General features: G+C 46.6%; 1 protein-coding gene across 1 annotated transcript; it reads right to left on the reverse strand.

Annotated features, from left to right (window-relative positions):
• Positions 1–8,504: 8,504 nt before the first annotated feature.
• Positions 8,505–58,629, reverse strand: TGFA (transforming growth factor alpha). Its single transcript, XM_063139258.1, has 6 exons — positions 58,519–58,629; positions 41,938–41,991; positions 17,867–17,984; positions 15,782–15,931; positions 13,170–13,279; positions 8,505–11,490 (listed from the first exon to the last, which is right to left on the reverse strand). The coding sequence occupies exons 1-6, from the start codon at positions 58,562–58,564 to the stop codon at positions 11,483–11,485; spliced, it is 486 nt and encodes a 161-aa protein (XP_062995328.1). The 5' UTR covers positions 58,565–58,629; the 3' UTR covers positions 8,505–11,482.
• Between the last annotated feature and the right edge of the window lie 13,460 nt (positions 58,630–72,089).

Consider the following 72,089-nt stretch of genomic DNA (forward strand, 5'->3'; position numbering starts at 1 on the left):
TTTGACTTTTTCAGAGCCAGGACCAACCTTGAGCACATTGTGGCCCTCCAGATGTTTGGTCTGCAACCATGGGTGTGATCTGCCCTCAATTGGGGCACAGCCCACATATTCTACTTATATTTAATTATTGAGAAACCAGTTGATACGCCACTTAACAAAGCCTTCTCAAATTGGTTTATATAGTAAAATAGCGTCATTAAACCATTCTAGATCATTTCAACTCTGAAGTTTTCACTACAATTTCCTTTGTATTTTTCCTTGAGTCATAGAAGGGGCATATGAGACCATCGAGTCCAACCCCCTACTCAATGCAGGAATCATTGCAGGAGTCTCGTAGATCTCATTGGACATAAGGTAACAGCAGCTTCTCTTGGGATTCTTAGAAGAGGAGGCTGATGGAGATAGTGGGAGAACAGTAAACAGTCCTCTCCCTAGACCTTCTCTCAACGTTCTGACTTCCAAGTTGAAAACCAAGGCATGGCACAAGATCATACAATTAGCTATACGAGCCTTCTCCAACCTGGCACCCTGCAGATGTAATGGACTGCAATTCCCATCATGCCTAACTAGCATGTGGGCACCAAGTTCAAGAATGAAGGGAGAGGCGGGTAACAAATAAATACATTATTATTATTATTATTATTATTATTATTATTATTATTATTATTATGAAGGCTGACCTATAACATCACTGTTTGCTGTACAAATGATGAGACAGAAGGATCGTTAATAACTTTTGTTGCTGTTTATTAACCTTTCACACAAGGCTTTTTATACCAACCTGTAGGAGAGTTTCTTCAAATCTTGCATGCTTGCTACCTTAACAGTACAGCTGGTCGTATAAAAATATCCTCACCACCGTATGAATGATCTATTCTCTTGGACAGAGCCAGGTGTTCTGGTGACAGCAGCAGGTAGGAAACAGGGTCAATTACAACGTGTTCCGTCCCTTGTAATTCATATTCAGCTCCCAGCAGTCAGAGGTTTTGGGAACACCTTGAGAAATGAGGTTGCATTCCATAACTATCTTCATTGACAAGGGCCGATGATGTTGGATCTGCTTCAAATTTGTATGGCTAAAGCCCTACCTAAGAGCTATCATTGTGCCAAGTTTCATCTCTTTATCTTTAAAAATGACAGAGATATAAGCATTTTTATTCGTTCCCATTGAAGCAGAGTTGCTGTTTGGGGAGGATGGGAAAAACCGATTTTTTCTTCAAATTTCATAATTTATTTATTTATTTAATTATTTATGTATTAAATTTATATACCGCCCCATAGCCGAAGCTCTCGGGTCAGTTTACAAAGCTCTCTGGGCGGTTTAATTCCCCCCTTTCTGGATTTGTTACCAATAATCCTGACAAATCTGGGTTTTTGCTGTCATATGGTCACCCTACTATCATAGAATCATAGATTAGCAGAGTTAGAAGGGGCCTATGGGGCCATCAAGACCACCCTCCTGCTCAATGCAGGAATCCACCTTAAAGCATCCCTGACAGATGGTTGCCCAGCTGCCTCTTGAAGGCCTGTAGTGTGGGAGAGCCCATTGTTGTATTGCTCTAACAGTGAGGAAGTTTTTCCTGATGTCCAGCCGGAATCTGGCTTCCTGTAACTTGAGCCCGTTATTCCATGTCCTGCACTCTGGGAGGATCGAGAAGAGATCCTGGCCCTCCTCTGTGTGGGAACCTTTCAAATATTTGAAGAGTGCTATCATGTCTGCCCTCAGTGTTCTTTTCTCAAGGCCAAAGATGCCCAGTTCTTTCAGTCATCCCATTAACTGAGAGATCTGAGACAGTACTGGGATAGGTCCAGTAGAGACAGGTCACGTTCCCCACTGAAAGATTAGGAATGAGCACTTCCAAATTTACCAGTCTGCTGCTGCAGCTATGACAGTTACACAAAGAATATGAGAAAAGACATCTAGAACGAGCATCAATATAACTGCTTCAGAACCTTAGTCTACACTATCCAGAAACTCCTCGTTATCAGTGTGAACAATGCTTGGAGCCGGCCACTCCTTGACACACCTGAGATCTGACCTGGAAGGGCAGGAGACTATTTCTGAGGATTTAAGAATATAATTATTGTTTATATGCAGCTGCACTCCAAGAGCAATGAAGCCTGGCTAGTAGGACTGACAGTCACAGCCTCACAGCTGGATCTTATGCATTTTTACTCAGAGGTAAGTCCATGAGGTTGAAGAGATGCAGCCTTCTTGGGTCCTTATTAGCTAAATGTATGAAACTGATATCTGAATGAAAGGTCGACTGCCTGCCCTATCCTTGCAAGTAGACCCCAGTTAAATGAACATAAAATCCCAGAGAAACAGGAGAAAATTAAATCAGACTAAAATGTACTTTTAATAAACCCTGCATGTTTAATTTATTTTAATTTAAAACATTCTATATACGCTTCATCAAAATGGATTCCAGGGAGATCTGCAAGGTTAAAAAAACCCCACACATATACATAAATCCACAAATAACGGATGAAACAGACGACAGGCGTGTCCAGATGGTGTCCTCCTGGCACTACCAATCCGACGGCCTCAGTCACAGAATTTCACAGGGGAGGGGGCCAAATGACATTGCCTCCACTTGTACTCTTCCCATACTCCCCACCACTTCCTATGTCATCTTTTCTCCATGAAGGAAGGAAAGGCAGAATGGCTCCGTGCTGCTTTCGGATTGTCAGCACGAGGGTGTTAAGGTGCTACCAGACTTTTGGTTGTTTTGTTTGCTGCCGGCTGGTTTGAGGGCATTTGAAATGCAATGTGCTTTACAGAACAACCAGCAAGAGCCAGGCCCTCGCTGAAAGGAGCTTACAATCTCAGTGTAGACAGTGGGGTGGGACAATAGGAGGGTGGGGAAGCGATGGACAGATGGGAGCAAACACAGTTCAGTTCAGGCGTGGTGAAGGACCATTCATGAGTCACGTTGCCACATAGCAAAGTAAAGGTCACCATGTCCCTGCAGAATTGAGGGGAGCCATGATCAGGATTCCCACACACCTAGTGTCCCACGAACGATCATGGAAATGGGATCATGGAAGGAGGAGGAGGAGGAGGAGGAGGAGGAGGAGGAGGAGGAGAAGAAGAAGAAGAAGAAGAAGAAGAAGAAGAAGAAGAAGAAGAAGAAGAAGAAGAAGAAGAAATAATAATAATAATAATAATAATAATAATAATAATAATAATAATAATAATAATAATAATAAAAAATTAGGACTGACCCTGTTATTGATTTGGGCACTCACTTCCACAGAAAAACCCTTGTCCTCCTCTGAACTAAGTAACTATCCCCTCCTATCACCACGCCATGTCTTCCAGCCTGACTTCCATGACCTCCTGCCCCATTTCCCCACAGTGGCTGGGTTTGTACTATCAATTTGAGCCATCAAGGCTTAAATGAGCCACCATGGCTTGTGGCATGTTCCAGGCACCCACTCCGTAACCTAATCCCTTAAAACAACCCATAGATACTGGGTGGTTTCTTGACCATACCAACAACCCACATCACTTGGTTCAAATGACATGAGAGAACCAATGAGGGGAGGTTGGTGAACAGAATGAGTGCACCACAAGCCACGGTGGCTTATCTAAGCCACCGTGGCTCAAATTGTTCTTGCGAACCAGGTCACTGAAAGCAATCATCCCACTCACATGAGAGTCACACCTCTCTGTCATTCTCACTCCAACTCTTCTCTCTCCTCTTCAGGTCCTGGCAAGGGAGGCCTAGCAGATTTTGGTTCCAGAAGAGGAAACCCAAATAGCTCCTCACTAATTAACACCAAACACAAATCTCCCACCCAGACGTTCTGCTCTGCAAGCCTCAACTGAAATGCACGGTGTCTTTCTGCTGGGAAGCAAAGACTGCTTCATTCAAGAAGGGATTTGGCCTGTAAGTGGTTCTGTTGGGTTGGACACTGTTAATAATTCTTTCTTTTTTAACCCAACCCTCCTGTAATTGTTATGTTTTTTGATGGTATTTTAAAGTATTGTTTTATTGTCTTAAGCAATTTTAATTGTGCAAGCCAGCTGGAGTGCCATTTGGGGTGGGTGGGGTAGAAAGGTAGGGTGCAAATCAAATAAATGATAATAAAAAATAATAATCTGATTCGACATCCCATTTTTTCTCACCAAAGAATACCCCACAAGCCCTTTTCACAGAAGATTTCTGACTCAGATGCAGAACAGGCTTCTGTTGTACACTCACCCAGCAAAAGGTGTCCACGGAAGGCTCCGTCCATATGTCTGCCAGGCAGCTGCAGCTTCCACCGTTCCTTCAGAACATCTCCTGCCTGCTGGAGTTGCTCGTGGGATGTGTCCCACATGTGGAGAACATAAACCCAGGAAAGGAAGCTCCTCCATTAATGCACACTGGAATTCCGTTGGTTTTAGGACACAGCTGTACGTGGTCAGTGATTCATACCCTTCGTCTTATTTGTACAGATTAAACCCTTTCCTAAGGAACTGGCTTTAGTTCCTTAATTTAAACAAGGAAATGGACACCTGTTATTGAGTTGGCTGGAACATGCATGTTTCCCCCCCCTCCCCCTTTACACAGATTTATCTGACTTTATTTATTTATTTGTTACATTTATATACCTCCCCATAGCGGAAGCTCTCTGGGCGGTTTACAAAAGTTAAAAACAATGAACATTAAAAACAGATATACAAAATGTAAAACTACAAAAAGTATATATAAAAAAACAATATCCATTTAAAACAACTATTCTCGGGGCAGTTAAAAACTCAGCATATGCTGTTAAATTCCTGGGAGAAAAGTCTTGGCCTGGCACCAGGTGAGCCTCGTGGGGGAGATCATTCCATAATTGGGGCGCTACCACTGAGAAGGCCCTCTCCCTTGTTGCCATCCTTCAAGCTTCCCTCAGAGTAGGCACTCGGAGGAGGACCTTAGACGTTGAGCACAGTGTATGGGGTAGGTTCATATTGGGAGAGGCGTTCCATCAGGTATGGGGGTCCCAAGCCATGTAAGGCTTTACAGGTTAAAACCAGCACCTTGAATTGGGCTCGGAATCATACAGGCAGCCAATGCAAGCAGGCCAGAATTGGTCTTATATGTTCGAACCTTCTGGTTCCGTTTATCAATCTGGATGCTGCATTTTGCACAAGCTGCAGCTTCCGAGTCGTCTTCAAAGGCAGCCCCATGTAGAGCGCATTGCATTACTCTAATTTGGAGTTTACCAGGGCATGGACAACTGAAGTTAGGTTATCCCTGTCCAGATAGGGGTGTAGCTGAGCCACCAACCGAAGTTGATAGAAGGCACTCCATGCCACTGAGGCCACCTGAGCCTCAAGGGACAGACATGGTTCTAGGAGAACCCCCCAGCTACGGACCTGCTCCTTCAGGGGGAGTGCAACTCCATCCAGCACAGGTTGAACGCCCCCCATCCGGTCAGAGGAACCACCCACTAGCAGCATCCCAGTCTTGTCTGGATTGAGTTTCAGTTTATTAGCCCTCATCCAGTCCATTGGCACAGCCAGGCACATCCACAGCCTCACCTAGTGAAGATGAAAAGGAGAAGTAGAGCTGTGTGTCATCAGCGTACTGATGACAACACACTCCAAAACTCTGGATGACCGCACCCAATGGTTTCATGTAATGTTGAACAGCATGGGGGACAAGATTGACCCATGTGAAACCCCATACTGGAGAATCCACGGGGCCGAGCAATGTTCCCCAAGCACCACTTTCTGGAGCCAACCAGCCAAGTTGGAGCGGAACCACTGCAATGCAGCACCTCCCACTCCCATCTCAGCCACTCGCTCCAGAAAGATACCATGGTCAATGGTATCAAAAGCCGCTGAGAGGTCAAGGAGAATCAACAGAGTCATACTCCCTCTGTCTTTCTCTAGATTGCCTTGGAAAAATAATCCTCAATTCTGCTTTTTATGCTGTACTCTGCTTTAACTATATTATACTAATATCCAATCCAAAGCTGTACAAAAATATTGTATACTATGTCAGTCAGGAAGGACCTCAGGTTCTGACTCCAACTGAATTGTCCCCTCCCCCCACAGGGCTTTCTGCCACCAACTGAGATCCCCATGAGTGATTTTTTGTGTTGTTTTTAATGGGTTTTATTAATGTATTGCCCAAAAAACCTTAAGGTCCAGTACCTGCGGTCATGACCATAGAGTCAAATGCAGAATAGCTGCAGAAACAAAAGCTAACACGCAGCCCTAGAAACTCCACTGTCACCAATCACAACCTGGTGCATTGATGTACCACACAGAACACCAGTGGGCTGATTTAAATTTATTTTTCCACACTTTTCAATGTCTGTTAACCTACTGCTCCATTTTCTTGTGTCACCCTAATTTCTAGTTTTAGGAGTCTTATCTATCCACATTCCCCATTAAAAAAACCAAAAAAACTTAAGATACACCCAGGTTGCAGTTTCCAGTCCCCAAGTTCTATTCTTGTTTATCAAGCTGAAGTTTGGGGAAGACACACTTAATGCACAAGTACCATTTTGCACACTGGTCTATATCCTAGGGGTGCAGAATATGCATGTTCAACATGGGCTTTGGCCAGCTTTCCCCAACCTGGTGCCATCCAGATGTTTTGGACTGCAACTCCCTTCAGTCCAGCCAAGAATCCTAGGAATTGTAGTCCAAAGCATCTCTAGAGGATACCAGGCTGGGGAAGGGCACTCTATGCTATTGCACCGTGCTGAGCTATCCTTCAAAATTGTTTGGAAGTTTTGACTGATACATGATAAAGGTTGTCACACAGGGGAGGGCCAGGATCTCTTCTCGATCCTCCCAGAGTGCAGGACACGGAATAACAGGCTCAAGTTAAAGGAAGCCAGATTCCAGCTGGACATCAGGAAAAACTTCCTCACTGTTAGAGCAGTACAATGGAATTAGTTGCCTGGTGAGGTTGTGGGCTCTCCCACACTACAGGCCTTCAAGAGGCAGCTGGACAACCATCTGTCAGGGATGCTTTAGGGTGGATTCCTGCATTGAGTGGGGGGTTGGACTTGATGGCTTTGTGGGCCCCTTCCAACTCTGCTATTCTATGATTCTATGATGCAACAGCCCACTGGACAGATACATGATGTTTTGACTGATACATGATTTATTTATTGCATTTATATCACTCCTTTTTTCCTCCAAGGAACCCAAGGTGGTGTACATAATCCTCCTCTGTTCCATTTTATCCTCACAACAACCACCCTGTGAGGTAGGTTGGGCTGAGAGTCTGTGACTAGCCCAAAGTCATCCAGTGAGCTTCCATGGCCGAGTGGGGACTAGAACCTGGATCTCCCGACTTCCAATCCAACACTTTAGCCACTACACCACACTGGCTCTCACATGATGCAACAGTTCTAGCTCATCAATTAGCTTTCAGGCCCAACATGCTGAATTCCTTTCTGTCCCATGATGTCAGAGCCCCCGCCCCCCCCATCCCAGTAGGGCTCTGCCTTCTCCCTCCTTCCAGGACAGGCGTGAGGTAGGAACAGGGCAGAAATTTGTTTAGTTTTAATGTGAACGCACATAATTTTACGTTTAGAAACTAAAACTCAGTTATTCTTTCAAAATTTGCATTTCTCTGAATTTTTCAATGGAGTTCTCAAATCAAAACTGCACATAAAATACGTATATTAGTAAAAACTATATTCAGAAATGCATTATATTAGGAAAATAGCTTGCAAAAATGTGTGCTATTAGGCAAAATTGCAAAGAAAAATGCATGAATCAGAACACAGAACACAAATTTTCATGCAAACTTTTTTTAAAAAAATCTCATAGATCAGGGATAATCTGGAATCTTAAGATTGGAAAATGGTGAAACTGCAAGACAAATTCATGCATCCATGTGTGAGGCACCACCTGCTTTTAGTCCTCTGCTGTATTTACTGACTTATTCTTTTTAATATATTTTAAATGCGGCATTTTTCATATGGCTGCTTATTCACAATATTCTAGATTACTTTGAATCCCTTACAGGCTGGAAAGAGGAGTCCATAAGTTCTATAACTATATAATGTTATACATAAGTTGTGTTACTATATAATGTGTAATCAGAAAGGGCTCGCCTGGCACCAACATTATCTTTTCGGCGCCAGGTCAAGACTTTTCTCTTCTCCCAGGCATTTAACAGCATATGCTGAGTTTCTGACCCCAGAACAGTTGTTTTTAAATGGATATTGTCTGTTTTTGTTTGTATTTTATGCTTTTTATGGTTTTTAATTTTGCGTATTTCTTTTGAATTTTCACTGTTTTTAACTTTTGTAAACCGCCCAGAGAACTTCGGCTATGGGGCTGTATGTATATAAATGTTGTTGTTGTTGTTGTTGTTGTTGTTGTTGTTATTATTATTATTATTATTATTAGGCACTTTGGGTTAAAATCCACGTGGAAAGGCCTGTGATTTATATCCTTCACCTCATAAAAAAAAACCCAAAAAACCAAACACACAGCAAAGTATTATGAAAAAGTGTATTTCACTCATTTAAATAACTATTAATTCAGCGTATTAAGGAAGAAATAACAGCCAATCACATAAACATTTTACATAAATCAAATTAATTTAACCACACAATAAATTAAAACATTAAATATTAACTTTCAGTGCAACATATACAGAAGAAACAAGTGTAACCTTGACTAAAAAATAAACTTCAGGTTGGTTATGAACAGTAAACTTAATTATGAACATAGGAGCAGAAGGGTTGACAGTGGAAGACGAAGTCTGCTGACAGTTGGGAGGGGGCATCTAGCAATGAAGTTTATTTTAAAATAATCAAAGATGTGTCTAATGTGGGAAACTGGCACAGTCCATGAGAGATCTCGTTTTGCCTTGTCAAAAAAATCTAGTTGGCCATTTCAAATATACAATTTTTATCTTTAAAAAAACTTTTATACTTGTCCCCGTTTCTGGTGAAGTACCCACACTGCTGGGGAAATGCAAGTGGTATGGGATCAGGCAGCTAAGCGTTAAAAGGCGGTGTCCAATTTCTAAACAGCATTAAGGAGTTTAACTCCAGAGAAAAGTATAACTTGCATGCCAACGATTTCATTGAGACTGCAGTTCACTTTCCAGCCTGCTCCTTCCTCCACATAAAAACTAGCAGGGTCACATTTTGCACAATTTGGTTTAACGTTCAAATCACTACTTGGTATAGGATCACAAACCATTTTATAGAACAGATGTAGCAAATTTCTTATGTTACTGTTCTGTTTGAGAGTACTTTCAGAACGGCTGGGATTGCCTTAGACCTGTGTCACTTGACTGTGCCTTAAGAGCACCAAGCAACTATCAGGAAAAATTGACATGACCGGAATTAGCTTTTTCACCCAAGCTGGAGTAATATCCAGTTTAACAAGTCACTGTTAGGAAGGGAAGGACAAAATACAAGTTTAGGAAAAAGGTTAAAAACTTATTTTTACTTCTTCTTTTTTAAGAGATGATTTCTCCTCCTGAGGAATGTCAGCGAGGATCCCTTTGCAACAAGCGACAAAAGGATTCATACACATTAAAAGAAGAACAAGGACTCGCAAGCCAAACTGCCAACTTAGAACCAAAACCGACCAATCATTTCTTTTCTTTTTTTAAATGCACATGAGTTTTGCTATGTTAGCAATGTTTATGACATCAAGAAGGGCTTTAGTCAACATGCTGAGCAAGATATACAGGAAAACACACCTTATGCATGGGTCCAACATGTCCCATATATTTTTAAGGGCGAACTGGCAACGTTATCTTTCTTCTTCCAGCACCAAGGGAAAAAGTAGGTGAAACTAGTGTTTCATAGTGGATATTTAGACATAATTGTTCTGCCAATTCAGAAAGAGCAGAATGGCTTCTGAATAAAGAATTTTAGAATTTAATGATTTTACCGCCTTTCCCATTAGCTACTTTTGCATGAAGGGCTGGTGCTCTTGCCTTCAGAGAGTCCAAGTGCTTAATTTAGCAGTTAAGAGTGTGGTTTATAGAATACATGTCTCTGTAGAATCAGAATCTTCCAAATGGTCAATATCAAGTTTAGCCAAAAGCACAAATGAGAGCCCTCCTTCCAAACATCGTATCAGGTGCACACTCAGAAAGACATTAGGACCCATGAAGTTGAATCAGGCCTCTCCTATTTGGACATCAGCAGAACCAGAATGCCCAGAACACAGGAGCCCTCCGACAGGTCACTCCCATCTTTGGAAACATGCCTTAGAATTGCAATACCTTGGTCACAGAAAGATTTGTGCACTCACACAGCAGTTCTAAATCTTAGTTAATCCTATGGAATGTTTCCAGATACACAAGTGATGTATAAAGGCACTCCAGTGTTCTAAGTTCTCATATGGGAAGGGATGTTGGTGGCACAACTATACACATTAAATCCTCATAGCCTGTCTAGAAAATCCTTTAAAAGCGTTTAGAACCACAAAGGGATTGCATTTAGGAACCCCATCCCAGACTGATTTTAAATAGGATGCCTATCTACTTCAATGGGTTTCAAAGTGAGGTGCTAAAAACAAACAGACAGACATCCAAACCAACCAACCAAATGCAGAGGTATCTGTTCCAGCAACCCACTTATGTCCATCATGTCACAAGTGATGCTTCTGTCGTTTTTGTCTTTGGGAGAATGCATCAAAGTGGCCACTTTCTCATCAAGTCACCCAGAGCTGGGGGAAGGGGAAGAAGGGAGAGCTAAGGAACTTTCTGATTTGCACACACAAGTTTGGCCTCATGATGAGAAGAGGAAGTGTAAATTATTTTGCTGTCATCTGCCTCCAAATGTTGCTGTTCTACCCTTGCTGAATTTTCTTTTTCTAAACAGAGTACTGAAAACACGAAAATGTTCCATGGGGATACTTGGAAAACGTCATCTTGATGTTTTTGGATGCAAACAGAAGAACTTGCAGATGAACGCAGAGGTCCAATCTTCTCAAACAGAGGACTTTGCTCTTCCAAAATGACCGACGTCGCTCATCCCTTCTTTGGAATCAAATATGTAACAAATGCACAAACCCACAGCCTGCCCTTCAGTTCATGTTGTATGGAGTCTCAAGCAAGGAGGAAGATACTTGGGAAATCACCCTACCCCAACCTAAACTGTACACATATTCTTTTCCTTTGCCTAACCACCCCTTCCGCCTCCATTTCGAATAGTTACGTAAACACAAAGCTGTCCAATGTGCACTTTTTAAATCTTTATTTTACTACATAAAGTCTTTGGGATTTCTTCGTTGTCCAGATTTCCATATACAGATTAAGCCTGGTGCCAGGTGGCCAACGTCTTCCCTTTGGCAAAGTTCCGGACACCCAATGTATAAACGAAGGATATAACAAAGTACCCAAAGATGCATGGAGTCTGCTTGCCAATACTGTTTTATCCCTGGGTAGCTTTTTTGTCCATGTTAAGTCTTTCTCTGGAATATTGTAGGCCTCTGGTGGGATGCTGAAGTGGTCCCATCTACACACAGCAATATGTATCTCAGCAGACGTAGCCTCTGTCAAACAACTGACACAAAAAAACCAAAAAAAAACACATTAAAATATTTTAAAACAGTTGTAGAAGAGAAAGTCCTCGTTCTGACTAGAATGCAGCGCATTCTAGTTTTAATGTTGAGAGGAGTCGTCTCGCACAGAACAGGCAGGGCAACTGTCCCCAACCTGGAGCCCTCCAGATGTGTTGGATGCCCACTCACACCATTTCCAGCCAGCGTGGCTGATGGCCAGAGTAGCTGGGAATTATGGGAGTTGCAGTATTACTGTGCAAAGGGAAATGCAATTATAATATTTTCCTTGTTTACATTTTTTTCAATCTTCGACGTTTTTTGAAAATGTTCCCCAACCTGCTGCCCTCCAAATGCTTTGGATGACAACTTCTAGCATACCTGACCATTGGTCCTCCTGACTGGGGTTGATGGGAGTTTAAGTCCAAACCATCTGGAGGGCACCAGATGGAGGAAGGGTGACCTACAGTTACACAATAAACTATACTACTGCTAAATAGTATCCAGACACTCAAATCTGACCTATAACGAGTCTGATGATGGGTCCATCTTGCAAGTTACCATATATTCCAACTTGCATCTATTCCAGAATCGCAGTCAGAGGCCTTTCTCAGCCCTGCAACCTACCCCAAATCCTTTTAACTGGAGATGCTGATGACGGAACTGGAGGCCTTCCGCATGCCAAGGAGAAACTCAACAAGCCATGAGTTAACACAGTCTGGTCATTTAGCCCCTAAACAACTCAGCAGGTCCAGGTTTGGACATCACGCTCAGCAACCTAAAAAGAACCTGCTCGTGGGTTGCTGGGTAAAAATGGAAATGGCGGGCATGCCACGAGCAATGCTCCAGCTCTCTCCTGCGCATGCACAACATTCCACAGCTTGTTTAACCCATGGGCTGTCATTACCTGTGAAGTAGGTCGATGTGTTTTCCCAGTTGAACCAATGATTTCAGAAGCCGAGCTCAATGCACTTACTCCCAATCCTAACTTCGAGATTATATTAGTGGTTTGTTTATTTGTTTTGGATGTCTGTGTTTTCTCATGGAGTTTTTGAACCAGAGTGTTTGCTTCTCAGAGTACAAATAATAGAAAAGAAGGACACATAGGCTCCGTTCACACAACACTTTCCCCTACACAGTATGAAAACTGCATTCAACAGTGGGGTGTGTAGGGGGTACTTCCCACACAGCATATTCCAACTCCACTGTTGTGTCCCTGTGGGCTCCCATGGAGCTGAGTCAAAGTCAACACAACATTTGATTGGCAGTTCCTCCGCCCTCTCTCCATCCCTGGTCCTCCCAATGATATCCCATCAGCCATTGCTGTGAAAAAAACAATCCCAACAGGGTGGGGTGGAGTTTTCCCTCCAGACAACACAACTCCACAGTGAAGTTCTAAAACCACTGTTGAGAAATGTGCCATTGGAACTGAGCCATAGATGTCCTGTCCTGGCCCTCTGCTGCCCTTGGGGCAGGACAATGGATTCTGCATGGGGGCATGGCTATGGTGAGCGCCTACATTTCTAAATGAATTACTACGCCACTGCCACTGAGCTGCGGATTCACTGCAGCTCTTGGCTATATGAGCCATTGCAATCTGCCGCCCCAACCCTCGGGCCACGGAGGTTATAGGAGGACAGAGAAGTCACTGATGTTCCCCTTGCTTCTGTGGCAGCTTACATACCTGTTTCTGAGTTGCAGCAAGATGTTCCTCCCTTCAAGAGCCCGTTGGGCTTCTCGTGCCGGCAGGGAATAGTCCTGCACCATTCACAATGTTGCCGTATCCCGCAGCAACTGCAAAACACAGAGTTAGGTTAAATGGTGAGGGAATGGCACGGGCAGGCTGAAAGAGAAACCACCATCCACGGAACAGCACCACTAAGCGTGGAAGCAAAGGGCTGTTTGCACAGGTGGCAGCAGCCACGGGACACCCCGGGGCTGGGCTTGTGCTGGTACATGCGCTGTGTGCATGAACCCAGGCTTGTACACATGTTCACCACCCAGGTGGAAGTCCAGGTGCACACAAGGCATGCCTCTGTGCCCTGACTCCATCTCCAAAAAAGGGATCCCTGTGCACCCCAGACCAAAGTCTCACCTAAAATTTACTGAATTTGCCACAATTCAAATTGCTGAAATCCAATCTAATAAAAGTCTGAGTTGCACACCTTGGGATAAAGAACTTTAAAGTCTCCTGCTGGATTCCAGGTTTCCCCCTAAGACTCAGAACTCCAAGTTCAAGAATCAACATTTGTATCTAGAAATGTCAAATGTTTTGCTGTTAAAATAAATTTTTAAAAAAACACCACAGGTCTGATCAAATTGGTTTCAGCAGCTTCGCTAATTTCAGCTGAATTCTTCGGCATTGTCCCCATAATAGGGATGGGCAACTGCTAGGCCAGAGACTAAAAAAGACTCCCAAAAGGGATCCTCACCTGGCTCTCCCCACTCCAAAATTACCTGATTTATCACACCTCACTGCTGCTTCCCTCAGGTGAGCACAGTTACAGCATCCACCTGGGTGTGGATGCTGTAACTTTAAAAAAGATCCAAATCTTTTTTAAAAATCACTGACTATAGGGTCAAAAGGGAGCTCTGTGGCCAGTCGTGAACATGGGTGTCACCCAATTAAAGAGTGACACTTTAAATATTTAACGAACTATTGTTTGTACGCAGACATAGCAGGGCCTGGACAAGCCTGCTGTTTATTGTGACTATCCAAACGGGTTCTTTCTTCTTGAGCTGCTTGCTGGTACCTTTCACAAGCAAAGCTGGGCACTTGCAGAAAAGGGATTAGGTAAGAGATCTCAGAAGGCAAGCCACTCGGGTTGGGAAATCAACCACAACGACACTTCAGCCCTTCCTCTAAATTACACAGCAAAGACTTTAATTTTAGCTTAACAGAAGCATTCCAGTTGCACCATCCCCTGTCCTCAGAACAAAAACACACCGTAATATATGACATCACAAATAGAAGCCATTCCAGGACATTTGGGACAGACAGACATGGGGCCACATACCAGGCAGGGGATTTCTTTGGAACAGAAAACAGCTGGGACACACAGCGTTTATCCAGTTCTTTTTCCGAGTGTCTTTCTAATCCATAGTTATATATATTTTAAAAAAAAACATTTCCACAAATACATACAACATATGGAATAATGGTGGGGGTGATGCAGTGGGAGAAACAATTCATGCTTTCAACCAAAGTGATTAAACTTATAACTAAAATAAATTACACTATTTATTTAGGCAGACACTCTGAAATGTTCTCATTGGCTCCAAAAGAGCTAATGTCCAGAAACAGACAAACTTTGCTAGTCAACAAGATCCTTACTATTATTATTATTATTATTATTATTTATTTATTTATTTATTTATTTATTTATTTATATAGCACCATCAATGTACATGGTGCTGTACAGAGTAAAACAGTAAAACAGTAAGTAGCAAGACCCTGCCGCTTAGGCTTACATTCTAATTAAATCATGGTAAAACAATAAGGAGGGGAAGAAAATGCAAACAGGCACAGGGTAGGGTAAAACTAACAGTATAAAGTCCAAACAACATCAAGTTTTAAAAGCTTTAGGAAAGAGAAATTTTACAACTAAAATTGTAAATTGTCTCTCAGCCACCAACTCTCTGCTGATGAGATGTCTGAGGCCTCCCACTATGGACACTGGCTAGAAGGCGCCCTGGGCCCATTTGCCTTCAGCCAGAAACCCAGGCAGACGTGTACTCGGGGCTCAAAGCAAAAGGTATTGTATCATCCTTCATATAACTGGCATCAAGCACTCTTCTCCACTTTTGCATGTCCACCTTGTTAAAGAGAAATAGTTTCTAAACTCGGCGTTAGCAAATGCTGGCCCCTGGCAGCTTCATGGCAACTCTAGGCTGCATTAGGCGACGGCAGACTCTGCCCTCTCCATGCACCAGCCGTCTTCAGCCTCCCCCAGCATAATGCAGCCTCCCCCAACATGGCGTCCTCCCAAAGGGTTGGACTACAACTACTAGCATCCCTGGCTGGCTGAGGGATGCTGGGAGTTGTACTTCAAATCATCTGGGGGGGCGCTTGGGGGAGGTAAACATTATGCCGAACAAAACTATAATTCCTCAACACAAAGCCAGGCCTCCCCCATTGCCAGCGAGGCGGCTGAAAGCACCACGACAAAGGTCACTTCAATCCAGCCATGGCTGGCTGGCTGGCTGGGATGAGACCCGGAGGCCCCAGGCTCCTGGCGGCCGTGCTAGCAGAACGGTGGCGCAAAGGGGACTCCGCAGCACGACACCCGAACTCACTGTATTAGGACGCAGATGATGATCAATGCAACGGATGCGATCACCGAAACCACCACCAAGGTGGTTATGGTTTGTTTCTTGTGGCTGGCAGCTACGACCGCAAGGAGGTCTGCATTTTCACACCGTGTCCCAACAAACCCAGAGTGGCACCTGTGACAAGAAAAAGGAGAAAACCAACACGCTTCTTCAAAACGCAGAAGTTCAGCTAGTTCTCATTCAGAATTAAAATGGATGTTCATCGAATCAGGTAGCTGTGATGTGCCTGGAGCCAGAAAGGGAGCAGGCTTCCAACGCGGACCTAGAACCCCGGGCCGGATCCATGGAGGGGGGTGGGTCCCAATCGGGCTGGCTGGACTTCCCCAGAGGGCTGCATCCCTTGCCTCGGCCCCACCTACTGTTGGGTTGGCTTTCTGGATCCAGGGCAGTTTTAACCCCATTTGAAAAGGTAGAAATCCACTGGAAATGGAGGTGGAGGGAGGTGGTGGGGAGTGTTGACACTCTCGGAGAAATTAACACATAATGGGGATAACAAGAGGGATAAGAAACTCATGACAAATACATTGCCACTGGTTTCCTGTCATAGCATATGTTAATGAGGGCTCTGGGAGAAGACGCCCTCCCCGAAGACATGAGGTAAATTCTGGAGAGAGGTTTTTTTAAACTGATTTTGTAACAACTTTCTCTGTACTTATATGTGGTTACGTTAGGAGCCATATTTGTACTTTGTTTATAATGCTGAGCATCATCAGATGAGCATTTTATTGAATGCTCGTTACTGGCCACTCGTGGGTTTTTGCAGGTCCTTCTGACGACGCTGTCCACCACCACCACCCCGCGCTCCTCTGGTCTTCTTTCCGCAACAAATAAGACCCCGGTAAATCCAATTTTTGGGGAGGGGGAAGCAAAACATTTCCTGCTGTGTGCAGAAGAAGCCACCCACTGAATGGGTCACGTGGTCATTGTTTACTTCCTCTTTCTTCCTTTATGTGAAGAAAGAAGAAGTATTGTGGGACAGAAGCAGGGAGAGAAAGCAAGGTAGGGAAACATGATTTCCCCCTCACCTGATAACGCTCAAAAACTCTATTGACAAGGTAGAAATGCCTCTCCTAAGGCTTAGCAAGAGCTTTAAACTACAGTAGGCTCAGATCTGGGGGTTGGCCCCACCCTGACCCTTTGGCCTTGTGAGCTTCTCCAGAATGGAATCCAGCCTTTGGCTGAAAGAGGTTCTGCACCTCTAGCTTACAACTTCCTAAGTCCCACTTTGCATTTCCTGTTTAGACTCTAGGTTAAAAGCCCCTCCCTTCCCAACTAAAATACCTGTGGATTGAAGCATTCTTTTTATGCCTTTTCCCAAGGGTGAGGTTGTGTGTGTTTGCAGTCAGGGTGCTAACTTTTGGGGGCGGGGGGGGCGGGGGGGGCGGGAAATGGGAAGAGTTAATTTGTGAGAACTGTATGATTAGAGTAGGCACAACCCAAATAATCCAATAGGTTTTGGCTGTTTTTCATGCATTTTTGTACTGGCCAGCTATTCCTGATCTGCCGTATGAACAATTTACTTCATTTGGACCCAGTGCTCTGGATTGCTGCACCTTGCTGATGGCTGGCTCTCGTCATGACAAGGCTCAACATTCAAAGAAAGCAAACTTTTCACACTGCAAATTAAGAGAGCTTTCCCTTGACTTCTAAGGAACGGCAGGAGGCAAGTTGGTGTCCCCGCAGGCATCAATGCACCCCCCCCCCCAGATATCTTTCTTTGCGCACACACACACCCCATGGTGGCCTTACCCCTCCTACTTAAAGAAAAGTAACATATTTTCTTATTGTAACAAATTGCTGTGAAATAGGGTTTTTGTTGGTGTTGAAAACTGTGGTTCAACCGAGTTATTTAGTCTGTTGAGGCAGGTTACTTGTCCTCTGCTACACCTCCAACAGCAGCCATTTTGTGGTGGAGCCCCGGGCAGTTTCTCAAATTGCTAAATGTGCCAGTGAACTAATACTACTCTCCCTTGTTGGCTTCCCACAAAATTGCCACCGCTGAATGCATCACTATAGGTATTTCAAGATGAAAGTGCAAAGATGACTTACACGCAAGTTGGTTTTTCCTCCTGCACCAAGTACCTGCAGGTACCATGGAAACAGTAGTGAGTGTGGGCATCTGGACAGTTGTCAAAATGAGATCTTACAGCCGCCGCCACTGGGGGAGCTAAAAGAAAGTGGAGAGAGGCATGGGGGGTGGGGAAGAGACAGAAAGAGATTGGTTATTCTTCAGTTCTGTGGCCAACAGCACTCAGTTTACGTTCATTCCTGGGCTGCTTTAGCCTGCATTCCTATGGTCTTTTGTAGCACTTGCAAAGTGCATTAGAGACTTTTCTTAAATTCACCTCCATGATAAGCTGGGAGGTTTATATTATTCCTATTTTGCAGGCCAGATAATGCGGCTGTACAAGACAGGATCATTCCTAAGTCAACCCATGATTGATGTACACGATGGACGTGTACTTGAACCCAAGTACTAGAACATAAGAACATATCAAGCAGCTATCTAATCTAGCATTCCGTTCACACAGTGGCCAACCAGCTGCCCACGGGAAACCCACAAGCAGGACATGAGTGCAACAGCACCCCCTCGCCCATGTTCCCCAGCAACTGGTGAACATAGTCACACTGCCTCTGATACTGGAGGCAACACAGAGCCATCAGGTCTAGCAGCCATTGATATCTTTCTCCTCCAGGAACTTGTCCAATTCCCTTTTAAAGCCATCCAAAGTGTAATTTCACCTCTGTAATATCTTCCAAAACATTCTAGTGGGCTACTGATACTGTTAGGATCCACCCAAGATAAAACCCTGCTGTTAAACAGTTACAAATGGCCAAGAACAGCCCTTGCCCGACTGGTGCCCTCCAAATGTGTTGGACTAAACTTCCCTTTATCCCCAGCCAGCACAGCCAACCTAGAGTTAGATATATATACACACACACTGTACAGCACTGAGTCACTTTAGTAGAAAATAAATTTTTAAATACCGGAAACTTACTATGCCAAAAGAGAGCCTAAACTATTTTAATCTTTAATCAGAAAGCTGAGATTTCATGACAGGATTCAGCTACCTTGTACAATATTAATCCCCCTAATTTATGATGGTGATGATGCTAAGCCCACATGGGGTGCTAAGGGATTTCTTGTAGTACACTGGGTTGTTTACATAGGGTTTAGGGGAGTTGGGGGAAGGAAATGAACGGAAAAAATATTACCACGCTCAGAATAATTTTTTACCTAGGAATCATAGAATCATAAAATCGACTTGGAAGGGTTTATAATTATTATTATTATTATTATTTATTTATATAGCACCATCAATGTACATGTTCAATGCAGACATCCACCTTAAAGCATCCCTTACAGATGGTTGTCCAGCTGCCTCTTGAAGGTGTCTCATGTGGGAGAGCCCACAACCTCCCTAGGTAACTGGTTCCATTGCTGTACTGCTCTAAGAGTCAGGAAGGTTTTCCTGATGTCCAGTTGGAATCTGGCTTCCCGTAACTTGAGCCCATTATTCCATGTCCTGCACTCTGGGAGGATCGAGAAGAGATCCTGGCCCTCCTCTGTGTGACAACCTTTCAAGTATTTGAAGAGTGCTATCGTGTCTCCCCTCAGCCTTCTCTTCTCCAGGCTAAACATGTCCAGTTCTTTCAGTCTCTCCTCATAGGGCTTTGTTTCCAATCCCCTGATCATCCTGGTGGCCCTCCTCTAAACCCCCTCCAGCTTGTCTGCATCCTTCTTTGAAGGGTGGTACCCACAACTGAACACAATACTCAAGATGAGGCCTAACCAGGAGTTGTCCCTCACCCACATTGAGATTCTGAACACAGACAAAGTGCACAAACCATTTCACCATGGTGTTAAGCACTTTGGCCTCACTGTAATGCAAGTAGAGGGAGAGAGGTGACAGTAACAGCTGCCAATGTAAGGATACTTATTACATGTGTTTTTGTAGGACAGTGGGATGGGGGGGGGGAGAATGGTGCATTGCTCAGAGCACATCCATTTACAGGAAGAGGGTAACTGACCATGACATCATTCAAATTTTTAGAACCCATGTGTCTTGGGACTAAAATTTGAATTATTGTTACTCATAGTTGATAAAAATCGATGATTTTTTTAAGAAATAAAAAACGGACTTTTTAAAAATTTAAATCTGATTTTTAAATTTAAATTAGATTTTGAAGTTTTCTTAAAACAAAAAAGAGCCTAGGTCAAAGATAGCAGAATTAATACTAATTATACAACTTTGAATTATATTCTATGAATATGTTAACAGCAATTTATGGAGATGGGAGATATCCCGATCTGTGCTATTCTGGGCGGCAAGTGGTGTACGGAAGTGCCTTCTCTCTCTCTCTCTCCCTTGCCTCTCTCTGAGTGCAAAGACAGAGAAGGTCAATGAATAGAGAATATGGGGAGATGAGGCAGATCTGAACGAGGAGGAGTCTGGGTATCAATGCAAGGGACAGGCCAGGGAATAGGGCCAGAACTTATTATGCAATCCTGACACCTGAGGAGACTTCTGCTGCATGTATCCTCCACTGCAGAAGGGGAAAATACCGACCATGCCAGCAGCAGCAGGCTGTCAAAGAGACCCCATTTGTTTCTGTACCTGCTGGGGTTGAAATTGCCTAAATTTTATTTTTTAAAGAACGTTGACATTTATCTAAAAATTGAAATAATTAACCCTTCAAAAATCCATGTACGTGTTGATGTTGTTTGTTGAAAGAAGAAAACTAGCCAGAAGAATAAATAATCTTTTGTGGAGGTAGCAAGCAGCTTCCTCTTTCCTGCTCTGGCGGGTGGCTGGATACCTCTCCAATGAACGATCTGATGTCCAAAACACAGACAAGCAAATGCCAGAATAAATCTACTAGTGTTTTTTAAGGTGCAACGAGGGTCTGCTGTAATGGATCCCCATACATGGAAGGTTGCCCAAAACATGAATGCACACACCCTGGGCAATGACAAGTCTATAATATACCCACCAAGCCTCTGAAAAGGCATATCCGATCTGAAGCTTTGCAGCACAACTTTAAGCATTTTCACTCAGTCCCATTGAATTAAATGGGACTCCCTTCCTTCCACCCTCCCTAGACATCCATACTTCTTCTTGACCCATAGCAGAAGTAAACAGACTCAGAAGGCTGGACTTGTGGGCTAAGACATGGATGTCTTTGAGCAGCCTGTCCCACAAGACTGGGCTCCCACCCAGAATGCTTCCCTACATGATGTCATTTCACACCCATCTATCGCTTGTTACCCTAGCTCTGCCTTCCCAACCCAGTGTTGGACTGCAACTCCCAAAATCCCCCAGCCAGCCAGGGGGTTATGGGACTTGTAGTCCAACAATCTGGAGGGCACCAGGTTGGGGAAGACTTCCTTAGCTTCTCCCACAGAATCATAGAATAGCAGAGTTGGAAGAGGCCTACAAGGCTATCGAGTCCAATCCCCTGCTCAATGCAGGAATCCACCCTAAAGTATCCCTGACAGATGGTTGTCCAGCTGCCTCTTGAAGGCCTCTAGTGTGGGAGAGCCCACAACCTCACCAGGAAACTGATTCCATTGTCGCACTGCTCTAACAGTCAGGAAGCTTTTCCTGATGTCCAGCTGGAATCTGGCTTCCTTTAACTTGAGCCCGTTATTCCGTGTCCTGCACTCTGGAAGGATCGAGAAGAGATCCTGGCCCTCCTCTGTGTGACAACCTTTCAAGTATTTGAAGAGTGCTATCATGTCTCCCCTCAATCTTCTCTTCTCCAGGCTAAACATGCCCAGTTCTTTCAGTCTCTCTTCATAGGGCTTTGTTTCCAGACCCCTGATCATCCTGGTTGCCCTCCTCTGAACACGCTACAGCTTGTCTGTGACCTTTGTGAATTGTGGAGCCCAGAACTGGACGCAATACTCTAGATGAGGCCTAACCAGGGCCGAATAGAGAGGAACCAGTACCTCGTGTGATTTGGAAGCTATACTTCTATTAATGATTTGGAAGCTATACTTCTATTATCTAGCCCAAAATAGCATTTGCCTTTCTTGCAGCCATATCGCACTCTTGGCTCATATTCAGCTTGTGATCTACAACAATTCCAAGATCCTTCTCGTTTGTAGTATTGCTGAGCCAAGTATCCCCCATCTTGTAACTGTGCCTTTGGTTTCTATTTCCTAAATGTAGAACTTGGCATTTATCCCTATTAAATTTCATTCTGTTGTTTTCAGCCCAGCACTCCAGCCTATCAAGATCACTTTGAAGTTTGTTTCTGTCTTCCAGGGTATTAGCTATCCCACCCAATTTTGTGTCATCTGCAAATTTGATAAGCATTCCCTGCACCTCCTCATCCAAATCATTAATAAAAATATTGAAGAGCACTGGGCCCAGGACTGAGCCCTGCGGTACCCCACTTGTTGCCTCTCCCCAGTTTGAGAAGTTTCTATTGATAAGTACTCTTTGAGTCCGATTCTGTAGCCAACTGTGAATCCACCTAATAGTTGTTCTATCTAGCCCACTTTTAGCTAGTTTGTTAATCAGAATATCATGGGGCACTTTGTCAAAAGCTTTGCTGAAGTCAAGATATATGACGTCCACAGCATTCCCACAGTCCACAAGGGAGGTTATCTTATCAAAAAATGAGATCAAATTAGTCTGACAGGACTTGTTCCTGACAAATCCATGTTGGCTTCTAGTGATCACCGCATTGATTTCAAGGTGTTTACAGATTGACTTCATTATAATGTGCTCCAGAATTTTCCCAGGGATGGATGTCAGACTGACTGATCTGTAGTTCCCAGGTTCCTCCTTTTTGCCCTTTTTGAAGATAGGGACAACGTTAGCCCTCCTCCAGTTGTCTGGCACCTCACCCGTCTTCCATGATTTTGCAAAGATAATAGACAAAGGTTCTGAGAGTTCTTCCGCTAGCTCCTTCATTACTCTAGGATGCAGTTCATCGGGCCCTGGAGATTTGAACTCATTCAAGGAAATTAAGTGTTCTTTGACCATTTGTTTATCAATCTAAAATTGCAATCCTGCCCCCTCAACTTCTGCTTCACTTTCTCCAGGGGGGTCATAGACCCGCTTTTGGGAGAAGACTGTGGCGAAGTAGGAATTGAGCACTTCAGCCTTTTTTTTTTGTCATCTGTTATCAATTTGCCATCCTCATTAAGCAGTTGTAACCACCATTTCTTTCCTCTGTCTTTTACTACTCACATATCTGAAGAAAGCCTTTTTATTTCTTTTAGCATCCCTCGCTAATCTCAGCTCATTCTGAGCTTTAGCCTTCCTGACGCCATTTTGGCACTTCTGCGCCACCTGTCTCTACTCTTCTTTTGTAGCCTGGCCTTCCTTCCACTTCCTATATGCATCCCTTTTTGTTTTCAGGTCATCTCTAAGCTTTTTGTGGAGCCACATTGGTTTCCTCTGTTGTCTTCTATCTTTTCTCCTTGTTGGAATTGTTTGTAACTGTGCCTTTAAAATTTCCTTTTTTAAATACTCCCACCCATCCTGCACTCCTTTTCTCATTAGGCTCCCTTGCCACGGGACCTTATTTATTATAGTTCTGAGTTTATTAAAATCAGCTTTCCTAAAATCCAGAGTATGTGTATGGCTACACTCAACTTTTGTCTCCTTCATAATCAAGAATTCAAGTATGATGTGGTCACTTTCCCCCAGAGTTCCCATAACTGCTACTTTATCCACTAAGTCATCCCTGTTGGTCAATATCAAGTCAAGGATTGCCGATCCTCTAGTTCCTTCCTCCACTTTCTATAGGAGAAAGTTATCACCCACACATGTCAGGAATTTCTTGGAAGGGCCACTTTTGGCAGTATTGGTCTCCCAACAGATATCAAGGTAATTGAAGTCCCACATCACTACTGCATCACACTTCCTTGAAACACTGGCAATTTGTTTCTCAAAAGTTTCGTCCTCGTCTTCTCCTTGATTGGGTGGTCAGTAGTAGACTCCGATTATCATATTCTTTTTATTCCTTGCCCCATTTATTTTAATCCAGACGCTCTCAACGGGGCTCCCAGTCTGATCCGCCTGTATTTCTGTGCAGGGATAGGTATTTTTAACATATAGTGCAACTCCACCTCCCTTTCTATTTCTTCTGTTCTTTTTGAACAAGTTATATCCTTCAATTGCTATATTCCAGTCATGGGAGTCATCCCACCCACCTCTACATTGCAAGTTCTTTGGGGCAGGAAATTCTCTAGTTCTCTCTGTTCACCCCACCCCCATTCCACAAATATACCATGTCTAAGGAGACTAATGCCATAGCTAGCAAGATGAAAAACAAGATCCCAAAGTGGTGGCCTACATGAAGTTTTTGAACAGTTAAGGAATGTTCTATGAAATGGAATTGCCAGTGCTTCACTTTGGAAGATCAAATGTCAGAGCACACAGGGCAATGATCACAGAGCAGACAAAGGCCCAGAGCAGCCCCACAGAGAGATTTAAAAGCAGGAGTCTTGCCAAAAGTGAAGAACCGTGGTGAAACTTTGGCACAGGGGGCTCCATATAATAAATCATTACTAAGAAAATAACCTTAATCTTAAAGAGAGATTCCAAATGAGTGGGACTGAAGAATCCTCCTCCACACACCCCTACCCCCCTGGCTGCAATTTTTACAGTGCAACACATTCTGGACTGTTTTAAGTTGCAGGCCATCAGCTGACATGGAAAACAATATCCTGCTTTGCAAATAAGCCCCTGCATAAATGCACACTCGATTTCCATTTCAAAGCCCCATCAAGTTCCTGTTCCAATAAGTTAATGGCAGACCAGGCAGCAAAACTAATTAAAGCCACATCTTTGAAATGTTTCAGGGAGGCCCTGGAAGAAATTAAACATCTTTGAGAACTTTCGTGACTTAAAGTCAAACATTTTCCTGAGAAGGGGTAGCTTTGTTCTGATTCCGAAATAATTTTGAGAGCTGGGAGCCAAATACGGTAGCTAGTAATTGTTGTCAAAAGTAACAACAATACACATTATTCAGATAAGACTAAAAAAAAAACACCCCTAATTGGAAGACAAAAAACTTAGTTTAAGTAAGGAATTCTACTAGGATAAAAACAACACACAAAAGAACAGAAGTTGTGTTTATGTGTCTTTGTTTAAATAAAAGCACTTGACCTGGTTTAGCTTAGAAGGAAAAAATGGGGAGAGGGAAGGGATCTCCCATCCTGTAGTCCAGTGCCAACGCGTTGCGCACAGGAACTTCTCTACATGTCTGCCAAGGTGCCCTCCCACTCCCGCTGTTAATATTGAGCTTCAGGCAAGGGAAGGAGGGAGAAGCAGACCATAATATGCCACCTGTTCCTGTTCCTGCTATAGTGCTTGCTTTGCATAAGCAAGGTAAGAGCATCTGCTAACAAGTTACTCTAACTGCCCGGCTGAAAGAGTGAGACACACACACACACACACACGCTTGGGTTGGAGGCTTCCAAGGCAGAGCTCCATAGACAGGGACCAAGTCTCCAGGCAAGAACAGAATTCACTCTCCATCATCAACTCCCTCTGCAAGGGCTGGCAGAGTAGCGTTGCAGCCTAGTGATGCAACTTTGGCAGAGACATTATTTATGGATGCATAAAGTCCTGGGAACTGGGCCAGGGGTCATCACATGTGTGGAAAGCAGTTGACTAGTGGCACCTAGACAGCTGCAACTGACAAGTGCACATGGCAAAGTGGATGAAACAGCCCCTTTGATTGTCCCAGGGGTCTCCATTGAGACGTAAGAGAGAAAGAGCCGGGTTTCTCTTTTGGTTCTCCCACCTGTCTTAAATGACACAGGTGTGGTGGCCACCGCTCAGCTAGGCAGTCCGACTGAGTTTTATTTCCACCCTATTGTGTAACAAATCACCACCGGAGACGTCTGCTGCCCAGCTTGTCTTGATACCACCTTGAATAATAACTACCACAGCTGAAGATCTTGGCCAGGGGGTAGGGATCGGGGGAGAGAGGGGTGATGAGAGCCTGGGGAAATTACGATGGGCCAGGAAGTATGGCATACTGAAGAGAGAGCAAAGTTCTCTAAAGGAGTGCAAGCAAAGGTGTCTCCTGTACTGTTTAATAGTTTAAAAAGGTGGAATTCCAAGAAATATAATACGTGTGTATTAAAATAAATGGGAAGAAATAAATTAGTTCAGGAAACATTCATTGTTATTTATTACGGTCACAGACCAGCAAAATCAACACAAAAACATACAAAGGATAGATAAAAAGTGACATAAAAACAAAATACAGCTTGGCAAGTTGCTTCTCTCAGAAGGACTGCAATGTTATTTTTCTAATTTGCATTGAGGTCATGAGAAACTTAGAGACCCTTTCAGTAATATGGGAGGACACATCCCTCAAACAGATTAATACCAACGTTGTGGGGCTATATCCAGAAAAGGCTGCTAATAAAGGAAAGATTAACTTTTTTCTACATTCCTCATACATGTTACAATGCAAAATGACATGTTCAACAGATTCTGTTGCTCCAGAACCACAGGGACCTATCCGTTCATTAACCGGGATCTTACTAAATTGTCCTTCTAGTAATGCTGATGGCAACACATTAAAGCGAGTGAGGGTAAATGCTCTCCTATACTTGGGAATGGTTAAAGCATACAGATCTGAAGCTGCAGTGAGCCCATAGTTTTTTAAATTATTGTAGCGCAGCGGAGAGCAAGATTTGTTAGCAGCAGTTCTTAAATGCTGTAGATCTAGATCTATTAGTCTTTGAACAATAAGAGATTGGGCCTTCTGGAGCCCATAGTTGCCTACCGCTTCCACAGAGAAGCCCAGCCTAAGTAGCTTCTTCTCCATCTCTCTCTTCCAACGAGTGACATAGGAATCTGAGAGCAGTAAAGAGAGATAGCTACCAGGAGCTGCAAGGAAGTGTAGCCGTAGCCACCATTTAAAGGCCTCGATCCATGCCTTGCATTCAACTGATCTAATACCCACTTCCAGATAAATAGCTGCGTTCCCCACACAGGAAGGGAGGCTCAGTAGTTTTCTAAGAAATACATATTGGACTCTTTCAATTTGGGTATTAAATCCCAGTATCCAAATAGGAATACCGTAAGGAAGTTGGGCCAGAGTCTTAGCTTTGTAAATTTGAATTGCAGAAGGGATGAATTGACCACCTTGCATGAAAAAGAATCTTAGGATCAGCTGCTGACTAGAATTTGCTGAATTAATTGTCTGCCTTCTTTGTTCAGACCAAGCTCCAGTGCTCTGCATTTGTATGCCTAGATATTTTATATGGGCAACTTGCTCAATGATATTACCATTTGAAGTCCATCTCTATTGCTTCCGAGCTTTAGAGAACACCAAAACTATCGACTTGCTATAATTGATAGTCAAACTATTCTCAGAGCAATAGGTCCCAAATGCAGAGAGTAATCGTTTTAACCCAATTCTAGAAAGTGATAATAGTACAGCATCATCGGCATACAGAAGTAAAGGCACCTTGGTGTTGGACAATTTGGGAGCATGGGAATCAACACTACAAAGATGAGAAGCCGAAATAAATTAGTTGTACTTTGCTAATATAGCAAAGTAACAGCAGTTACGAAAAGAAGGCAAAGTATATTAAATGCAATTCATTCCATTTCGGAACTACAGCCTAAAATAATGAGAAAAGGATGCTCTTGACAAGAAAACCCGCCCCCCATGCAATCAATATTTTATTTTAGGCAAATTGAGTGATATAAGAATTTAAGGGTGTAACGCTATGCAGGTTTAGGCAGAAAAACATTCATGCTGGCTGGGGAACGCTGGGAGCTGTAGGACTTTTTTCTGTCCAAACATGCATAGGATTGCACTCATAGGACATGAGATCTAAAGTAGCTGAAAGGAAAATAGGCCTGGCGAAAAACTGCTGCTGCCAGAAGGAAAACTTTTACCTTTGGCACACACACACACGAGCTCTCTTAAGGACTTGAAGCATAGACCAGAGGTGAAAGGTGGTCTTGGGCAAAAAGCAAACAGATTACTGAATAGGGAAAGAGGGTTGATTCAATCAACTATTATATGCAATATTTTTAACATATAGGGAGTGCATAAAGCAGAAAAGCAAGCTCTAAATATAATTACATAGGTCAATTTTTAAAAGAAGGAAAATAGGGTGGAAATATCCCTAAGACCTGAAAAGCCTTGCACAGGATAGACGATGGTGGAAAGTTACAGAGAAAGATTTAAAATCATAAGGGAGGCTAGTCCTTATTACTGTTGGAAATTAATGGGGACATGCTGTGAAGGACCTCCAACACCCCTCCAGGGTGACATTCCCCTCGCCAGCAATTTCTAGTGTTGTGTGCATGCCATGCTTAAAACAAATGGCACCTGCAGCCTGACACTCCAAATTCTGCACCAAGCAAAGCTCAATTCTGCAACCTGTATAAATTCTGCAAATTGAGCAGACTTCTTCAATCTCCCTATTCATATTTTGACTTCGCTACTTCCAAGGAGGATGAGGATGCCTGTGCTAGGTATTTAAGACCCCTCTCTGGGTTGGTTCACACAATCAAGACAGCCCACTGTGGGCTGCAGCACTTTCTGGCCCACACCGGGTGGATTTTGCATATTCAATACTGGGCCACTGCTTGCTGTGTACATGCGAACCTTTGCATAACCCATGGTCCTCAGGTTCGCACAACATGACAATTCACCGCCGAGCGCTGAATATTCAAAATGGCCGCGCGGCTGCCTGCACGCCACAGTGGGCTGTTTGTGTGAACCGGGTCTATAACTCTACCACCCCACAAGCTCCTGTATCATCTGCACTCTTTCAAGGCTCAGCATTTCTCTCAATTTACTAGTGGGCCCTAGCACACAGCTTGAAATTAACTGGATTTGGGTTTTTAAAATCCTAAAATGTCTTTTCTATGAGAGAAGAAACACATCTTAGCCTCCTGGCATTTGATGGAGTATCGCTTTAGCTGAATTCTAAAATTGAAAACACAGCTTTCGGTTTGCGAACGTCTGCCCCAAACATCAGGAATCTGCATGTGGTCTTCCGAAATGAGGAAAACTTCCCCCTCCCTTGTGGAGATTACGGAGTCTCCTATAATTTTGCGCTTGCCTTTTTGAAGTCAAACTGAACATCAGCCTAGAAAGGAGGTTTTATCCAGCTGCCAGGAGTGATATTTACAAATATACCTTCCAAGAGACACAAAATGCCCTTCAACAGGGTGCTAGGTAAATAATCCGGAATGCATGAATTGACCCCTTACAGGCCTCCAAAGCGGTTTCTCTTTGAACCTAGGCAAAGAGGGAAGAAAAAGCACATACACAAAGCACCCCTAAGACATCCGGCTTTTTACAGCTCCATCATACCAAGTGATGGATCACACGAGACAAACCCCACCACGCACACACATATCAGCTCCAAGCAAGCCATATTTCTTTAGGCCCTGCCAGCAAAGGAAGTGTTGGCAGGTTTGTGGCTCCTTTCCCCCTAAAACACAAACTCTTTCAACTCAATCAATTAATAAAAAAACAAACACTGAACATCCTATGGGGGGAGGGAGACACAAGACAGAGAATAAAGTAATTAGGGACACAATCCTATGCATGTTTAAACAGAAAAAAATCCTACAACTCCCAGTATGCCCCATTCAGCCATGTTGACTGGAACATGCTGGGAGCTGTAGGCCTTTTTTCTGTCTAAACATGCATAGGATTGTGTCCTTAGTGTCATAAACTGTTGTACAGATTGTGAAAGAAAGAGTTGATGTATGTAGCTAACTAGAATATATTGGAAGACAAAAACCACACTCAACAAAAGGAGACTATCCGATCTGAACAGGGGAGAGCCAATTTCAAATTTCTAGGTGATGTACACCCTTCATTCCTTGGGAGAGAAAGTAGGATTTTAATTTTTGTATTGTTTTGGTGTCTCTCATCACACAAGGACTCCTGGGTGCCTGCTTGGAAACAGACAAGTAGGCACACCAACAGGGGATGCGGGAGGTGGGGGTGAGTGTTGAGAAAGGCGAAGACACGTCCCCTGGATATGAACCACACACATTGCTCATCAGCCCTCATTTCTGGCCCCACCAACTATAAATCCCCAGAAATGAAAACGGCACCTGCTGCTCTCCCCCAAATTAAGGCTCCCTCAAAGTCCCATGTCTAGTATAGAAGTCTCAGGGGTCTTGCCAAGGAGCAGGAACATAATCGTGGGTTGGGCCTTTGACAGGTGGGAAGAGACCATTTGGGTCCAATGACCTGTGAAATATCTGTCAAAATAATGGGTCAAAAGGCAATGTGTAACAAAAGGTAGTTACTGAAATAAATATATAAATCACAGTTACTTAACTGTTATGAAACCATGACTTTCTAAACTATTATTTATAGCTAGAAATGTTAGCAAGAGATTGAATAGTTCTCCTGGCAAAGGGCCAGAAACACCAGACAGTTATAGATGCTATTTACAATGACAAACACACCAACTATAAAAAGACAGAAGTCCGTTTGAATGTGTTTCTAATAGCAAGCAAAGGAGCAAGGTCCAAAACGGAGTGGGTGTGCGCGCACACACGCAGAGCAGCGCCCACAACTCCGGCAGGAAGCAGCCAAGTCCTCACCTTTTCAGCTAAATAAGGAGGCTAAATATAGGGTGACCATATGAAAAGGAGGACCGGGCTCCTGTATCTTTAACAGCTGTATTGAAAAGGACATTTCAGCAGGTGCCATTTGTATATATGGAGAACCTGGTGAAATTTCCTCTGCATGACCACAGTTAAAGCTGCAGGTGCCCTGCCCTCTTTTAAATCTGGTCGCTCTAGAATAGCTCCTGCACCTTTAACTGTTGTGATGAAGATGGAATTTCATCAGGTTCTCCATATATACAAATGACACCTGCTGAAATTCCCTTTTTTTATGCAACTGTTAAAATACAGGAGCCCTGTCCGCCTTTTCATATGGTCACCCTACTAAATAACAATACCAAAAGAAATACCTGGAATACCTAACTACAGAAAAACAGAGCCCGTTGTCCATATTTTACCAGTCAATGGACTGGCACCTCCACCTTTGCATGTAGTAAGCACCTAGATGCAACAGTAGTACTTTTGTCAATAAGCTAGGATAATTCAGGATTAAGGTTTTCCATAAATGAACTCTTCTATTTCACCTGCCTAGCCTGCAGGCACTTTGAATCTGTCCAAATTAACACTTAAATTATCTTTTAATACTTCATAACAGTTGGCTTTTTTATCTATGAAAGGATTATGAAAAAACATCAGCAAGAAATCTCTAGACCAGCATAGCTTTGACTACTTTGGAAGTGGTGCCAAGATTTAGCAAGGATCACAAACTTTTAATCCTATATTATGGGGGGGAGGGGAATGTGTGACCCTGCAGATAATGTTGGACCGCAACTCCCATAATGCCTCATCATGGGCTATGCTGGCTGGGCTGATGGAAAACTCAGGCCAGCTACATTCTCATCCCTGCTAGCAGCAGAAGAACTATGCTGAATCACACCAAGGCCTCATCTGGTGCAGTACTTTGTTCACAGTAGCCAACCAGATGTCTGTAGAAAGCCCACAAAAGCGCTAAGTGAGTACAATAATAGCCTCTCACTCACGTTCCCCAGCATACAAAGAGAAACTACCTCTGATACTGGAAGTAGGACATAGCCACTGATAGTTTTATCCTCCATGAATTTGTCTAATCCCCTTTTATGGCCATCCAAATTTGTGACCATCAATGCATCTTGTGGAAGCAATTCCATAGTTTAACTATGCACTGTGTGAAGAAGAAGTTTCATGTCCCTTGATCATGTTCTGCACCTTTCCCAACTCTACAATATCCTTTTTGAAGTGTGGTGACCAGAACTGCATTCCAAGTGTGGTAGCACCATAGATATTTATAAAGACAGGATGATATAAGCATTTATTTTAACTTCCTTTTCCAGTTATACCCAGTATGGAATTTGCCGTTTTCACAGCAGTTGCACACTGGGTTAATATTTTCATCATGTCCACCACAGCCCAAATACCTCTTTCTTCGTCAGTCACCACCAGCTCGGATCCCATCAGCATATACATAGGGTTTAAGTTTGTTTGTTTTTTGTCTCAATGTGTGTCACTTTACATTTATCCTTTTGAAAGTTTTCACAATCCATTTTTGTTTTAACCACCCTAAATAATTTGGCATCATCAGCAAACTGGGTCACCTCAATGCTCACTCCTAATTCCAGATCATTTATGAAGAAGGTAATGTTAATTTCCCCCACCCCCGCCAGCAGAATGTGTCATTCTATAGGCATGATCATTTTGTATTTAATAATGCTTTCCTCCAATTTACCTGGAGCAGACATTACTCTAAAGAATCTGCATTTACCCCGCCCAGATCCCTTTTAAAGATTGGTTTTAGATTGGCTACTCCCCAGTCCTTTTTTAAGAACTCTAGGGCGGGTACCATCTGGGGCCAGTGATTAACTTTCAATTTGTCAATAAGGTCTAGAAGCTCATGTCTTTGCTTCAGTTCCTTAGACTCCCTTCCTGAAAATACCAATTCAAGCAGGGGCATCTGCCAGTCAAAGGACTGCCTTCTGCAGTGAGGACAGACAAAAAGAACTCATTTATTTTCTCTGCAATCTCCTTATCCTCCTTTAGTACTCCTTTAATTCCACTGACATACAATGGTCCAACAGCCTCAACTGGTTTCCTTCCTCTTATATATTTAGAGAATGTTTTATTCTTGGACTTGATGGTATTAGCAAAACGCTCCTCAAAATACTTCTTTGCCTCCCTTATTGTCTGCTTGCACTTCCTCTGTGTAAGTTTCTGTTCTTTTTTATTCTGTTTGGGCAAGACTCCCATTTTCTGACACTGCTCGTTAACCGAGCTGGTGACCTCTTGGACTTGGGTGCTGCTTTCCTAACTTGCAATAGACATTCATGCTGAGCTTCTATTATTGTGGTTTGGAATAACCTCCAAGCATTTTGAAGAGTTTTAACCTACTTAACTCCCACTTTCAACTTCCTTTTTATGAGTTCCCTCATTTTAGAGAAGTTTCTGCTATTGAAGTCAAATGTGGTTGTTGTGGACTTCCTTCACAATTTTCCACTTAAATCTAAATTAAATGTGATAGCGTTATGTACGTGGCTTCCCAATTGGTTGAAACATCACTCACACATCACACCAGTGATCTCATTCTCCGAGTGAGCAACCAAAAGAGCAGCATCTACATCCGAGCAGGCAAGGTTATGCAGAAGTGCAAAGAACTCCACAAGAAGAAAAAAACTAACAGGGAACCCAGCTACTGGGGGAAGAAAATGCAAAGAACTTTGTTTTAGTAGTTGATGGTGCAGCCAGCATGGAGGGGATAGGAGGAAATGGGCTTTGCTCAATTTGCTCCTGCAAAACCTTGAGACATATGTTAGTAGCCCCAATAGTGCTCGTGGGCTGGGGGCGAGGGAGTTACAAAAACTCCAAGCTGCAATGGTACAATTTCAAGCTATGTTTTGGATGGAGAAATCGTTCCCTCCTCCGACAGTAAACCGATTCAGCAGGGCTGCGATTGTGTCAGTGGAGCCCACAATCGTTGCCCTTTTGTTCTCTAACTTGGTCTTAACCTTGGCTATATTTTTATTCTCTCCCTGAGTGGATCACCTATAAGCCCAGTTAGCCCAGCACTGGCTTTCCCTTTAAGCCCACCTCAGCTCAGTGATCACTCTCTGAATCCACTGCCAACTGCACAGAAACACCTTAAGAGCCACTTTCATGGCTCTTCCTGACTGTTAGAGCAGTACAACAATGGAACCAGTGACCTAGGGAGGTTGTGGGCTCTCCCGCACTAGAGGCCTTCAAGAGGCAGCTGGACAGCCATCTGTCAGGGATGCTGTAGGGCGGATTCCTGCATTGAGCAGGGGGTTAGACTCGATGGCCTTTTGGTCCCCTTCCAACTCTACTATTCTATGATTCTATGACCCTTTGGCAGGATCTGAAAGTAGAGCTTGGGCTGGAAAGCCTCAGATGACCAAGAACAAAGAACTTTCAAACTGGACGTCTACATGAGAATTGGAGGTGGGGTGGCCAACTCACAAGTATGGCAATTGCCCAGACTGAACCAGTTCCTCCCCACTTACAGATGGGAGGAATCAAGGGTGTGTGTGTGCGGAGTTATTCCACAACCTTTTTTCCCAGAGCACTGCTTTAAGCAATGAAAGTGGGTTGGCCAAAGGGAGCTCCCAGCTAGTCCAACGGCCAAGGTGCTGCTCCCCACATGTGCTCCCCTCCTCTTGTCTCTTGACTAGTCAATGATGCCCCCCAGTGAGCCATCATTGTCCCTGAGGTGACCAACTCCTGGTTTCTGAGTATGTTTTAGATCTAGGGCTCATCTACACCAAGCAGAATATTCCACTATGAAAGCGGTATGGAAGCGGTATATAAACGGTAGGGGCCACACCAAGCAGGATATACTGGTATGAAAGTGGTATATGGGATGTGTCAATGGGCCCCAACAGTTGTCAGTGCACTTCAATACCGCTATAAAGCAGTAGTGTGGCTCCTGCCTTTTATATACCACTTGCATAGTGGAATAATATCCTGCTTGGTGTAGATGAGCCCACAGAAGTACTGGTCACTGACTGTGACAGCAAACTTGCCCATGTCATGTCCCACCTTCCATGCATCAAGTCAGTCTGGGCTGCAACACCACTGACGAGGGGTTGGGGGGAGCTTTTCATGCCAGGCTCCAAGCGTCCAGCACTCCACTCAGCAGGGAAGTCAAGTCAAATTACAGACACTGTAGTTGTGTACAATGTGTGTGAATTACTCCCCAGTGTTCAGAGCCCTGCATTTTGGCCAGAACTTCAGTCGGGAGCAGACCTGGGTCAGGGACCCTGGATCACCACAGAACAGCTGCAAAATGAGGAGCAAAGAAACAGAAGCAGGGGAAAGGGTCTCATCCTTTCATCGACCTGAATTGCCTTCAGTCACTGTTTGCCAGAACACAGCAAACCTGTATCCAAAGTCCCAGCATTAGGAGGAGAAAGAGGGGCTGAGAGGCAAAGTGACAGGCAGGAGACAGTCCCCCTCTCCAGAGGACACCTCAGCAGTGAACCAGCTCCCCACCACACCCTACATGTACATATCCAGTTCCAGCATGAGAGTTGGTTGTCATGAACCATGTGCCCAAAAGAGTGCAGGAGAAGGAAACCACATTGCTGTATATGGGGGGAAATATTATTTTCTCGGTCTTTCTTTAACAGAAACAGCAGCACACAGGACAGGCTAACACAGAGAATGTGTGAATGGAGAAACACACCACTCTAAGGTCTACATAACACTTTAAATCCTCCTGGGCCAGGGATGGGCACCCTGGGACTCTCCAGATACTTTGGCCTACAACTCCCAACAGCTCTATCCTGCCTCGTCAATGGTGGGAGGTGTACGCCAACACATCTGGAAGGATACAAGGTGCCTGCCTCTGCCTAGGCAAAGTCAAGCCAAAACTGAATGGAACTGTGTATGCTTCAGACAGCAAACAGCCCAAACATCTTACAGAAAATTGTTCCACCACCAGGAGTTTGACAAAAAAACCTACGCTGCCACACACTCTTAAATGAAAGTGGAAGCCAAGAGCTTTAGAGAGGCCTCACGTATTTAGGGGCACTTGCAGCTCGAGAGTGTCCAGAGGTGTTGTCAGTGCCGAGGACCGACACGGTGACGAGAAAATGTTTCACCCAGGGTAAAACTGACTCACCTCTTTTTACTATCCACACCTAGACAGCTGCAGACTGGGTTGTAAAGACTCCTTTGGTTTAATAGTTTTGCACAGATGAAAACCAGTGGGGCGGCATTCATTCAGCAGCCCTCTTAGCGACCTGCCAAGCGACACCTGGCACAGGGAACCCGGCGTGTCTCCAAGGGCCACAAAGCCGCAGCTGCTTGCTCCTCCGTTACAAGGCTCATGATGCCGACCTGACAGAGCACCGTGTACTGTGCAATCCAGCAGGAGTGCAAAAGGCCTGCAGAACGTGGTGTGGTGTGGTGTGCAGGAATCGGCTTCCCTGGGATTCTTTTATTGCTTTCATTTAAGAAAGGGCATGTTTCTAGTCCTTAGGCTTGCAAGGAAGTGCTTGAAACCACATAAGCAATGTCTGCTGGAATGTCTGGGGGTGGTGAAGATTTCCAGTAATTCCAGGAAAGAGCATCAGTGCCTGGAATCATGCAAAAATACCTAGATCTGCTTCATGTGTGTAATTTATACACATTTGTTTTCTTAGTGCCAAGGGCACAGTCAGGCTCCTGGCCATCCCAAGCCCAGGGAACACCTCTTCAGACGAGGAGGGTTTGGTCTCCTCCTTAAACCCCGCTCCCACAGAAAGACATGGGGCAACCTGAGGGTCCCCCACTGCAGGGATGCCTCGCCCAAAGTCCCAAAGACCCCCTCAAAGCCCTTCCTGAGCCCTGCCAGGGTTCCTGATTCCCCTCTCATCCCATGGCTCTTTGGAATACCGACAGTCATGGACCAGGTGGGAGAAACAGAAGACCCCTTTGCCCATGGTTTATGCAGGAACAGGCTCGGCTGCAACTGCCTGCAGGGCAGGCCTCCATTTTCTCCAAGAGCTTTGCTGGGTGACCAGCTCTTTCTTATTAATTTATTTATTTATTGCATTTCTATACCACCCAATAGCCGAAGCTCTTGCCATGGACAGCTGCTTGCCATGGACAGACCCAGAGCCCTGTACCACACTTCACTTTGGCCCCATGATGTGGTTTACAAGGATTTGTTTTAATATTCCCAGATGCCATTCAAGGTTTGAGGCACCACCTAGCCCGCCAATGGCTTAAGGCCCCAAGGTCTCTCCTTTGGGGAGACCAGAACACTGCTTCAAACTAGGGGTGTGCACAGATCCCCCGCTCCGCCCCGCGAGCGGAAAATTTCGGATCGGCCTGCTCCGCGCCGCTCCGCCCATACTCCGCTCCTCTTCGCCGCGGAGCTCCGGCTCCGAATCGGAGCTCCGCAGTGAAGGGGAATGGCACCAGGTAAGGCCGGGAGAGGAGGGCGGGAGGTTTACAGGGCCCTGCTGCCATCGCCGCCCATGCGGCGATGGCGGCAGAGCCCAGTAAGGGACCAAGGGGGAGGGGGGCGTCTTCAATTGAGCCTGCGGTTCAACCAGGAAGTCTGGGCCGCTTGCGCGGAGCGGGCCGATCCGAAATTTTCGGCTCGCGGGGCGGAGCGGGGGGTCCGTGCACACCCCTAGTTTGAAGCGGTGTTCTGGTCTCCCCAAAAGGAGAGACCTTGGGGGCTTAAGCCATTGGCGGGCTAGGTGGTGCCTCAAACCTTGAATGGCATCTGGGAATATTAAAACAAATCCTTGTAAACCACATCATGGTGCCAAAGTGAAGTGTGGTGCAGGGCTCCTGGTGGAACCGCGGGCTCAATTGAAGACGCCGATGGACCGCGGACGGAGGCAGGTAAGGGAGAGGAGGGCGGGGGGGTGGTTTACCGGGCCCTGCCACTGTCGCCGCATGGGCGACAGCGACAGCGGCAGGGCCCGGTAAACCCCACTTACCTTTCCGGTGGAGCTCCAGATCGAGGCAAAGGATCCGCCTTCACCTCGATCCTCTTCGCCACACTCCGCCGGCCCCCCAATCCTCTTCGCCTCCGCCTTAAGGGCAGGCGAAGCACCCCCGCTCCGCTTCTAATTCGCCGGTCCGATTAGAAGCGGAGCACATCCCTACTTCAAACAGCCTTTCCTACACTGAGCCTATGCATCAACCTTCACCAACCTGGTGCCCTCCAGATGTGTTGGGCTATGACCTCTATCATCCCTCAGCCAGCACAACCATGGGTCATGCTGGCCGGGGATAATGATCATTGCAGTCCAACACATCCAGAAGGGGCCAGGATGGGGAAGGCTGACGTACGTGCAGCAAGGAACCCACGTGCAGGATCGCCACCCACAGCAGGCCGTTCCTACACTGGAGGAAGAGCCCTTGAGCCCCGAAGTGTGAGGCAGCCACATGTTGCACATCACACAAGAGCTGGAAGCCTCGATGTTCAGGGCAACAAGCGAGCAGCTCCCCTCATTCAGCCCTGAAATGCTGCTCCTCTGCAGGGTCTCCACAGCAGCTGCAGAACATCTTTACCCAACTGCAGCCCATCCTGAGGCTGCGGCTGCGGCTTGATTAGAAACAGGCAGATCCAGTTCAGCAGAGATCCTGCCGCCTGGAAAGCGAGCTCTGCCTTTTGATCTCACCACCCCTTGCGACCCGAACATCCCTCCGAGGAAATCATCCTAACTATACGCAGAAAGCACACCAAGCCACGAAAACAGGCACAGAGCCTCCCAATTTAGCTTGTGGTGGGCCCCAGTTCCGGGAAGTGCCTCAGCTGAATGAGGCTTTGCCATTTCAATAGATTTAAGGGAGGTATTTATTTGTGAACTGCATATAGTGAAGAAATTTCTCAGCAACGTACAAAGAGCACGACGGCCTCCCTGGGAATGCCAGTAGCTCCGTAGATAGGTGGAAGTTGGCCCTCCCATTCTTGGGCAGGGCCACTAATGAGCCCTTTGAGGATAGGACCCATAATGCTTCCCACTTGCAATCTCTAGCATCAGTGAAAGGCGCTCAGTCAACAGGGCAGGGAAAGACCTTGGACCAATGCTTTGGAACAACCAAGTCTACCGCGGGCACCTAGCAGAAGCAAACAACTCCCCCCCACCGCTCGTGCCTAAAATACCTGAGCACCACTTCAAACACTACTGGATGTCCTGCACTGAAGGCTGCCAATTGTGGCTTCACAGGGAACTCCATGTGGCAGGGATCGCCCAGCACCTCCGGTGGAAAAGGCTCTTTGGTGGCAGCAGGGCTGGAAAAGTGTTTCCTTTGATGAAAATGGCTCTGTCCAGCTGAACTCCTAGCTCTTGCTTCTTGGAAGTCCTGGGCTTCCAGTTTCCCTGACTAAAGTCACATGTACAAAGGCACAGACTAGAGAGGGCAGCTGATTTTCTGTGCTTAGGTGATGGTGGAGTTGGGCCAAGCAAGGCAGAGAAGTTAGTTAAGACAGAAAGATTAGTAGGGCAAATAAAAATGGATGCTTTAAAAAAATAATCCAAAAAATCAGTTTAAAAAAATTAAATTGGATTTTTTTCTCCTGCTCTGTTTTCGTTTGCTACTTTGTTGTTTGTGAGAGCAAGGCTAGGCCAAGCCTGTGCGAAACACAACAGAGCAACACTGGAAAGAAAACGAGACAAAATTGCGCCGGGGGCATCTTCCTGTTTTCCCAAGCTGCAATCCTATACCCACTTTCCTGGGAGTAAGCCCTACTGAACTCAATGGAACCAACTTCTAAGTAGACATGTATAGGGTGGTGCTGTAAATCCACCTCTTTTTTGCTTATTTAAATCACCTTGATTAATTTCAGGAAGGAAACCAATAGTAGCTGGAATGGGGAGGGGGTGTCTGTGTGTGTGTGTAAGAAAATACCCCCTTCTCTCTCCCCTGTTTCAGCAGAAGACGAGGGGAGGGTCTCCTTATCCAGCCTTCTATGGACCTTGCACCCTTATTGCACAGGAAAATTAAAAGGGTTTTGCATCATTACCTAAATACAAGCAAAACAGAGTTTGCACAGAAGAAGAGTCTGGTTTGGAGTAGGTTGCTGTGCAGTTCATAATCATCCAGCCGCCCATCTAGCCACGCTGGAATGACGAAAGTGTTCTGTTTAATGAAGCTGGCACCTAATATGACCTCTTCCATATATAAATGCAGCCAACGCAACAATGTTGGGGATAAAAGCTCACACCAAATCACTTCTTGGTTGCATCAACCATAACTGGGGATAACTGAACGGGATGCCACCTAAAGCCGCGTAACCCCAGAGAGGGCTGGAAGCATAACCATATTCTTTAGAGGTTAGTAAAAAGGAGGGGAAAACCTCCAAACTGCTGGAGCACCGTTAGGAGTGGGCGAGGGAGGGAGGGGGCTGCCCCTGGCACCAAATCCACGGGAGGATGCACTGGTGCTGCCAGCAGCCCCAAGCCTTCCTGCTCTGATTGAGCTCGCCCCATTCAGTGCGCCATGCTCCTCGCTTGACGCAGCGCCTGCACCTCGTAAGAGCAGCAGATGGCCTGGTGGTGCGGGCTGAGCACAGGTCTCCCACCACTCCTGGCAGGGGCGCTGCGCTCCTGCAGCAATGCCAGCCCAGCAAGCCCCTTGACGGCCTGGATGGCTTACACTATTGTCCAGGAAGGCCTCTGCCACTTGCTTCTGCCTATCGTATGGACTGACCACACCAGTGAGTTTGCGCTGAAATCACTACCCTGCAGAGATGCATGGCATCAACAGCCTTGAACAGCAAGGGGCTCCGTTACATGGGAAGGTCTCTTCCTTTATCATTAAGTAAAGTAAAGGCAAACAATCTGAATGAAAGGAGGGGCAGTTAGTAAGGCCAGAGTCCTGGCATCTCAGTTCAGGTATACAGAAGCCTGAACCCAAGAGCGGTAGATACTTCTGAAAGCCACAAGTGCTATGCCTGCAGAGTGCCATGAAAGGCAAGTTTAAAGTCTTCTAAAATTACTTTTAAGAAGGAAAGCGGACATCTGGCCAAAGATGTAGAATGCAAAGAGGAGAAAGCCCTCTGGGAAAGCACGTGCTTTCCAAGGGATGGGGACAAATCCCAGCGTCTCCACTGCTTTTGCTTCCTCACCCGCACCCCTTAAGCGGACCTGGCTTGATAGCATCTTCCAAACCTTAAAAACACACCACATTTCTACAATACAACAACCTACTAAAATGCCAACTAATCATCCAGAGGTTTCCTCCACCCCAGTAGTTATGCACCTAAAACATCTGTCCATGAAAGCCAGGAGAAAGCTGGTCTGACGCATCTGCCTGTGCAGGAAGTTCCATCAGACAAGCCTTTGATCTCATGCTTGGTTGCAACTCCGAGCAAGATTGCAACTCTTCATATGACCTTGGGGTAGATGAGGAGGCCCTTTTATGACCTTGGGGTAGATGAGGAGGCCCTTATATGACCTTGGGGTTGATGAGGAGGCCCTCATATGACCTTGGGGTAGATGAGGAGGCCCTCATATGACCTTGGGGTAGATGAGGAGGCCCTTATATGACCTTGGGGAAGATGAGGAGGCCCTTATATGACCTTGGGGTAGATGAGGAGGCTCTTATATGACCTTGGGGTAGATGAGGAGGCCCTTATATGACCTTGGGGTAGATGAGGAGGCCCTTATATGACCTTGGGGAAGATGAGGAGGCCCTTATATGACCTTGGGGAAGATGAGGAGGCCCTTATATGACCTTGGGGAAGATGAGGAGGCCCTTATATGACCTTGGGGTAGATGAGGAGGCCCTTATATGACCTTGGGGAAGATGAGGAGGCCCTTATATGACCTTGGGGAAGACGAGGAGGCCCTTATATGACCTTGGGGAAGACGAGGAGGCCCTTATATGACCTTGGGGAAGACGAGGAGGCCCTTATATGACCTTGGGGAAGACGAGGAGGCCCTTATATGACCTTGGGGTAGATGAGGAGGCCCTCATATGACCTTGGGGTAGATGAGGAGGCCCTTATATGACCTTGGGGAAGACGAGGAGGCCCTTATATGACCTTGGGGAAGACGAGGAGGCCCTTATATGACCTTGGGGAAGACGAGGAGGCCCTTATATGACCTTGGGGTAGATGAGGAGGCCCTCATATGACCTTGGGGTAGATGAGGAGGCCCTCATATGACCTTGGGGTAGATGAGGAGGCCCTCATATGACCTTGGGGTAGATGAGGAGGCCCTCATATGACCTTGGGGTAGATGAGGAGGCCCTTATATGACCTTGGGGTAGATGAGGAGGCCCTCATATGACCTTGGGGTAGATGAGGAGGCCCTTATATGACCTTGGGGTAGATGAGGAGGCCCTTATATGACCTTGGGGTAGATGAGGAGGCCCTTATATGACCTTGGGGTAGATGAGGAGGCCCTCCCTTCAGATATCCAGGGCCTTGACTCTGCAGGGCATTAAAATCCAAGACCATCACTATCAATGGGGACACACAGAATCTCCAACACAGCTTTTGATTTACACGTCCTCAAACTCAAAGCCAAAAGCCACGGCTGGCAAGATCTCAGGACGTTACATTTTGCGACTTAATAAACTCACCACTCAAGGCAGATGTTGTGTTCTCCAAGGCTTGGCACACTGCTAATAAAATACCTAGAGGAGGAAAAGACATCCAGGTGTGAAAATATGCAAATTGTTCATTTTAAAACAGATCATTTTAAAACTCTAGCTGTTCTGAAGTCCCACCATGGCAAAATTTCCAGAGTCCTTGGGTGGTGGTGTTTTGGTTTTTTTAAAAGCTTTTATTCATGTATTATTCATGTATACTTGCATTGCTAAGTCAACACACAAAATACTGAGCATTAATAACCCCAGTTTCACATCTGGGGAGCTCAAAGAGTGTAAAAGATGAAACATTAAAGGCTGTGACCCAATGCATACATGTTTATACATGCTCTGGAGCAGCTTTTCCCAGCCTGGCACCCTCCAGGTGTGTTGGACTACAATTCCCATCCTCCTCCAGCCAGGTTGGGGAATGCTGTTTTGGATCAAGCTCTCTTGACCTTAGCAGTACTTCTGATTGGGCAGCATGGCTGAAACAGTTGTCCTCCTTTGAAATGCTGGGGGAAAGTTAACATGGAAATTCTGCACGTGATCACGTATGCCCCAAAGCCAAATAGCGGCTCTTAATCGTGAGCTGCTTCCTAGTGCAGCATTTGTAGGAATAAAACTTGATATCATTCTCCACAAGAGCATGCGAACGAAACAAGGAGTCCAGCCACCATTTCTCCAGGGTGAAACCACATGAACGGAAGAGAAATACTTAACCCTTTGCCTCCAGCCACTGTTCTAAACCATGCTTACAACAGAAACACGGGTCTGTAACCTCAGCTGGAGGTGTGCGGGGTGGAGAGATTTGCAGGAGACAAACGGCAGGGGAGTTTTAGTGGCTGTGACCCCCCCACACACACACACTGCTTCTCTGCAAATCTCTCCCTCCACCCACCTTGACAATTCACCCTTAAAAAGCAACAATATGGCTTCCAAGTCTCCTTGGAGGAAAAGGTGGGATATAAACGTAACAAGTAAATAAATGTGTGTGCCTGTTCTCTCGAAACATACCGGCTCTATTTCTCCCCTTCATCCCACTGCAGACACCAACATCAGTGGTCCAGCCGTTAACAATAGGCATTATTGCTAGCAAGTCATAAAGTGGAGTTAGCTTCTCATTAGTCGTTTTGCCAGGAGGGACCACCAAGTCCGACTCCCTGCTCAGTGTGAGAATCGGGCTTCAGGCATCCCTGACCGATGGCTGTACAGTCTCTGTCTGAATGCCTCCAGTGACAGAGTAGATTCTGCTAAAGGTGCCAGCTGTAGGGGAGCAGGGAGCGGGGGCTAACGCTGCTCAAAATAGCGCTAGGGATGACAGTGGCTCAGAGCCCAACCACTGCAAGGCAGCCCTTGGCGGAGGCAAATGAAGATCCATAAATATGCCAACAGCATCTCCAGGCGCAATGGGAAAGCTTTGGAAATACTTTCAGCGACCTCATCCTTGGGACGAGTGCCCACCATGAATCAAGCTGGGGGCACAGATCACGGCATTCCCTCAAAAGAGGCACCTCCCCAGCTGGGCCAGAGTTTAACACCCGCAGAAGATAAACACAAAACTCATTAGCTCAATTGGGAATTCTGAGTTATTAAAAGTTTCAGCCCGCTCCATTCAAAGCCATGGTCTTTGGGGGACTTGAAGGCACAGAAATGTCTGGCATGAACTTCCGAAGGAGTCTTGAAACCCCGGACTACAAAAAACATCTTTCACACAGCAACTCGCACAGAGAAGGATGGGGGGGGGGGGAGCCCAATTCTAACGCACAAATAAATCCTGCCAAGAGTGTCAGCTGCACCCCAAGGTCTCCGCATAGAGAGTTATTTCATCTACTAAATGCCGCATCTGATAATTTCTCTGGGTGTTGTACAATTAAAATATAAACAATAAAATCATGGAAACAACAAATTACAACATAAAACCAACAGACATCCCAGCACAGCATAAAATGTAAGATGGTTGCAAAAATGAAAACCACAAGCAGGCACAAGAATTAAAACCACACTACTGGAACTAAAATAGTGGACCTTAACACACTAAAAACATTAAAATACTTTAAAAGCCTGGGATAGACAAGTCTTAGCATGGTACCCCCCAAAAAATAGTCATGTGGGAACAAGGCAAGCTTCCTTTGGGAGAGCTTTAGAAATACGGGGGGCCACCACCAAAAAAGCTCTCTCGCTCTCTTGTTGCCATGTCGGGGAAGGTTGGGATACAGGGCTAGATCAACCCTCCTCAGCCTGCCTGTGTGCGAGCACACACACACACCCTCTGCTACTGGGAGCATTGCTTTCCCACCTCTTCCTCTTACCTGTTGCAGGGGAAGCTTCCATTACCAGTGAGCTTCAATGCCAAAGTGGCCTCTGCTGGCACAGGAGGGTGATAGGCCAAGGGTCAGAGGTCAAAGGGTAGGTTAACCCACCCACAGCAAAGCAAGTGACACTGTACTAGGAATGTAGGAACTCTCAGTTCCTTCCATGGAAGACGAAAACTGCTTATTTTTGCCTACCACGTGTTAAAAGTGTGTCATGTCGGCTTGGGGTGTTTCCTTGCACCATCCCACGCCTACTTGATGATAAAAGAAGTCAGAGTGTGAAGGAAGAGAAAGAAAAGGCATGCAACATGTCCGCAGCCAGCGTTGGCTTGTCCTTGCTACTAGGGGTGTGCACGGACCCCCCGCTCTGCTTCACTTCCAGATCCGCGATTTGCAGATCAGGCTGCTCAGCCCCGCCCCCGCTCCGCCTATGTCCACTCCGCTCTGCTTGGAGCTCCGGATCTGGATCGGAGCTCCGTTTCCCCCCCCCCCCCATAGGCTTGCATTAAGCTAAAAAAGTATACAACTTTTTTTCTGTTAAAGTTAGAAACTTCAAGTTTGGCACCATGACACCTCATGGAGGTATACACACGCACGCCAAGACTCAAGGCAGTCCCATCATCCCCTGATTTTTGGGGAATTCATGAAAACCGGGCACCCCATTCACACCCCTTTCCATAGCTCCGTCAATTTGCACGTTAAAAATCTCAAACTCACCACCATGATAGCTTGTCCAGGGATACATTTTTGGGGAATTTCTGAAAACCGGGCACCCCATTCACACACCTTTCCATAGCTCCGTCAATTTGCACGTTAAAAATCTCAAACTCGCCACCATGAAAGCTTATCCAGGGGTGCACACGCACGCAAAGACTCAAGGCAGTCCCATCATCCCCTGATTTTTGGGGAATTTATGAAAATCGGGGACCCCATTCACACCCCTTTCCATAGCTCCGTCAATTTGCACGTTAAAAATCTCAAACTCGCCACCATGATAGCTTGTCCAGGGATACATACGCACGCCAAGACTCAAGGCAGTCCCAGCGGCAGAGCCCAGTAAAGGACCAAGGGAGAGGGGGACCTTCCCTGCCTCCGTCCGTGGTCCGTCGCCATCTTCAATTGAGCCCGCGGTTCCACCAGGAAGTCTGGGCCGCAAGCAGCCCAGGCTTCCTGGTGGAACCGCGGGCTCAATTGAAGACGCCAACAGACCGCAGACGGAGGCAGGTAAGGGAGAGGAGGGCGGGGGGGGTTACCGGGCCCTGCCGCCGTCGCTGCATGGGCGACGGCGACAGCGACAGGGCCCAGTAAACCCCACTTACCTTTCCAGCAGAGCTCCGGATCGAGGCGAAGGATCCGCCTTCACCTCAATCCTCTTCGCCACGCTCCGCCGGCCCCCCAATCCTCTTCGCCTCCGCCTTAAGGGCAGGCGAAGCCCCCCGCTCCGCTCCTGCTTCTCCGGTCCGATTAGAAGCGGAGCACATCCCTACTGGCTACCTATGTGGCCACCCACAGCCCAAGAAGATAAAAAGGGCTTCTACAAAACCAGCTGCTTCAAGAACAGAATTAAGGAGAGACATTTATTCTCTACTAATTGAACTAAGGTGGAACATTTGGCCTGGAGGTGGATCTGGGAGGACCTGATCATGCTGTTATGGGGCACAGAAGAGTTGTCCCGTTTCCTCCCTGCTCTGGCATTCCCACCCGACCCCCAGATTTCAGGCCCATACACGTCCTGCAAGGGAAAGAGGAGAAAAACCCACAGGGACCGAGAGCGACCTGCAGCAACTCCTCAGAAACGACAACATTTCATGAGGCCGTATGCACAGGAAGCTCTCCGCCAGTCAGGACAGCAGGATTAGGCCCACGGTACTATGAAGTGGGTAGAGACACTTGTACTTTTACCGCAAATCAAATCCCGTGCATAAGACCCACGGTCAGTTAGCTGAAATGACGAGGGAAAGACGAGGAGGAGCTGACACTCCAGAGCTTTGAGCCACTGCAGTCCTCTACGCACACACATTTTGTTCCATGGAATGGAACTTCTGAGGAAACACAGAGAGGTTTGGTTTGCATGCAACATATGTTTGCACAGGCACCAACAGCACTGTGCATTAAACCATGAGCAGCAGAGAACCGGTTTGCAGACCAGCTGATTCAAGGAAGCGCCTCAATCCCAACGTACCACCCACAAGGGAACGTAATTCAAAGCAGAAGTCGGACGAGGGACGGGAAGCGAGGCCACAACAGAAGTAAGACTGCATGGAAGGAGAGCTGGCAGGAGCGCAAAAGAGGAGGGATGCGGAGCGTGCAGAGCGCATCCGGGCACAAGCTGGCCCCGTTCCCCAACTTGAATCAGAGGAAGTTTGCACCAGCTGTTCCAAGATAGAGGGACACCAGGCAAACCGGCACAAGATCATCCCGCCAGCACTTCTGTACCATTAAAAAAGCCAAGCAGAAAACCTTCACAGCAGCTGAGAAATCTCCATTATTTAAATTCTTTAACAGCAGGAAAAAGTATTTTGCATAAGACACAGCGTAACTATCCAAATTATCCAGACAAGGCCGGAGTCTACATCTGTGCCAGTAATAAGCAAACAGGGAAGAACGCAGCGATGCCTATCTGTCCTCCTCTGCCCGCACCCACCCCAAAGGCCTCCTGGCCTCCTTTGCACACTGCTGCTGATTGACACCACGTTAAAGAGTTCCACAGCGAGAAGAGTCAAATCCTGCAGTCAGTGTAAGTTGCACACACACACACTGGGCAAATGCCCTCATCGTACGAAACATTGGGCAATTTTACTGTCCTATCCTGCACTGCATATTCTGCCGGGGGTGGGTGGGGGGTGGGAGCAAGGGCTAAACAGTGAGGCTCCAGATGTTATTGAACGCCAACTCCTATCAGCCCCAGCCAGCATGGCCAATGATCAGGGATGATGGGAGTTGTGTGCCCACATCTGGAGGACCACTGTTCCTGCTTTAGAGACTCTCTCTGAGGAGGACAAGGCAGGGTAAGGGTGAAGGGGTGGAGGAGGGAATGGCGCAAAGTCCTGGAGGTGGAGAGGATGGAGGAAGGGGCCCCATCCTCTAGCCCAGGGAGCAGGAACGTCCAGGCTGGGGAGGTTCCCCATCCATCCTGTGGAACCTCTCTGGGTTCCTTGGTGGTGGTGGTGGTGGGAGCTGTAATTAAAGATAACGATGAGGGGAAGGGTTCCTCTGTGCAGGGAATCGGGCATCAGAACACAGCGGGGAATCCCAGGCCGGAGGCGGCAGTGGGGACCCAGGGTGCTCAGCAGGAACTGGAAAAAGCAGCTCCGGCCTGCACCAGCGGAGTCATCCTTGGCCCGCCTTTCGCTGCCCCTGATGTCCATCCCCTCCTGTCAAAATTCAGACTATGAGCTGCTTGGAGCAAGGGCCTGCCTTTTCTCCTTCGTGTTACTCTTTTAAGCATCAACACAGCAATGGCAAACGTTCAAGCACTTTCATTAATTAGAGAAGTGCAGCTGTGCATGAAGAATATTTGCCCGTTAATGTACAGAATCTCAGTGAGATGAATGTTAGAAGATGCTTCCAATAGGAAAGAGATGACGTGTTTCCAAAACTCTTGAGAAGAAGGTGTGCCCCAAAACCCTTGCCCTAAAAGCAACATGTGGGCATTGCTCATCCTCTGCCGCCCAAGAGCTGCTTCTGGGATGAAACACCATGTTTCCTCTTTCCTCAGAGGATTGTGGAAAGGCAGCACACCCTTATCAGCTAAAAATACTGCCGCTTGCCCAAAACATGACATCAGTTGAGTCAAATCACATTAAACCTATTAAGGGAACTTTGTTCCAACGTTGCCTACTTCGATATGTGCAAGTGAAAAACAGCCATTGTCTTCCTGCTAAAAAGTGGCATCCCTGACCTTCTGCATCCCCTGGCGCAGAAGTGAGGAACGAAATTGCCCCTCCCTCGCCTGGCCCTCTGCGGGCCATGACTGCGGGCCCCAGCCATTTTGCCTTTCTCAGTGCTGAGAGGGGCGTGGAATTCAAGCACAGAGACAGGGACCGGGCACCTCCTTTGTGCATCTCTCACCATCCCCATTGGAGCAACAGGAGCAGCTGGCATCAGGAGGTGTGGGTCTTCCCAGCGCCAGCCAAGTCCCCGACTTGGCACATGGCTTGTTATCCCAATGTGGACAGCCAGCACTGGCAGGAGCCACTGTCCTTCCATGGCTCTGGAGAAATCCAAGCAGGCTCCGCAGGCCGGCTGGGGGGACCACCACCAGTTCCTCATTCCTCCCCTGGTGAAACCTTCCCCAAACTGACACCCTCCAGATGTGATGGGACTCAACCCCTATGGCCCCCAGCCACCATGACCAATGTCCATGAAGGTTGGTGTTGATGGGAGTTGTGGTCCACCAAATTTGGAAGGGACCAGGTTGGGGAAGGCTGCCCGAATGAGGTATTAAGTCCCAAACCATGGGGCTCGTCAGACGAGTGTCCTATAGCACGCTCATTACTGGCCACCTATGGTTTTTCGCGGGTCCTTTTCACAAAGCTGTCCACCTCCTGCACATCTCCTACTCCTTCTGCTCATTTTTCCATCACAAAATAAAGACCCGGAAAATCTGATTTATTTACGGAACTTGCTGCCATTTCCTGCAGTGTGCAGGAGAAGTAGCGTGATAAAAATGCCCACTGAATGGGCCACGTTGTCGTTGCTTGCGTCTTCTTTCTTCCTGTGTGGAGAAAGAGGAAGCTGTTCGTCCCTATTGTGGGACAGCAGCAGGAGGAAAAGCGACGGGAGGGAAACGCGATTTCCTCCCCGCCCCACGACTGATGATGCTCCATATCTCCAAGGCCAAAATTAGTAACAGGCTGAAACATGGAGGAAAGGGGAGCTGGAAGCACCCCAGGTGAGCTCAGCGCACACCAGGAAATGAACTGATACAACGGTAAAGAGCATTCAGCGTTCTGACAAAAAACTGGAAGGGGGAGAGCCCAGCACCTCCCACGGCCGTCTGTCCCAGCTGGCCCTGGCAGGACGTTCTTCCCAAGGTGTTTGGTTGAAATTCCGTTTTGTAAATTTGAACCTGTTGCTTCAGGTCCTACCTGGGGAGCAAATGAAAACATATTTGCTCCATCGCTATGACAGCCCTTCACATATACTCCCCTCAAAGTTCTGAGGGCACATTTAGGCAGGCCACACACTTACATCTCATTCAGAACATGTTTGTCTAGGGAGTCCGAAAAGTGTACTTTTGCAAGGAGCTTAAACAATTAACCTAGAGAGCAATCCTATGGTCTCCGGAGAGTGTCCCAGGGAACACAGGGTTCTTTAGAGTCCCCCCTCTGATCCTGCAGGCACTGCTTTGACCTCAGAAAGGGGGCTCCGGAATCCAATCCCCACCCCTCGCAGCCACCATGGAAAGAACCGTGGCACCTGCACTAGAGAGAGAACCTCGGAAAGGTCTCAAATTGGGCGGGGAGAGGAGAGGCTAGGATACGAGAAACCCTACGGCCTCTCCAGCCCCTGCCAGTGTGCCCTCTCTAGATGGGCTCAGGGGCCAGACCTTCTCCACCACAAGGAGACCCATGGCAGCCAGAGGCCAGAGGATTTGAATTACTGGTTGGATTATTCAGAAGAGCAGGATGCACAATGATATTCCGTCACCACAACCAAGATCAGGTCAGGATTTGCTCAGAGAAACCAAAAGAGCTCACTCTGAAATGCTCCAGCTCTGAGTCAGATGGCTTGCAAAAAATCAGAAGAATGAGGAAGGGTAGCGCCAACCTAGGTTCTATTTAAGAGATACATGAGCTGCCTTTCGAAACACGGCATTTTCTCAGAACAGTATGATCTTTAGGGGGCAAAAGGCACAGCAGGTTTAAGGAGTACTGCCCAGATCCCAGCCTCCCCCAAGCGGTGGAGTGCGCAACCTCCTGCCCTATATTGCCTATTAGGGGCGGGGGGGTGTCCAAGAGGAGCACCAATGTTGGAATAACGGGCTGCCCCTCCCCACTTCACATTCTCACACACGGCCAGTTGGCAGCCCGGTTCTCTCAAGGGCACCAGCGTCTCTTTACTCAACAAGCAAAACTGGCAAGTTTCGGTAGCATGAGGGAATTCCATGCCAAGAGAAACCCAGCAACAAAGGGTGGAGCTGCTCTGTGCAGATCTGCTGGGAACAGCAGAGCGAGCAAGAGGACAACGCAAAACAGTCAACGTTATTTTGGCTGCCCTTTTTTGTCACAAGTTCTCACAAAAACATGTTTGAGTTACAACTCTCCATGGCTTTTAAATTCAAGAATCATTCCTGATTTTAGATGGCTTTTTTTAAAAAAATGTAACCTGACTGGAACATTTTGGTAAAAAAAAAAAGGGGGGGTGGAATCTTCAAATGAGATAATTCCTTAGTTGTGGGTCCAAAACATTGAAGAATTTCATTCTTAAAAAGAAAAAGGAATTGCTCCATTTCCCTCTAGCTCAGCCTTCCTCAACCTGGGGCGCTCCAGATGTGTTGGACTGCAACTCCCAGAATGCCCCAGCCAGCCGGCTGGGGCATTCTGGGAGTTGTAGTCCAACACATCTGGAGCGCCCCAGGTTGAGGAAGGCTGAGCTAGCTCATTTCATTTTTCTAAGAAGATTCACACAGCCAAGTTGACCCCTTTAGAGATTTCTTTGCATTTTTACATTTCTGCAGACAACCCCCCCTTTTTTCTTTTTTTTTAAAAAGCAAGGTGTCTTCCTCCGTCAGCCAGGGAAGCCGCCATGTCGACTGAGATCTCAGGTCACACCTTTGTGGTATTCAGCAGTGGACAAAAAGCTTGATATTTGCTTTAAAAGTGGTGGCTTAATTTCAAGAAAGGGAAGGGAGAAGAGGAAGGAGAAGGGGAGCAGGGCCACGACCAGACTCTGCCAAGGAGCCAGCTCCATCAGGATTTCACACACCCACCCCTCGAATGTCATCCAGCAATGGCTGCAGCAGAGGGAAAGAGGGGGGGGCACTCCGTCAGCGGAGAGACCAGCACCGTCCAGCTCCTTCTCTCCTGGATCTGTTTCGATCCTAGCTGGTCATTCTAAGAACTTTGGAGCCAAGAACTCGTGCCTAAGGATTCCTCCCCCCCCTTCCACCTCCAGTGCTATAATAGAGCCCGGGGTTAACGCAGCACAGCATCTGCCACCCACACCCCCTCAGGCTTCCTTATTCGCTCTGAGTGTAGCTCCAATCCTCACAGTAGCTGGACGGATGAAATTAATTTTCCCAGCACCAAGACACTGTTCCCTGAAGTAATGCAAAGTCTTTGGGGATGGCTTGGCCTGGAAAGGGGCAATAGAAACGATGAGCTGGACTAGAACTGCTCCTGGGGGAGGTAAACCTGCTAGACTAGAACTGCATTGCTGATACGGATCCACGGAGCTGTCTGCGCTTGGGGGCGGTGGCTAAGGAGACAGCCATGAGGAGCATTTCCACTTCGACATTTACTCCCACACCATTGCTCTCCCTTCCTTGTACGTTCAGAGACACGGGCCTCATCTACATGAAGCAGGATATTGCACTATGAAAGCGGTACGAAAGCCCTATATAAGAGGCAGGAGCCACACTACCCCACATCATGATTGGAGTGCGCTGACAACTGTTGGGGCCCATTGACACATACCCTATACTGCTTTCATACCACTTTCATAGTCTATATGCTGCTTAGTGTGGCTCCTGCCTTTTATATACCGCTTTCATAGTGCAATATCCTGCTTGGCGTAGGTTAGGCCTTTATCGATCTTTATAAGCCACTCGAAGGCCGTAGCTAGACATAAGGTTTATCCCAGGATCATCCCGGGTTCGTCCCTCCCTGAGCGCTAGATGCCCTGTGTGGCACTTAGATGTACAGGTTTTACCCCAGGACAATTCTGGGATAAACCTTAGGTCTAGCTATGACCTGAGAGTCTCATCTGAAAATTGCAGGAAAGACACTGTGAATAATAAAGAAAAGCAAGAACATTCAAGCAGACGTCTTGGAGGCTTTGATAAATAACTTGTCTGCTGCTGACAAATGTTTTAGGTCAGCATGCATGCCTCTTTTAACTTTTAATTGAATGGACCATACTATTGTGAAACTGCAACCAAACCACCATTTCCATTAGTATGATCATGTTGAAGTTTTCCTCATCTTGCCAGGAAAAACAAGTTAGGAATAAGATGTGCTGGTGCTTTGGCCTCAACTACTGTTTTCCTGGGAAATTTCCAGCTCCAAAACAGAAGGCAAAGTTGCATTCATGCAATTCCTTTGATCAAGCTCTCTCTGAACTCTCAGTACTTTCCCTGCACAGGTTTCCCTTCAACAGGTGTGTCAAGAAGCTATTCATAGGTTTGAACACACTGAATGAGGCATTGCAGGAGTCTACTCTACTGATCAATATATTCCTTGGCATGGGCTTGGCTCATGCCATGTTTTGCCCTTGGGCTGCAATTGCCTGTAGAGATCCACTTCCCTATTTTGTTTTTCAACACATTTTAGAGAATCAGCCAGAACAAGAATGTCCAGAGACACAAGCCTTTGTAACACTGATCCATGGAATTTTTTAACATATACACCCAAAATCTTTTACAGGTATATCTTTTACATGCATGTGTTAACATAACAAGAGCTGTTTCACACAACCCCAGATGTGTCATTGAATAACGCATATGACATGCATCTTTTAGGAGTATACCTAAAAACCCAGAGGTGCCTCAAAAAAAAACACCAAAAAAACACTGTGCACCAGCTTTTCCCAACCTGGTGCCCTCCAGATGTGTCAGACTACAACTCCAAGAACTCCTGACCATAGACCATGCTGGCTGGGGCTGATGGGAATTGAAGTCCAAAATATCTAGAAGGTGAAGGCTGCTAAACACACACACACTGGTCAGATAAGGAAGACCTGCTTCTAATCATCCCAGCTCTTTCTCAGAGTGATTGTATAATATGTCTATTTTCAAAGCACATTAACTCCAGCACATTCCTAGGTGCACTCCTGTAAGTCTAAAGAGCAAGTGTGGCACAACGTGATGGCGCATCTGGGCTTGTTGCTGTGCTAACATAGGAAGTGGCCCTTAGTTTCAACTGACTTACAAGGGACGGGCCTTCAGCCGTTCCCCACTTGCCTATTCGCCTAATAAAGGCATTTTCAGAACACAAGCAGCAAAATTATCCCTACAATACTGAATTAATAAGTAAATTTGCTCTCTATTGCCAAAAGTTAGCGTGCATTCATTTTATATGATGTGACAATTCCAGCTAGAGCCAACTACAGTCAAGCTAGGAAGTGCTCACGCCTACCCCAAAGACATGGCACTCATCCAGAAGCGAACTTCTAGTTGGGGAAGGGGGCAACCTGTGGCCCTCCAGATGTTTTGGTGTACAACGCCCTCATCCCTTGCCATTGGCTGTGCTGGTTAGGGCTGATGGGAGAAGTAGAAAAGCCAAAACTGATTAGGGAACTGCCTGCATTTAAGAAAACACACAGGAAAGGGTTACCAAAACGTACAGTATACTTCTCACTTGATGCACAGAGAGGGGAGGGTGTCATTTTTAAACAGCCTTCCTCAGCCTGGAGCCCTCTGGATGTGTCGGTCTGCAACTTCCATCATTCACGGCCAGCCTGGCCAACAGCTGCCAGGTGTGGGGAGGCTGCCTTTGGGCCTAGCCATGACCACGCTTCTGTGACAGGCGCCTGCTCTTCTAAGCAGGGTGCAAAGAGAACCTTGGGGTCCAAGCCAATGCTTTCAGGATCAAGCAGTCTAACGCAGGGCTGGGCGACTTGCTGCCCTCCGGATGTTTCAACCTAGAACTCCCAGCAGCCCTCGGCTGCGTAGTCAAATGTAACGGATTACGGAAAGAAGATGACAACCACCATTTCAACCATCCTCTGCCTCTTCAAGCAGGTTCATCGAGTGACTGACTTGCAAGTGGGAATAGGCCACAATTCTCACAGGACACAATTCCCGTATCGCCTCAAACACAGCTCAGTTGCCTGTCCTCAAATGCAGAGAAGCAAGTCATACGTATGAACATTTGAAAACAACTGCGAACGCACCCAAACATTCTTGGAAGTCAGTATCTTTACCAACCTTACTCTACTCAAATTTAGCTTTCCCCCAAACATGTGGAGAAAAATGCAGAAGTAGGACGCACTGCGCCATCTTCTGACGCAGCTCCGTCACAAAGAGTGGGCAGTATCCAAGGGGCTTTACGCAATTGACGAAGCGCTGGTGGAAGCAACCTCCAGCGCAATGCCAACAGCATAAGCTTGTGTGATGGGCTCCCCAGAAAACAGGTATCAGCTTGATGAGGCTTCAGCAGGAGACGTTGTCCAGCTGGATTGTACCCATACGTTTTACTTTGCTCAGTACAGATGAGAAGTTGTGCAGGACTTCTAGCTTGATTACTTGTTCAATGTGTGGACCGACTCCTTTGGAAACTATGTCTTTGACATGATGCAAGGCATTATGAAAGTTTCATCTGCAGCATTTGATCTATGGCACATTCACACATGCAAGTAACCACTTGAGGCTGCACTCATCAAGCATGTGCAAACCACCTGTAGGAGAAACGGACATTAGGACTGGTACCACCAGTGAGAACCTGACCCTGGATTTACTCTGTTTTTAACAGAGACTCTATATCAAGAATCCACAACTTGCAGGCCTCCATATGTTGTTGGACTGCAATTCCCATCAACCCATTGCCTATGGTAAGGGCTAATGGGACTTGCAGTCCAACGTTATCTGGAGGGCCACAAGTCGCCCAACCCTGTTCTACATAGCGGGCCACACAGAAACAGGACAAAATTCCCAAGGCATTCTGAAGCCTCGTAGGTACACGTTAGAAGTTTGCATCTTGACACTAAACCTGTTTAGGAAAGAAGTAATTCCCACTTAATTCAATGGCACTTAGGAAGTAAGCAGTCTTCAACCATGTATTATAACTTAACGGAAACGCCTTGGGGAAAGGACTAGTTTAATAGTACTTATGTTATTCTAGGGTGCCATGAACAAGGATGGCACCATTTCAGTGACTCAGCACAGGTCTATTTTGCTCGCAATCTCTTTAAGGTAGCAAATTGTATGCTGGGAAAATCCTAAGGTTCATTGACAAGAAGATCTATAGCAGCAGATAAAGAGCCCATAAAAGACAGTGTTGCCTATCACATCACATCGGATGTGATACAGGGGGTGCATGCTCAGTTGGTATAGGGCAGCCCTTCTCAACCAGATGCCCTCCAGATGTGATGCTGATCATCAAAGTTGCCTTCCAGGTGTGTTGGAATACAGCAGGCTGAGGAAGACAACACAGAGACCCCATAGGTGTGCCAAGCATTCCACATGAACCTTTTTGTGTTGCGGGCACATTTGGCAATTTGATACACTGCCCCAGGCACCACCACAAAATGGCTTCCATGGGAGGCGTGGCTAGCTACAAAGGACAAGTAAGCTGCCGCAAAGATTCATTACAAGGCAGAGGTGGAGCCTGAGCCTCAACATGCTAAACATGCTCCTTTGAAGCCACAGTTTTCTGCATCAACAGGAACTTATTTCACAGAAGGCGAACACTTCTTCTCTTCCTGCCAATTCATTCTTGCCCAATCTGTTTTTCTTTTACCCAGGCTCACCACCCATAGCCACACTCTCTCTAGGGACAGGCTGAGAAACTTGTGGCCCTGAAGAAGTTTTGGCCTATGACTCCCATCAGCCCTAGCCAGCAGAGCCAATGGTTGTAGTACAAAACATCTGGAGGCCAAAGTTGCCCACCTTGCAGGGCCTAGATTGGGGACGCACAACCTCTTTCAGCCCAAAAGCCAAATTTCATTACAGAGGAGCTCTCGAGTGGGTGGAGCTGAAGCCAAAAAGGGGTGTGGCTGGAATACCAAAAATGCCAACCTACTTTAGCTTAAAGTTCTTCCTGCCAGCCCTGAAGCCTCATTTCAACCTCTTAGAATGAGGGAAAACAGCCCAAGAGCTGGGAAACCACCCAACGATCGATGGCTGGGGGGAAGGGGTGGGGATGGGCCTTCTGTGGACACCTGGAGGGGCAGACGGCGGTTCTGCATCCCTGGCCTGGATTGAACATAACCCAAGACAGACCTTCCTCCTGCAGTACTGCACCAAGGTTCCCTGGAGCTCAAAAGTTTTGAGAACCACTGCTTTAAGGAATGTGTAGGTAAAATGGAAAACAATCTTAAAATGATTCAATCAGGGTGCAATCCAAGCATGCTGAGAAAGCTGGGAGTTGCAGGAGTCGCTGCTGTCTAAGCATGCACAGGACACGCGCCCTTACAAGGCTTGGACTCCTGACCTCATTAATTAACAGAGCTGTTGGATTTCAAGAACAGAGGCTGGGAGTTTCAGGATACAGAAGATGAAGAGAATTCCCAGGAGAGCGAGAGAGTTGTTTGTTTGTTTGTTTGTTTGGGGAAAAGTAAGAATTAGGTTTATGGATTGTACTCCCAAGTACAATCTTTATATCCAGATCTTTATATCTGATCTTTATATCCAGAAACTCTATTGCTACCAATGTCCCATAATAGAAAGTCATCCTATCCTGGGTCACTAGAAGGCAGAGCAAGTTTTTGGATATACCAACTAAACATTTAACATCTGTATGCTTTTAACCTGGAAGATCATACACTTTCACCCAACAAGCTTTTAATCTTTTGTTAAAACCCTCTTGCCCTCTTATACCCCTTAAATGACATATGACATCTTCCTGAGAATTCTTAATGTTACCTGATTACCTCTTCTGCCTCCTCCCTCTTTTGTCAGGTCTTCCTTTCAATCTAACATCTGCCACTGATTCTTAGGCAGATGCAGTCAGAAGCAACTGAAGTGCTTTTTAGCTTTTCGGATCACGGACAGAGAGGGAATGCTGATGAGCTCTGTTAGGTTACCTGAGCCACCCAATCGGCTGGAATATTCTTTATTCAGTTTGATTTACAAGTTATAATCTTATGTCCGGTACAAGAGTTTGCACCTGCCAGACCAGTTTTGCCACAACATCTCACACAACAGCGCAATCTCACACCTGTGAACATACGTCGTTTTTTAAATGTGGTGTGACGGGCTCCACATTATTTGTTAAATTCCCCAAAGCAGCATCTCTGTAATTATCCAGCTATTTCAGTTTTTTCTTTTTTAAAAAAGGTTACTAATTACCCAGCACAAAAACAGCCCTAGTCCATATTGTATGCTCAAGTAGTCTTTCTTGCTGTGCAATTAAAAGGACACTCACAGGCAAGCCAAGTCACCTTACCAGCCATTTGTCTTTTTAAAAACATCTGTTTACAAGAAGACAGGCAGAAAAGATCACAAGGGTCAAAATACATTCCAGCATCTATTGTTCAATCACCAAAGCAAACCTCATGAGAAACAAGAGGAGGAGGAGGAGGAGGAATAGCACAGAGGGCAGATAAGAAAACGCTCATAAAAGCCAGGAGAGGAAGGTAGCCAGGTGGTGGCAGCAGTGAGAGCCTGCAAGTGTATTCCAATTGTTATATTTCAGCAAGTTATATTCTGGGAGGAGGCAGAATAGTGAGTACCTTACTCCTTTTGTATTATTATTATTTCTTTTTAAGTAGGTAGAGTCCTCAGCAAGTACCACCTGCCTTCAAGCTGGTATAGTCCTCAACAAGGCAGTTTATTACCACACCTCACCTTCCTTGTTTTCTTCTAGGTTGCCCTCGACTATATTAACCCTTTCTTCCCCTTCCCTAACGCTTGAAGAATAGGAGGGCTCTAGGTGAAGACAAAATTTAGTAGCGGCTGTACACGAAACGGGGATGCGATCGCAGCTGCCAGCGGGGGGGGGGGGGGGGGGGGAGAGACGCTGCCATCCTAAGCCCGCTCGCCTGGCAGTGAGCCCAGGCGAAGGCCCGGGGCTCGCTTCGGGGCCGCTCTAAACTTCCACTTGTTCAGCCCGGCCGTCCCAAGCCGGGCAGGCGCCCGGAAAACCCCGACCGCCGCCCTAACGCCGTCGGGTGGGCCGTGCGCGACGCACGCCTTGTCGGGCCGAGGTGCGGCGGGACTTACTCTCGAGTAGGCGCCGGTAAAGCGCAGTCACCCGAGCGCCTCGGCGATCCCGGCCGCGCGATGCGCCCCTACCTGGCGCGGGGGGCGGGCGGGCGCTCCGGAAACGGAGAAACCCCCTCTGGAAAGGAGGCGCGCCCGGCTGCCGGCGAGGCAGGAGGGCAGGAGCGCAGCGCAGCGCTGCGACCCGGGGCGGCGCGGCGCGGGGCGCGCACTTACCGAGCGCCAGCAGAGCGCCTTCGGCGGAAGCGGCGGCGCTGACCATCTTGCCCCCCGGCGGCGGCGGCGAGGCTGGGCTGGGCACGCGCTCACCTCCGCCCGCCTGGTCCCCGAGCGGCGCCGCTCATGCCCGGCTCGGGCGCGCAGAGGAGCGCTGGGGCCTGCGGCGTCCCCGAAGGCGGAGGAGGCGACGAGCAGCCGCGCCAGCGATGCGCGCAAGGCGGCCGTGGACTTTGGCTCCGTGGGCGCCGGCCTCTGGCTCGCTTTTCCCGAGCAGCTCCGGCGGGCGGGTGAGAGGGCAGGCAAGCGAGCGCGTCCGTCGTGCTCGGCGCCGCGGTCCAGGCTGCCGCAAGGTGCGCTGCGTGGCCCGGAGTGGCCGAGGCGGGCCGGCGCGCCTCCTCCTCCCCTTTCTCCCACGCCCCCCGGGCTGGTTGGCTGGCGCGGGCCAGGCGCCGCCAAGGGAGGCCGGGCGAGGCGGCGAGGCGGCGCTCCGGCCGGGCGAGGCCCCACGTGCGCCTTCGGCGGGGCCGGGCGGGCGCGCCCCTGGCTGGCAGCCCCGCGGCGGAGCTCGGACGGCGCGCTGGCCAACGCTGGCCTCCCGTGCTGCTCCTGCCTCGCCGTTGATTTGATGAGCGCGTCGTCCGAACTCAGCCAGCGACGACAGCTATTCCGACCCAAGTTTCAGATGCCTCGACGAGCGCCGCTGGATCGGCAAGGCGCGAGCAAGCGCTTAGCTGGGCGGCTCCTACCGAGACCTACAGTTGGAAGGGCCCGTGAGGCCATCCAGCCCAACCCTAAACCCCCCCCCCCCTGCTCGCTCGCTGCGGGAATCCAGTTTCAAGCACGCCTGAGGGATGGCTGTCCGGTCTCTGCTTGAATGCCTCCAGCCCATCACCTCCCGAGGCAGTTGGCTACATTGTCTGCCTACTTGGATCACCGGGGAAGTTTCCCCGAAGTTCAACCGAAATCCACCTTCCAGCAACTTAAGTCCCTCATTTCACATCCTGCAGCTGTGGATGACAGAGAACAGGCTGCACCCCTCATCTATGGGGCAACCATTAGCTATTTATTTACAATATTTATATACCGCTCCCCATGCAAGAATTTTGGAGCAATGGACAAATCAAAAAGTAATAAAATACATTAAAATTCCATTTTTAAGAGAAACAAAGTGCAAAGAAAACGGGTCATTAAGGGAAGGCTTCTTGGAATAATGATGCTTTTGGGAGGCACCGAAAGGAATACAAAGTTGGTGCCTGCCTGACCTCCAGAGGCAGGGATTCCATAGGAGGGGGGCCACCACACTTAGGGCCTTGCAAAGTGCTATCATAACTCCCCCCCCCCCCCACTCCACCCCAGTGGTCTCTTCTCAGGGTAAAGTTAAACATACCCAGTCCCTTCCAGCTTTCCTGGTAGGACTTGCTTGGGCCACCACGTTCATTCACTTGAATTTCTCTGCAGCTGTGTACATTTCTACCATCTCGTGCAACTCCTCCCCTCTGTTCTTTTGGAATAAGTTATAGCCTTCGCTTGCTAAGTTTCACTCATGGGAATCCCCCCACCAAGTCTTCTATTTGCTTCTTGCACTTAGAGGCTGCCCAATAAGCCAGGGTTTTCAGGGGGTGTTGTGAAGGTCAATAAATGAAATGCATCAAATGCTAAACAATAAAGAATGATCAAAAGCTGTACAAAAGAAAACCATGTTTATTTCCAGCCTGTTGAAAGCATCAGCTTATGGGGTGGAGGTGGGGGGAGGAACCCTGAGCCTCCATCTGCAGCCCCCATCAAGTGCCAGAGTCTCCGTGGGCTCTCTTTGAGCCATTTGGCCCACACACAGCCAGTCACCTCTCTGGGAGCCCTTGACCTGGTAGACTAACCCCCCCTTTGCCCATCATGATAAATCCTGCCTCCTCTTGTCACAGCAAAGCAACCCAAAGGTCCAAAAGGGCCACTTGCAGCTAGCCCATGAAAGCAAAGGCCTTTGTTTATCATTTTTCTTTAGTTCTGGTTACATAGAATCATAGAATCATCGAATAGCAGAGTTGGAAGGGGCCTACAAGGCCATCGAGTCCAACCCCCTGCTCAATGCAGGAATCCACCCTAAAGCATCCCTGACAGATGGTTGTGCAGCTGCCTCTTGAAGGCCTCTAGTGTGAGAGAGCCCACAACCTCACCAGGCAACTGATTCCATTGTCGCACTGCTCTAACAGTCAGGAAGTTTTTCCTGATGTCCAGCCGGAATCTGGCTTCCTTTAACTTGAGCCCGTTATTCCGTGTCCTACACTCTGGGAGGATCGAGAAGAGATCCTGGCCCTCCTCTGTGTAACAACCCTTCAAGTATTTGAAGAGTGCTCTCATGTCTCCCCTCCATCTTCTCTTCTCCAGGCTAAACAGGCCCAGTTCTTTCAGTCTCATGTCAAACAATATCCTGATGCACTGACATTTCAATTTCTACCTGGCATTTAACTATTAATTAACCATTTGACACAACCTGACTTGCTGTGGGCAGCCGTGCTGTTGGGTGGGCAGCCCTGTTTCAAGTCTCCCCCATCACCCATTTACTGCCATGAGTGAAAAGGTTGGACAAGATGTTTGCTTGCTGCTGCTGCCACCGCCACCACCTCTATTTTCTGTGCAAAGGACGGCCCTGTCTGTGGCAGCAGGCAGGACTTCCGAGATGGCGTAAGATTTTGTCACTCAGGTACATTTCTCCAAATACTAGTCGTGGGTTTTGTCATTCTTGTAGCAATGCACCTTCCCTGGTATCTGTATGCCTCACCATCCCTGCATTGCATCATTTGAAGCCAGACAAAGCACTTTTATTTCACCAAGGCCACCTGAAGGACCATTGTCCTTCCCCAGTCATCTTGGTGAAATGTACCTGCTTCTCGGGGGGGATGGGACGGGACGGGACATTGTGCTTTGTTTTGTGTGTGTGTGTTTTGCAAAAGCCAGAAATGGAAAGTCAGAAAGTTGTGTGTGATGATCAGCCAACCAGAAGGACTTGGATTCTGTGTACATTTCTGTCTAAGCGAGAGAGAAGGGAGGGCTGGAATTCTGGCACATGAGCAGAGGCAAGGTCAGGGTAGGGCTACAACAAACCTAAATTAATTTACTCCACAGTCCTATGCATGTTTACTCCTAAGTAAGTCCTATTGATTTCAGTGGGACTTACTCTCTTGTAAGGATTGCAGCCTTAATTAATTCAAAAGATAAAGTTTTTGTTGATTTTAATTCAACAACACTTTAAATTAAGAGCCACACTTCAAGGGTGTATTATTGTATGCAGGAATGAGGGAAAGCATTTATCTGTGAGTCTCAGGTGGGGAGCCTGTGGCCCTCCAGATATGGACTACATCTCCCATCATCCCTGGCCATTGGCCATGCTGGCTGAGCCTGATGGAAGTTGGAGTCCAACAACATAGGGGGGGAGTTGCTGTTGGAATCACTAGCAGGAGTGGGCTTGTGGTCCTAGAGGCTTAGAACTGCTATCTGCCCTAGCCAGCCGAGCCAATAGTTGGTGATGATGGGAGTTGTAGGCCAAAACATCTAGAGGGCCAGAAGTTGCCCATCCCCACACTATAGGAGCAAATAATAATAATAATAATAATAATAATAATAATAATAATAACAACAACATCTAGTAATAATCCCATGATGCAGTCACAGCAGCGGAACAAAAACTATTGCTGGAATTCAAGACTCCCGAGCGCCCTATTAACTTGCCTCTTAAGTATCCTTGATTGTTAAGGAGCCTCTGCCTATTCTTTGGATTACAGCTAGCTGTTTCAAACTTCCTTAAAGCATAAGCAAAACATCTGGCCAGGAGAATGCTAGTGGCAGGTAGCCAACTGTCTAACTACCAGCTGAAGAAATTGTCATGATATCCAGAAACACAAATTTAACTCACTCATTTCTTTCCAAACCAGGGTTGTCAACGTTTCAACTGGCTACTGTATCTGAATCTTTAGTTAACTGCTGATTTAGCAACAGTGCAAGCAACTGAAAGTTTCCACTGCTGAGTTCTTCAGATTGCTAAGTTAAAGGAGAGAGCACAACACCAGGCATTTTGTTCCTGGTCAACCGGCAACCCTAATGCAGCCCACTCCTGTTTCTCTTCACATCCACATGCTGATGACTGCGATATTTATTTATTTATTTATTTATATAAATGGAAGGTCTTTCCCTTTCCACTCCTTGGCAGGATCTACACTACTGCTTTAAATAGGGTGACCATATTTTGGAAACCAAAAAGGAGGACAACATGGTCGCCCCCAAGGGGGCGTGTCCAGTACCAAGGGGGCATGCCCACCCGAACATAGCCTTGGTCACATGTCTGATTTTACAGCACACATTTAAGACAAATCTGTTCTACATAACATCTTAATGTTAAAATCACTGAAATAAAGAACAAGTGAGAGATTCAATGTATCTGAAATTAACTTCACTCACTCCTACTTTGGTAGGTTTTGCTGTACTTTGAAGCTTTTGCTATACTCTCTGTGTTACAGTCTCCCCTTCCCTCAAATATCTTTTCTGACTGTATCTTCACTCATTGCAAGCTGCTGTTGTTGTTAACAGGGTTTGCTACTGGCCCCAGATCTGTTTCAAATTTGGTATGGCTAAAGCTCTACCTAAAAGCTATCATGGTGCCAACTTTCAGCTCTTTATCTTTAAAAATGACAGTTTAAAAAATAATAATTTTAAAACCTCATTTTTTAAAAAAAATCCTAAAAAATTGATGGATGAACGGTTCTGTTTCAAATTTGGCATGGCTAAAGAGCTACCTAAATCCTATCATGGTACAATGTTCCATCTCTTTAACTTTAAAAATGACGATTTTAAAAATAATAATTTTAAAACCTCAATTTTTAAAAAATTCCTAAAAAATCAATGGATGAACAGATCTGTTTCATATTTGGTGTGGCTAAAGCTCTACCTAAATCCTTTCATGGTGCAAAGTTTCATCTCTTGATCTTTAAAAATGACGATTTTAAAAATAATAATTTTAAAACCTCAATTTGTAAAAAAAATCATAAAAAATCAATGGATGAACGGATCTGTTTCAAATTTGGTATGACTAAAGTCCTTCCTAAAAGCTACCATTGTGCCAAGTTTCATGTCTTTATCTTAAAAAATGACGGAGTTATAAGCATTTTTGTTAATTCCCATTAGAGCTGCTCTTTGGGGGGGAAATCCAGATTTCCCCTCCCCCACCCGGATTTGCCATCAAAAATCCGGTCATATGGTCACCCTAGCTTTAAAGCACTTTATAACAGTTTTGACAACTGTTGGGGCCCAGGACACACTGCATATACAGTTTTCGAAACGTTTTAAAAGCGCTTTAAAGCTGTAGTGTAGATCCCCCCTATGTCTGAGTCATTTATAAGATCAAGTGCTACATCCCAGGAGGATGGACATTTAACCATCTGGGTGATTCAGAATTTGGCACCAAATGAGAGAAAAGAGGATATTTCTTTAACAATTAGATGTGATGGGGTGGGGGTGGGGAGATAAAACTTATCAGCATTACACAGCTTTTGATAGGCTAAGATTGTCTTGTGTGTTTTACAAATCAGTTTGGATTAAGGTGGCCACATGCAAAGGAAGAGGGAGCTGGGTGTGCCTGGACATCTAGCAGCCCTGCAGGTGAGAGAACCTCAGCAGGTGCTGCTTTTCTCACCTCAGCAGGAGAAACAGGCATCTCTTAGCATTTCTATTGGAACTTAATCCCCATTTCAGCAAATGTAATGGCAGTTTATTTCTAATCTTATTTGTAAGGACTAATTTCTTTTCTTTCTTTTTTTAAGGTACTGAAACATGCCAAGAAATCATGACAACTGACCTGAATTGCTCCTCCAAATTCTAGATGTGCAGCGGCTGTCTACGCTTTTTAAGCATTCTGCATGTACTTAAAGGTACTCGTTTGTATTCTTTTATATTTTCTCAGGGCAAATTGGGGGCAATTCAGCAGATTAGAGTCTTGATCCTGCTCATTGGTGTTGTTTGTTTACTTACAGCACAGCAGGACAGAAAACAAAGTGTGTTTCCAAGTTATTCTGTTTCTGTTTTCAAGGCTGTTCTTAGAAGACTGAACCCAGGACTGGCCTGAGATCTCTTTGCTACCTGAAAATATGAACGGCACCTGCACCCTGATCAACTGGGGCCTAATCCACTGGGAGGTTTCTTCTGCACAAACCTTGAGGCCCTGTTCAGAAGACACCAGAAACAAACCACGGCTTTAACCATTGTGAATAAGGCTTTTTGCCTTATTCATCATGGTTGAAGCTGTGGTTTAAGGTGTCTTCTGAACAGGGCCTTAAATTAATATGAACTTGGCCATGATAATTTCTGGGTGGTTTGTGTCCCATGGGTCATCTTCTTCTGTCTCCTGTAACACCTTCACTTCTACAGACTGGTCCTACTATAACTCTGTGGCCTAAACACTTAAAAATAACAGGAAATCCTGAAATAAATTCATATATGGAATCATATATATATATATATATATATATATATATATATATATTAAAGCTGTACCTCTATGCACTTTTCCTTAGTAGTCCAGGGGACTCGGTGGTTCTTACTTCTGAGTGAACGTGCATAGGATCAGGCCCCTTGTCCTTGGCATTAGATGTTCTCACTGTCCACACCAAGGCTCCAAGCCTAAACACTCTTTACTGGGAACACAGTTGCATTCAATTGAATGCATCTTACTTCCAAGTATATCTGTTTAGGCTCCAAGGGTTAAAAGTATTTTATTACTTATTTATATAGTGCCATATTTATGGAGCATTGCAGAATTTTGTAAACACCACCACAATGAAAGGCTGGTCTATCAACAAACCCCCACCCCCATCACAACTAGAGACAGTACACTTTAATCTGCAACAAGCAATGAAAGAATCCATCATACATCCTGAAGGAAAATACATCTCAAACAAGGGGGTTGCTGTGTTTTGATCCAACGTAAAATGATAGATGCTTTTGAACTGTGGTGTTGGAGGAAAATTCTGAGAGAGCCTTGGACTGCAAGAAGATCAAACCAGTCCATACTCCAGGAAATAAAGCCAGACTGCTCACTTGAGGGAATGGTATTAAAGGCAAAACTGAAGTACTTTGGCCACATAATGAGAAGACAGGACACCCTGGAGAAGAGGCTGATGCTAGGGAAAGTGGAAGGCAAAAGGAAGAGGGGCCGACCAAGGGCAAGATGGAGGGATGATATTCTGGAGGTGATGGACTCGACCTTGGGGGAGCTAGGGGTGGCGACAGCCAACAGAAAGCTCTGGCGTGGGCTGGTCCATGAAGTCACGAAGAGTCGGAAACGACTGAACGAATAAACAACAACAAAATGTTTCAGCCATGTGTTTACTTTGGATTAGGAATGTGAGGGCTCAGGATGGTTTGACTTTTCCCACCCCCTGAATTTCTCTTGCAAAACCCCCAAACCATAATGGTCTTACCATGAAGCAAAGTTAGGTGAGCACCCAGAGATGGTGTCCAAGGTAGGCATCGTCAGGCCCTGGCAGGGACCCACTGACAAAAGGTCTCCTGGAGCTGCTCTTCCTCTTCACTGTGGCAACCTGCTTGTTCAGCTGCCTCTCACTCACTCTGGCCCAGGAAACGAGGGGGGGGAGATGCCAGGGCCTCACCAGCTCTCTGCCTGTCAAGCAAGCAAGTGGGAGCCATGACGAGGAAGCGGAGGCGCCGGAGTAAGAGCAGCTGGTGACCATGGGGGTAAGAAGGTGGGCCCATGGAGGAAGGGGGCCCATGGAGGAAGGGGGCTTATGGAGGAAGGGGCCCATGGGGGATGCCTTGCCCAAAGGCCCTTAAAAACACGGAGCCGCTGGCAATGTGGCCACCTCATGTGTAAGGTTGCCAACTGTCCAGCTGGAGTTGTGCCTTTGGCAGCAGCCTGCCACACATCTCGAGTGACCCAGGAAGGCCCAGGTTCAAATCCCTGTTCAGCTGTGAGACAGCCCTTGGTCAGTCCCTTCACCTCAGCCCAATCTATCTCACAGGGCTGTTGTGACACCAAAAGTGGGGAGGGGAAGGCCCACACACCCCAGCCTGAGCTCCTGGGAGGGAGGGAGGGAGGGAGGGAGGCGGGCATGATAAAAATGCAATAAGCATGATTCCCCGCCAATATTTATCTCTGTGCTATGAAAAGTGTTGCCTGCAGGTTTCTCCATCTCATGCTATCGCTGAAGGCCCCGGTGGGCTCCGCCACAGGGCTGCTTCATGCAACGGCTGCCACAGGCTCTGTTGAAGCAAGCGATCTAGGAGAAAGCTCTTACCCACGAGGCAGGACCCACCTTCCCCTGGGAGGCTTCCTTGCAGCCGTGCCGCTGAAGTAAACGGGGGCTGAGCATTTGGCTACCACCACACCGACACAGATGGTTTTAGTGGAGGATGGTTCAAACTACAGACTCTGAGCCAGACCCTGCTGCACCCAGAGAGTAGGGCAGCCTTCCCGCAAGTGCAGTCTTGCGGTTAGGGTGGTGGACTGGGACTTGAGACCTGGGTTCTATTCCCCAGATGACCATGAAGCTCACTGGGTGACTTAGGGCCAGTCACTGACTCTCAGCCCAACCTACCTCATGAGGTTGCTGGGAGGGTCAGAAATGGAGAGCAGGAGGGATCATGTGTGCTGCTTTGGGCCCTTTGGAGGAAAGGTGGGATAGAAATGCAACAACTAAAGTCCCATCAGCCCCAGCTGGGATGGCCAATGGTGGGGGTGGGGCAGTTATAGATCAGCACATCTGGAGAGACCCAGGTCAAGGAAGTCCACAGTGGGGGACAGCCAGGCTGGCAAGCAATGATGGGAGTTGTGGACCAGTACAGCTGGAGGGCACCAGGTTGGGGGAGGCTGCCTTTGTGTGCTTCTGTGACAGGCGCCTGCTATTCTAAGCAGGGTGCAAAGAGAACCTTGGGGGTTCAAGCCAATGTTTTCAGGATCAAGCAGTCTAACGCAGGGGTGGGCGACTTGCCGCCCTCCGGATGTTTCAACCTAGAACTCCCAGCAGCCTTCAGTGGCAAGGAACTGTGGGAGATTTCTGCCCTCCATCTGGAGGGCCACCAGCGCCCACTCCTGTCTAATGTTTCCAAGGCCAAAGTGACAAAAGAAAATAACCTCCCAAGATCCACCACTATGAAATAGTAATATATTCCCCTACTCAAGGAACTGAGTTAGTCATTTGTGTAAGTTTACTATTGATGTGGAGAAAGGAGAGCAAATATATTTGCCTCCTGTAGCTCATTGGCGAGTATTTGCTTGATGCTACCACCACCATGCAGTGTGTGAAACGTCCCTAGGAATGTGGGAAGCAAAACAAGGCAGCCACAGCAGCCTCCTCCCCCACCCCCCACCCCTTCTTCAAAGGTTAAAAGGTACAACCTAGTAATTTCCTGCAGAAATTAATCACCGCCCCCCAGCCTCTGAGTAAAAAGGTAAGTCAGGGAGTGCAAATTAGCAGGTCCTGGGAAATCCTCAAGCTCTCTCCCCCCCTGCCCCCACACCCACTCCTTGCCACCCAGAAAATCAGGTATGACTCAGCCTCTCAGGACTGTCAGGTATTTGGCCTGCCAACTGTACCTGTATTATAGTTCCTGTGCTGGGAGGCGTTCCCATTCCAGGCCTTCGGCGTGTGCCAGTATCAGGGTTGTATTTGGAGCAAAGGAGACAGCTCCTGTAGCCCTGAAACTCCCAAGTGCTGCCGAGAGAGCCAAGACCTTCCTGGGAAGCTTCCGCTCCAGAACCAGGGACTCACAAGGTGCCCAATGTATTTCACGATCAGCAGTTAACTAGGGTGACCCTAGGAGGACAGGGCTCCTGTATCTTTAACAGTTGCATAGAAAAGGGAATTTCAGCCGGTGTCCTTTGTATATATGGAGAACCTGGTGAAATTCCCTCTTCATCACCACAGTTAAAGTGCAGGTGCTATTCTAGAGTGACCAGATTTAAAAGAGGGCAGGGCACCTGCAGCTTTAACTGTAGTGATGAAGAGGAAATTTCACCAGGTTCTCCATACTGAAATCCCCTTTTCAATACAACTGTTAAAGATACAGGAGCCTGGTCCTCCTTTTCATAGGGTCACCCGAAGTTAACCAACCTGCTGATGGGTTAAACATTTAATCAGCTTTGACAGTCAAATTGTGGCTGGTTTTTATCGTTGCCTAAGCTGTTCCATTTTAATTATACTTGGGTACCAGGGAGGAAGGCACATTCTAAAAATAACATCTAAAAATCATTAAAGAGGTGACACAAGAGGTGCAAACTTTAATCTCTTGTTTTTCCAGCACTCATTTCCATTCAGTTTAATTAGGGTGACCTTATGAAAAGGAGGACAGGGCTCTTGTATCTTTAACAGTTGCATTGAAAATAGAATTTCAGTAGGTGTCATTTGTATATATGGAGAACCTGGTGAAATTCCCTCTTCATCACAACAGTTAAAGCTGCAGGTGCCCTGCCCTCTTTTGTATCTGGTCACTCTAGTATAGCTCCTGCAGCTTTAACTGTTGTGATGAAGAGGAAATTTCACCAGGTTCTCCGTATTTACAAATGACACCTGGTGAAATTCCCTTTTCAATACTACTGTTAAAGATACAGGAGCCCTGTCCTCCTTTTCATAGGGTCACCCTAGTTTAACATACAAGCTCCAAACAGAAAGCATCTGGACGCACCGTGAAAATAAGCATGGAAAGATATAACAGAGCACTTTGTTGTCCACAGGGACCTACTCCTAAATGGTTGCTAATCCTATCTGTTGCAAAGAAACTTGAAATGAATGAAATCTGGAATACCTGCAGCAGCATAAGAAAGGAAAGAATACCTTGGCAGTATTGTTGGTGTTTTCTTTTAACTCTGTCCCTTCTCCTTTAATACTGTCCTCCCATCTGTAGCCACATCCCCAACTCTAAAGAAACCTACGCATGGTCCACAGGAGCAATCAAAATTCTGCAATGTGCAAGCATCTGAGTTCTCCAGAACTCTTCATCAGCCTAGGTGGTATAAAAAGCAAGGGATGGGGGAAGAAACAGGAAACTCCCAAAACATTGCCAACTGTTGTAGCCATGAGGTCTGCTGTTTGGATAGACACGGTCTTAAAATGGAGATTTGCCTTCTGGATGAATTTATCAGTGATAGGTGTTGCAGTTATCAACTAGTAATGCATTTTGCAAAGCAGGAGCAATGGCTGATCTCCATTCCTAAAAACACAAGGGCTGGCTTTAACTGCAATTCACCTCGTGCCTTGATGAAACACCCAGGTTCCAGGGCAGGCATAGAGTAGATGTGCAGAGAAACATGGCAGCTCATTAGCAAAGCTGATCAATGTTAGGTGTGCATTAGGAAGAAGAGATAGGCATAGGTAATTCTGAGCATGCACTGAGTCCCTCTCTATGGAGCAGCTGCAGACTCTTCTTACATAAAGAGCTCCATCAAACCAGTGATTTATCGCACTCTCACCATGCCTGCCATGTGTTTTTGCAGTGGGGTACTGACATGACGTTGTCCCTGTCCTGTGCTCATCTCACCTCTTCCCCTCCCTTTTCCATCTTATTTTGGAGTGGGGAAGTCTGGTTTTTTCACCTCCGTGCACAATAAAGCCACTCCTCTCTCCCGTGTATTGCTGTCTTTGCACTATATTGGACCGTCCCAGTTTTTGTTGGGGGCATGTGTGTCGAAGGGCGGTCTCGCTAACAAAAGAGGGGGGGAGGGAGAGAGGGTGAACACTCTGCGGAGAAGGCAAGCGAGGCGCCACTGCCCGTGCCAGGACTTGGTCCCATTCAACTCTATGGTTCTTACTCCTGAGTAGGCATGTCTACGGTTCCGTTGCCATGCCAACATTGCCCATAAACGTCTCCAAAAATTAATTGTAATACTTTCTCTTCACTTATATTGTTTAATATGATCTTAGGGAAAGCATGGTGTGTTGTTTTATGGTAATCGTGCAGTTTCAGGCTGCAATACTGTTGTATTTGCACAGAAATATATATATATATATATATATATATATATTAACTGCAGGGGTAAGGAAAACGTAGGGGGCGGGGCGGGGCGGGGCGGGGCAGGAGATTTTGCCGGCACAGCAGCGCACCAGGTGAAAAGGCACATGAGCTGAAAGAGCGCCACAATGCACAGACTTGGAAGGGCCCAGCGCTCGACTCGCGAAGGAAATGGAGGGGGAAACCACAGACTCAAAGTGTGATGGAGCTCGAAGGAGCGGGTCTTCCTTCCTGAGCCAAAGACAGGGCTCCAGAGAGGTCTACGCTCCCGACGTTTCTCTTCTTAGAAACACAGCACTGACCATGGCAACACTGTGAGGACACAGTCCAGAGTTTTGGAACTTAGCTCATCACTAAACACTTTTGCCAAGGGTGGCCATGTGTCCCCCTTTTCAGAGGACAGATGAGTCCTGGCCTCAGAGGACTGGGTATCTTCTACTGTGAAGGCATCCTTCATTGAAGGGCTGAGCAGCCCAAGTCCAGAACCACCAGAAGGAAGAGCGAGAGGGCTTTGAAGATGCTGCCCATCAAGAGCACCTGCACAGCCGGCCCAGCTGGGGGGTCCCCCCCCCACCGGCCACAATCTTCTACACTACCACATTTTAAATTGTAATAAGTATTTCTAAATTTGCATCTATACGTTTAAATTAGTATAAGTAAATGTTATGCAAATCAGCAGCCTCTTTTACGTTTTTTTTTGCTGATGCATGCCCTCTCTTTTTTGGGGGGGTGTGTGGCAATTTACAAGTGGCCAATGACCTTCTGCCTCTGACTGTGCCCACTGTGTCAACCAGGATGATCAGGGGTCTGGAAACAAAGCCCTGTGAAGAGAGACTGAAAGAACTGGGCCTGTTTAGCCTGGAGAAGAGAAGACTGAGGGGAGACACGATAGCACTCTTCAAATACTTGAAAGGTTGTCACACAGAGGAGGGCCAGGATGTCTTCTTAATCATCCCGGAGTGCAGGACACAGAATAACGGGCTCAAGTTAAAGGAAGCCAGATTCCGGCTGGACATCAGGAAAAACTTCCTGACTGTTAGAGCAGTACGACAATGGAATCAGTTACCTAGGGTGGTTGTGGGCTCTCCCACACTAGAGGCCTTCAAGAGGCAGCTGGACAAGCATCTGTCGGGGATGCTTTAGGGTGGATTCCTGCATTGAGCAGGGGGTTGGACTTGATGGCCTTGTAGGCCCCTTCCCACTCTGCTATTCTATGATTCTATGATTCTATGAATTCTCACCTCCCGATGCACATTCCTGCTCTGCTACAGTTTTTTTAAAACTCACAGAGAGAGAGAGAGAGAGAGAGAGATTTACTGTGCAATCCAATGCATGAGTCCTCAGGAGTAAGTCCTGCTGAGTTAATGGGATTTATCCCCAGGTAAGTGGGTAGGGGTTTGCAGCCGTAGACACTCATTAGCTGAGAGAAAAGCAAATAGAATAAGGAATGTTGTCGCTTGCCGATTAATGAAGCCTGCTCTGTGGAGACCTCAGGGAAGTGTTTGCTTTGGAGATGGGAGAACTCCAATTAGTTGTAGAACTTTCAAGACGCAAGAACATTT

Source organism: Elgaria multicarinata, chromosome 12 (genome assembly GCF_023053635.1).
Source record: "Elgaria multicarinata webbii isolate HBS135686 ecotype San Diego chromosome 12, rElgMul1.1.pri, whole genome shotgun sequence".
Lineage (NCBI taxonomy): Eukaryota > Metazoa > Chordata > Lepidosauria > Squamata > Anguidae > Elgaria > Elgaria multicarinata.

Bases quoted from the DNA above. Each gene is read 5' to 3' on its own strand.
- TGFA (XM_063139258.1), bottom strand. From the start codon at position 58,564: ATGGTCAGCGCCGCCGCTTCCGCCGAAGGCGCTCTGCTGGCGCTCG. The intron at 17,985-41,937 runs GTGAGTTTATTA...ACTTTCTTTTAG, and splicing joins CACAACATCTGCCTTGAGTG to CTCCCCCAGTGGCGGCGGCT. The intron at 13,280-15,781 runs GTGAGTTCGGGT...TGTGTTTTGCAG, and splicing joins ATCATCTGCGTCCTAATACA to TTGCTGCGGGATACGGCAAC.